The following is a 68,661-nucleotide window of genomic DNA, read 5'->3' on the forward strand; positions in this document are numbered from 1 at the left end:
TGTTCGTTACTTCATGGACTGCAGCACTCCAGGCTTCCCTGCCCATCACCAACTCCTGAAGCTTACTCAAACTCATGTCCATTGAGTCAGTGATGCCATGCAACCATCTCATCCTCTGTCGTCCCCTTCTCCCTGCACCTTCAATCTTTTACAGCATCAGGGTCTTTTCAAATGAGTCAGTTCTTCGCATCAGGTGGCCAGAGTATTGGAGTTTCAGCTTCAGCATCAGTCCTTCCAATGAATATTCAGGACTGATTTCCTTTAGGATGGACTGGTGTCTCCTTGCTGTCTAAGGGACTCTCAAGAGTCTTCTCCAACACCACGGTTCAAAAGCATCAATTCTTCGGCACTCAGTTTTCTTTATAGTCCAACTCTTACATCCTGGAAAAACCATAGCTTTCACTAGGTGGACCTTTGTTGGCAAAGTAATGTCTCTGCTTTTAATCTGCTGTCTAGGTTGGTCATAACTTTCCTTCCAAGGAGTAAGCGTCTTTTAATTTCATGGCTTCAGTCACCATCTCCAGTTATTTTGGAGCTCCCCAAAATAAAGTCTGACACTGTTTCCACTGTTTCCCCATCTATTTGCTATGAAGTGATGGGACCCGATGCCATGATCGTAGTTTTCTGAATGTTGAGTTTTAAGCCAACTTTTCCACTCTTCTCTTTCACTTTCATCAAGAGATTCTTTAGTTTTTCTTTGCTTTCTACCATAAGGGTGGTGTCATCTGCACATCTGAGGTTACTGATATTTCTCCCAGCAATCTTGATTCCAGCTTGTGCTTCATCCAGTCCAGCATTTCACATGATGTACTCTGCATATAAGCTGATTAAGTAGGGTAACAATATACAGCCTTGACGTACTCCTTTCCCGATTTGGAACCAGTCTGTTGTTCCATGTCCAGTTCTAACTGTTGCTTCTTGACCTGCACACAGATTTCTCAGAAGGCAGGTGAGGTGGTCTAGTATTCCCATCTCTTGAAGAATTTTCCACAGTTTATTGTTATCCACACAGTCAACATAATATCAATGTTATGCCAAAGTCAACTAGGCTTTGGCATAGTCAATAAAGCAGAAGTAGATTTTTTTTTTGGAACTCTCTTGCTTTTCCCATGATCCAGTGGATGCTGGCAATTTGATTTCTGGTTCCTCTGCCTTTTCTAAAACCAGCTTGAACATCTGGAAGTTCACAGTTCACATACTTTTGAAACCTGGCTTGGAGAAGTATGAGCATTACCTTACTAGCATGTGAGATGAGTGCAATTGTGCAGTAGTTTGAGCATTCTTTGCATTGCCTTTTTTTAGGATTGGAATGAAAACTGACCTTTTCCAGTCCTGTAGACACTGCTGAGTTTTCCCAATTTGCTGGCATCTTGAGTGCAGCACTTTCACAGCATCATCTTTTAGGACTTGAAATAGCTCAAATGGAATTCCATCACCTCCACTAGCTTTGTTCATGGTGATGCTTCCTAAGGCCCACTTAACTTCATATTCCAGGATGTCTGGCTCTAGGTGAGTGATCACACCATCATGGTTATCTGGGTCATGAAGATCTTTTTTGTATAGTTCTGTGTATTCTTCCCATCTCTTAATATCTCCTGCTTCTGTCAGGCCCATGCCATTTCTGTCCTTTTATTGTGCCCATCTTTACATGAATGTTCCCTTGGTATCTCTAATTTTCTTGAAGAGATATCTAGTCTTTTCCATTCTATTGTTTTCCTCTCTTTCTTTGCATTGATCACTGAGGAAGGCTTTCCTATCTCTCCTTGCTATTCTTTGGAACTCTGCATTCAGATGGGTATAACTTTCCTTTTCTCATTTGCCTTTCAATTCTCTTCTTTTCACAGGTATTTGTAAGGCCTCCTCAGACAACCATTTTGCCTTTTTGCATTTCATTTTCTTGGGGATAGTCTTGATCACTGCCTCCTGTACAATGTCATGAACTTCTGTCCATAGTTCTTCAGGCACTCTGTCTATCAAATCTAATCCCTTCAATCTATTTGTCACTTCCACAATATAATTATAAGGGATTTGATTTAGGTCATAACTGAATGGTCTAGTGGTTTTCCCTATTTTCTTCAATTTAAGCCTAAATTTGGCAATAAGGAGTTCATGATCTGAGCCACAGTCAGCTCCCGTCTTGTTTTTTGCTGACTGTATAGAGCTTTTCCATCTTTGGCTGCAAAGAATATAGTCAGTCTGATTTCTGTATTGACCATCTGGTAATGTCCATGTGTAGAGTCTTCTCTTGTGTTGTTGGAAGAGCATATTTGCTATGACCAGTGTGTTCTCTTGGGAAAACTCTATTAGCCTTTGCCCTGCTTCATTCTGTACTCCAAGGCCAAATTTGCCTGTTGTTACAGGTATGCAGATGACACCACCCTTATGGCAGAAAGTGAAGAGGAACTAAACAGCCTCTTGATGAAAGTGAAAGTGGAGAGTGAAAAAGTTGGCTTAAAGCTCAACATTCAGAAAACGAAGATCATGGCATCTGGCCCCATCACTTCATGGCAAATAGATGGGGAAACAGTGGAAACAGTGTCAGACTTTATTTTGGGGGGCTCCAAAATCACTGCAGATGGTGACTGCAGCCATGAAATTAAAAGGCGCTTACTCCTTGTCAGGAAAGTTATGACCAACCTAGATAGCATATTCAAAAGCAGAGACATTATTTTGCCGACAAAGGTCCGTCTAGTCAAGGCTATGGTTTTTCCAGTGGTCATGTATGGATGTGAGAGTTGGACTGTGAAGAAGGCTGAGCACCGAAGAATTCATGCTTGTGAACTGTGGTGTTGGAGAAGACTCTTGAGAGTCCCTTGGACTGCAAGGACATCCAACCAGTCCATTCTGAAGGAGATCAGCCCTGGGATTTCTTTGGAAGGAATGATGCTAAAGCTGAAACTCCAGTACTTTGGCCACCTCATGTGAAGAGTTGACTCATTGGAAAAGACTGATGCTGGGAGGGATTGGGGGCAGGAGGAGAAGGGGACAACAGAGGATGAGATGTCTGGATGGCATCACCGACTCGATGGATGTGAGTCTGAGTGAACTCCGGGAGTTGGTGATGGACAGGGAGGCCTGGCGTGCTGTGATTCATGGGGTTGCAAAGAATTGGGCATGACTGAGCGACTGAACTGAACTGACAGGTATTTCTTGACTTCCTACTTTCGCATTCCAGTCCCCTATAATGAAAAGGACATCTTTTTGGGGTATTAGTTCTAGAAGGTCTTGTAGGTCTTCATAGAACCATTCAACTTCAGCTTCTTTAGCATTACTGGTCAGGGCATAGACTTGGATTACTGTGATATTGAATGGTTTGCCTTGAAAACGAACAGAGATCATTCTGTTGTTTTTGAGATTGCATCCAAGTACTGCATTTTGGACTCTTTTGTTGACCATGATGGATACTCCATTTCTTATAAGGAATTCTTGCCTACAGTAGTAGATATAATGGTCATCTGAGTTAAATTCACCCATTCCAGTCCATTTTAGTTCTCCAATTCCTAAAATGTCGATGTTCACTCTTGCCATCTCCTGTTTGACCACTTTCAATTTGCTTTGATTCATGGACCTAATATTTCAGGTTCCTATGGAATATTGCTGTTTACAGCATCAGACTTTACTTCTATCACCAGTCACATCCACAACTGGGTGTTGTTTTTGTTTTGGTTCCATCTCTTCATTCTTTCCAGAGTTATTTCTCCACTGATCTCCAGTAGCATATTGGGCACCTACCAACCTGGGGAGTTCATCTTTAAGTGTCCTATCTTTTTGCCTTTTCATACTATTCGTGGGGTTCTCAAGGCAAGAATACTGAAGTGGTTTGCCATTCCCTTCTCTAGTGGACCACGTTTTGTCAGAACTCTCCACCATGACCAGCCTGTCGTTTCACTCACCACCCCTTTTTCTATCTCTGGGTGCTTTTCTTGAAAAGAGTCTAAAAATAAGGTATTTGTAGCCTTCTAAGTTGCTTTGTTGACAATCTTCTATGACTTTTTTTTTTTCCCAAATAAGGACCATGCACAGAGAAGTCAGAAAACTAATAAAGATCTTACATTCATTTCTATTTGAATTTCCTGGAAAGAGACTCTTAACCTAGAACATTTCCCTTGCTTTACAGGAGCTTAATGAAACTGTGTTGGCCACCAGGTCTGAAGTATTCAGTTTTAACACTTTAATGTCCTAGTAACTAGCTATGTTTTACCATCCAAGGGGACAGTACTGTTTTACAAAGGCAAACCAATATACACTCCGGCAAGATTTTCTCCTGGGTGGATAAAATATTTATTTTCCTAATTAAGCTGAGGAAAAGAGGGCTGGGGAGGTGGGGAGAGAATGGTTACGGTAGAAGGAAAGATATATGAGAGATTAATTCAAGTGTGATCCACCTGAGGGTGGGCAGAAAGGATCAGATCTGTGTAGGGCATACCTTGCAGCTTGCAGATTCGCTCAAGGACACGGTAGTCTGGGAAGGCAAAAAGAGGAAGGGAACCAGCATTCAGGACGGGGTGTAGAGGGAGACTGGGTTTGAGCCCAGTGGAAGTTAAATCCCAGATCACTATACCTAACTGTACTTATTATTATTATTAACCATTGTTTAAATTGAGGTAGAGTTAATTTACAAAGTTGTTTTAGTTTCAGGTGTAGAGCAAAGTGATTCAGTTTTATACACACACACACATGTATACACACACATATATGCTATATATTAGGTCTTAGTTGTTTATCTATTTTATATATAGTAGTATGTATATGTTTGGGCTTCCCTTGTAGCTCAGTCAGTAAAGAATCTGCCTGCAATGCAGGAGACCAGGGTTTGATTCTTGGGTTGGGAAGATTTCCTGGAGAAGGAAATGGCAACCCACTCCAGTATACTTGACTGCAGAATCCCAAGGACAGAGGAGCCTGGCAGGCTACAGTCCATGTGTTCACAAAGAGTCGGACATGACTTAGCAACTAAACCACCACCAGTGTGTATATGTTAATCCCAAACTCCTAATTTATCTCTCTCCTCTCCTCCCTGCCCCCTCCCCACCCCCACACTATCCCCTTTGGTAACCATAAGTTTGTTTTCTATGTCTGTGAGTCCATTTCTGTTTTATAAATAAGTTCGTTTGTATCATTTTCTTTAGATTTCACACATTAGTGATACGATATTTGTCTTTCTCAGTTCAGTTCAGTTCAGTCGCTCAGTCGTGTCCAGTTCTTTGCGACCCCATGAATCACAGCACGCCAGGCCTCCCTGTCCATCACCAACTCCCGGAGTTCACTCAGACTCACGTCCATCGAGTCGGTGATGCCATCCAGACATCTCATCCTCTGTCGTCCCCTTCTCCTCCTGTCCCCAATCCCTCCCAGCATCAGAGTCTTTTCCAATGAGTCAACTCTTCGCATGAGGTGGCCAAAGTATTGGAGTTTCAGCTTTAGCATCATTCCTTCCAAAGAAATCCCAGGGCTGATCTCCTTCAGAATGGACTGGTTGGATGTCCTTGCAGTCCAAGGGACTCTCAAGAGTCTTCTCCAACACCACAGTTCAAAAGCATCAATTCTTTGGTGCTCAGCTTTCTTCACAGTCCAACTCTCGCATCCATACATGACCACTGGAAAAACCATAGCCTTGACTAGATGGACCTTTGTCGGCAAAATAATGTCTCTGCTTTTGAATATGCTATCTAGGTTGGTCATAACTTTTCTTTCAAGGAGTAAGCGCCTTTTAATTTCATGGCTGCAGTCACTATCTGCAGTGATTTTGGAGCCCCCCCAAAATAAAGTTTGACAGTGTTTCCACTGTTTCCCCATCTATTTGCCATGAAGTGATGGGGCCAGATGCCATGATCTTTGTTTTCTGAATGTTGAGCTTTAAGCCAACTTTTTCACTCTCCTCTTTCACTTTCATCAAGAGGCTTTTGTGTTTCTCTTCACTTTCTAGGTCTGACCTAATTGCACTGTTATCTAGTGAGGCCCCTCCTGCTGACCAGCAGCCAGCACATTGCCAGTAGTGGACTAAGAGCAGGGTGATCTGTCTGCATCCCAGGACTTAGCTCGGCCTTCCCCACCCCTTTCTGCTCCTCTCCATAAAGTCAATCCCAGGAAGTAGCAGCCCAGGATTCTTCTGGTTCTTCCAGGATGGAGGGTGGAGCCCTGGACACCTACGGGGATAGGGACAACATGAAAGGGAAGAGTTCGTGCCTGATGAAGGGAGGACCAGATGAGACCAGCCTGAGTGAAAGTTCCCATGAGGTGGGGCAGAGTGGGGCAGGGTGGGACACAGGGGCCCTGTGACTGGCCCCGACACACAGGTACTCACGTCCCACACGTGGCTGGCACCACACACCCTTCACTCAGGAACCCCTCATTGTTTCACTTGGTACATCAAACCAAGAACCAGACAGTGGGAAGAGCTGCTGAAATCAGTGCTTCCCAGGAAAGCAAACAAACAGGTAAATGACTAAGAAAACTCTGCCGGCAGAGACCTACATCTGACTTCTGGGAAGGAAAAGGATGACAGCTGGTAGAAAAATGGAGAAGTCAGCTAGAGCAGGAGAGGGCAATTCAAGGCCTTCTTTGTGGGCCAAGACTGCTTCCTTCTCTCTTTCTGCAGACTGGCTGACAATGCTTTGACCTATGCCTCTCAACATACCTCTAAGTTTCCAGGAGACAGATTCTGACTGGCCCAGATGACTATTCTTAATCAATACTAGCGACAAAGGGTGGGTCACACAGACTTGGTATCTGTGGGTACTGAAGGAATTTTTCAAAGGAAGTGCTGGGGGCGAGCAGACAAACCAAAGGTACGTGCGTTACACGGTAGCAGCACCTGCAGCTGTCATTTCACACGGGTGGCTCCTGTTGGGCTCATTGTCTGGTTAATTGTCTTTTCATATGAAGTCCCGCCAACCCAGATTTCCCCAGGCAATTATATTTTCAAACCTAAAGACATCTTGTTGCTTTGGTCCCATCCTTAGAACTATTAAGACTATCTCAAGTCTCCATTTGGTCATCTATTATTTTTAGCTCCCTCTGCCTATAGACAGTGCTCAAATAAAAGTTTGATATGGAGTTAACATTTTGGATAAGAGATTAGTCTTTGTTTTGATGCAAGTCACTGAAAAAACAGTATGTCTATGTACACACTGCTATGTTTAAAATAAATAACCAACAAGGACCTACTATATAGCACAGGGAACTCTGTTCAGTAGTCTACAGTAACCTACGTGGGCAAAGAATTTGAAAAAGTATAGATACGTCTATCTGTATAACTGAATCATTTTGCTGTACACCTGAAATTAACACAACCTTAATCAACTACACTTCAATAAAAATAAACACATTAAAGAGAAAATGGTAAATATGTGGAAAACAAAAAGCACTTATTTCTAATAAGCAATGCTTATTTTTGCTTTTAAACAAAATAATGTATATAATAATTTATTATGGAGTTTGTAACAAACGTAGAAATAAAATATAACAACAACAAAAAATAAATTTAGGACTAGTTTAAAGCTCTCTCTAGCTCACATAGCTCCAGAAGTCAACACTCCTTGTTTCTAGAGAATTGACAAGATACAAATCTACCTAATTGTACTACAACTCAGTTCTTCACCTTGATACTATTTTAGAAGACTTTGTGATCTGTCTGACTGAAAATTAAGCTATTCTACTACCTGGGATATCTTAACCAGAGAAGGGATAGGAAACCTAATAATTGCTCCATTGTGTCTGAAAAGAAATGAGTTAATATGTAGAATAAGTGCTGAAACAGAGTAAGCCTCCCTATGTATTACATTTTTGTTAATATTGCTACTATTATTTTGATGCAAATCATCAAGGAAATTGTCAGTATTTTAGGTGTCGCACACCCACACAAAGGAAAACATTTATACATTAATAATAGTTAGTAATGATAGGCTCAAACTACTCTAAAGTTTACCATCTCAACACACCTACCCTGGGTTATAGCAACAAGAAGAATTATCACTATTTCCCCGTACTAGGAATCTGGTTCATCTATTCTTATTAAAGGAGGTATCACAGAAGGTATTTCTTCCTTCTGTAATAGCTCAGGCATCCTGCTGGGTAGAGATTTAAGTATCAACAAGCCTTGTAATGAGATACCAACAAGAAACCCAGAAAAATCGGGGGTATCACACATCTTGTTTGACACAGGCAACAATTTTCCTCCACTTTCGGCTCTCTGTTTTGTATAACAAGCCCAACTCTTGTACTTATAATACTTTAAATGTCCTCATAGTCATCATCAACCCTGAAAATCCCACAATGAACTCTCCCTCCGAGTCCAAATCCACAGAGGCTTCATCTGTATTCCAAGAGAATTTGTTTTCTTTTTCTTCCCTTCCCTCAACCCTTTTAATCCTCTAGTTCAAGCAATTAGCTTTACAAATATTAGCTGCAATCAAGGTCTAACACATGTGGTAATTTTCCCCCTAATAAATCAATCAATTCTTTCTGTGGAGTGTTTTTTTCCCCCTTACCGTCATTAAAGAATGACAGTGCTACTTCAGGATCACCAGCGACTTGATTTAGTCAAGGAACGTCAATCAAATTTGCCAGATTTTGCTTTAAAGATGAGAAAAATGGGATAGATTCACAAAGGCCTCTTGTCTTAGAACAGGAAGCTTGATAAACCCTTGTTGAAGCTCTCTTAGCGACGCCTTGGCATATAATGATCCATTTGGAGGAAAATCGAAATCACTATTACTAGTGACAAGTCAGACAAAACCTAGAAACGCTCACTAACTAATCTAAAAATTAATAATTGGAATAATCATCCATCTAGTGTTTCTTGGCAGTGCAAGGTTCTATTATACTTAACAGGTTAGTACAGCAAAGAAAAAGAGAAATAATCTAGCAAATGGACAAATTTTAATGCTGTAACTTGTGAAAAAAATGGTTTTTAGTTTAGAAGGGAATTAAAGGATCACGTGGTCCAAGTTTATCACTGTGCTTGTCAGAGCTGATGTTAGGGTTGGGATGGGAGGCTCTTAGGGAATAAGGAGAGAAGGGGGCCCAGTGACAAAGCTCCTGGATCCCCATCTCTCCCAGTATAAAAGCTCAATTTTTATCTCTTATTATACCCAAGAGTTTAGTTGAGGAAATGATTTCTCTGGTTAAAAATAATTTGAGAATTGCCTATGTGTATAGCTGAGAACACTATGACTAACTGACTAAAACAAATGCCAGAAAAATTAAAGAATTTTTAATTTAGTGATGGACCTGGAGCCAAACCCTAGACTCCATCTTTCTCCCCAGCTGTCTTTCCACAACCCCCCAAATCTTGTTCTCTCTTACTCTCAGGGAGCAAATCAGGTGAGAACCCCTATGGCTTTGGATTGGAGCCTTTTCTTTTTTTAAGAAAATGACCATAAGGGTAAAAACCAATGAACCCAGATTAGTACAAGAAGAGGCATAAATACTACATTGGAAGTAACAAAATCGCCTGCAATTGTACTCCTTTCTGATTACTGATTCCAATCACACTGTGGAATTATATCTAAACCCAGAAAGGGGTCATGGTGGGGAGGGTGACAAGGCTTAGTTTCCTTTCCTTATGTCACCAAGTATACTGCTATTAAGACTGAGAGAAGTAAAGATTTCAGTAGGATACTTGGTGAAAACTTGCTGACATTAATGACTCAAATTCTCGGAGAGACTGCAAGGAAAATGGTGTCATCACTGTCATTCAAGACACTTAAGATGAAACTTCAAAAGAAGGCTGTCAGGCCTAATGACTGCCAGGTTCTATTATATCATGCTCAGAGGGTGGATCACACACACTACTATGCAGCCTGTGGGTGGTTGGTATTGAAGTCTGAAAGGGAGCGGCACAGAGAGGAGGGCAGGTGGGCGTAGGACACGAGGGGGCCCTTCACAATCAGGAGACATCGCTGCAGATGTTCACATGGTGACTTGGGGTAGAGCTATGACCCATGACCTGCTCTTTCATCTCAGATATACCAGAACTTGGCCTCAGCAGGGCAATTTGACAAGATCATGCTCCTGGTGCTGAATAGAATTAAGGAAAGTCTGAGCTATCAATGGCAGTGCCAGTTTACTAATTTGCAACGGGAACCGTCCTCTCCAGTGACCAGATGGCCATGCCTGCTGCATTCCAGAGCTGAGACACCTGCAAGGCCCAGTCAGTCATCAAAAGGTGGCTGTGTAGCATGGGGTCTGAGCCCTGATTCCCAGCCCTGACTACACCATGCAATCACCTGGAGTGATTCAACATGAATGCGTGCTTAGTTCTCAGTCATGTCCGACTTTGCTACTCTTTGGACAGTCAGGCTCCTCTGTCCATGGTATTTCCCAGGCAAGAACACTGGAGTAGGTTGCCATTTCCTCCTCCAGGGGATCTTCCCACCCCAGGGATCAAACCCGCATCTCTTACATCTTCTGCATTGGCAGGCAGGTTCTTTACCTGCTGAGCCATCAGGGAAGCCCAATTCAACATGAAGGCCCTACTCTAAAATCAAACAAATCTGAATCTCAGGGATTAGGACCTAGACATTAGCAGTTTCTTAAAAAAAATCTCAAGTGATCCATTGAGCAGCTGTGGGTCAAGACGAAGAGATCATCCAGGACACTGTGAGGCTTTAGGTCTCATTGTTTCCACTCAAGGATCCATGAGTTGTATGTCATAGACCAGCAGATAATTTTTTAACACTGGGAACAGACATAGGTTTGCCAATTTTTTAACTTGTCAAGTTAAGACACTAAAGATTCAACTACTATTATTTCATTAAAGAAGGGAAATCTGAACAAAAATTAGGAAGGACACAAATTTAAGAATAAAAGGTGAGTTCACTATATTTATTTTTCTCATGCGTCTGTAGATCAGAGAAAACCACTACAGACTGATGCAAACTTAAGCACTGATATGATCTGACTGCTGTCCATGCACACAGTCAGGGCTTTTCTTCATGGGCAGCTTTAGGTACATTTGACTGGTTTTGTTCATTGACCAAAATTCTACACTGGCTACCCCTCTCTCGCCATGTCCATTCTGAGGAGGTATTAACTATAATGATTAAGTTATGGGTAATTTCTGCTTCGAGGCTTGAAAATGTTCTATCTCCTCCAATTACAGAATATGTTGATTTAATTAACTTAGCTCTGCTTGCTGCTCCTGCTGCTGCTAAGTCGCTTCAGTCATGTCCAACTCTGTGCGACCCCATAGACGGCAGCCCACCAGGCTCCCCCGTCCCTGGGATTCTCCAGGCAAGAACACTGGAGTGGGTTGCCATTTCCTTCTCTAATGCATGAAAGTGAAAAGAGAAAGTGAAGTCGCTCAGTCGTGTCCGACTCTTAGCGACCCCATGGACTGCAGCCTACCAGGCTCCTCCGTCCATGGGATTTTCCAGGCAAGAGTACTGGAGTGGGGTGCCATTGCCTTCTCCGTAGCTCTGCTTAGACACCTTAAAGCTTCTGGAATGGGTATGGCACAGGTACCCCCACATAACTGCTTACTGGGGACAACTACGCAGTACCCCCCTTGTTTTGCTAGTGGACAATGATGGCATTTGCTCTAAATCCAGTGGAGAATTAATTGGGAAGCCAAAGAGCCGGTGATGAGTTTTTATTCAGTTGTGTCACATTCCATGAAATAAAAAGAATTATGTTGTAAACCTAATTTTGAGCACCTCTTTGGAATCTTGTGTGTGCCCTGTCCTGTGACCATGGTTTATGTGCCTACCTCCTTCCCTGAAAGGACACTGGTATTCTTGAGTTGGTTCTATGCCTAGCTGTCAATCTTCAACAAGACAGCCTCTGGCAACTACTAAAAATGGGTAGCTATGCCAAGTAGTTCAAAGTTCCCCTCAAAGTTCTATTAACCTAGAGACTCATTACATCTCTAGGTATAGAATCTTCACGATTAATTTCTTCTAAGCTACCATGCTTAAACATGGATTGAGAGACTAGAAGCTAGCATAAACAGGTGTTTTTGACTAAGTGGGAAAATTCTATCTGCAGATGTCTGTGTTCCCCAAGCACCTAAGATGTATAACAGATGATGGGATACTCTAGCCTGTTACTTCTAGCCCAACCCAACCCAATTGAAGAGCTGCTCATCTCTTTCAGGACAAGGTCTGGATTTGAATCCAGCTCCACAACTCTCTTGGGCTAGTTGTCTGCTGATTCTGAGCCTCAGTTTCCTTATCTATGAAGTGGGCATATCATTGTGATCTTCTTCCTTATCACTTTATGTGATAATCATGAGAATTAGGTAATTTAGGTAAGACACTTGGCAAGGTATCAGACATACTAAGTTCTAACTAAAAGTTTACTTTGTAAGTTAGAGCCTAGCACACTAATGTGGCATAAATAGACATTCATTAAACACACACACACACATAAATGAGTACTGTATCTGCAGAAAAAAGAATCTCACTGGAAATGCAGAGTTAAAAATTTGTCACTGAATTCTGAACTTTAGTTTTCAGATCTTGACAATTTAACCAAACTCACTTTGTGACTTAATCTTGCTCATCCCTTTGCCTCTTGTCTCCCTAACCGATTACCTCTGCTGGGACCTTTGCTTTTCAGTGATGAATTCGCAGCGCCTTCCATCTGACCACAATCTATTCTTTCCACAACAATGCCTCTGTATTCTTTCAGATTCTGATATTTCTCAGATCCAGAACTACACTCCCTTGTCATCACAAAGCAGTCAACTTTTTAAAAGAAAACATTTAGAAATCTAGATATTTGTATCTGCATCTCCATATTTCTGTGTGCCAGGAAAAAAAAAATGAATCAAATGCTTCATCGACACACTGGTTCTAAATCATTGATCTGGGAGAAAAGGAGTTAGGAGTCCCAGTGGTCCGTCTATGGTGCTTTAGATCCATGCAGAAACCAATTCAGTCCAATATTTTATCCTGCTACTATGAACATTTTTCAAAATCAATTAATTGCCAGTATATTTGCTTGTGTACATATATATATTTACATGTATATAAACATATATAAGAATATATATATATATATATATTCTTCCTACCTCTACTGCAACTCCTCTTCTCCTCCCACCTAAAACAAAAACAAAAATAAAAGCACATCAATAAATGAACTTCTCAAGTAGCTGATCATTTACCAAGGGAGCCAAGCCTGTTTCTGAAAGTTTCAACTCACCCAATCAGACAATAAGCAGAGGAAAGGGGAGGCATTTATCAGGTTACACAGAGGACTCCATCTGTTATCTTAGACCTCTGTTACCAGGGGATAGAAGAGCAGATACTTGCAGGCACTTTGAAAGAGGTTTATTCTCTAGGTTCTTAGTCTTAAGATTTCAAATTAGAAGCAGAGAAAAAGAGGAAAAAAACCAAGCAAGCATGATGAAGCCGCCTGCACCCTGGGATTCTGACATTTAACCTGTTGAGAGATGCTGTCAGTGGTGAAGTTGCTGTTTCAGTTGGGATCTGTCTGTTCAGCTTCTATAATAAATACAGTCAAAGGGGCAGTCATTTCTCCTTGGTCACAAAGGTCTGGGTTCTGAACCTCACCCTCATAAGAGCCATTGCTCATCATGCCAAGCCAACAGAAGAAAGTCATTTTTTGCATGGCTGGGATGTTAAGCTTCGTGTGTGCCCTCGGAGTTGTGACAGCCCTGGGGACACCTTTGTGGATCAAAGCCACCTTTCTCTGCAAAACTGGGGCTCTGCTCGTCAACGCCTCAGGGCAAGAGCTGGACAAGTTCATGGGCGAGATGCAGTACGGGCTTTTCCATGGAGAGGGAGTGAGACAGTGTGGCCTGGGAAAGAGGCCCTTTCGGTTCTCGTGTAAGTAACTATTCCATTTGAATTATTTAATAGTGCAGGCAAGCTCTTCCAAGTGTTGCAAGAAATTATTTTTAAGAACCTTGCCCTGTCTATTGCAGGACTTGTTGAAGAGGTATGAACCATCTGAAATACATAAATCTCTTCTGAGCAGCTTCTTTCTGGTTTTTATTATTTCATTCTATTTTTCTTATGACAACTTACAGTTAATGCATTACCAGGGAATTGAACTTTTGGTAAAGATAAACATTCTTAAATATTAATATTTATGTAAGAAATTATGGGCTCTTATTTTTAAAAGAGGGGAGCTTGGAGAAATAGGAAAGTGTAAGAGAAGATCTTTGTTTTGTTCTTTAAAATAGAAGCAGTGTCATGTATGTGTGGCTGAGACCCTTCACTGTTCCGCTGAAACTATCGCAACATTGTTAATTGGCGATTTCCCAATACAAAATAACAAGTTTAAAAGAAAAAAAAAAAGAACCAGTGTCATGAGCTCCTTAACCAACTCTAGCTGTTTTTACTCCTGGCACATAAGTTTGTTTCCTGTCTATACCCCCATTTCCCCTGCTAGGAACTTTCTTGTTGATAAATATTTTTTCTTTTTTCCTTACCTAATTTGGATCACCTGACTATAGAAATGTAAAATAATGTGCCATGCTACCTGAGAAAAAATTAGATACCTATTTAGGAAAATTTGCCACTGACTGACCTTTGAATTACGTGGAGCATAAGAGACAGATTTTCCTATTGCGGTATTTGTGAAATGGAAGTATTACCCAGACTATTTACTACCTGTGTGTCTTAAGAAGACAATTTTTTAAAAATTACCATGTGAATAGGCAACTCATTAAATGAAAATTAATAAGAAGTCATTTGTTATATCTCTCCCAGCACACATTCAGAAATTATTATTATTTCAAATGGGCTGGTTTGGAACAATCTTATGAAGACACAGCCAGTAAATTACTGCATAAATCAGTCTTCAGGAAAGGAGGTTACCAATTGAGGCATTTAAAATGAATTATTATTTTGCCTGGGTATTTTTTTTTCTAGCATAGGTGGAAAGCTAAATTAATTGAATTTATTATTAACATATGCAGTGTCTAATTAAATTTCAGTGCTGGCCTATTTATATTTCCACAACATTCCTTTCCACTTCTTAGCACCATTGGACACCAACTTTCAACTCATATAGGCTATTAAGTGACAGAAATTTGCACAGGGATCCAGAAAATCCCCAAGAATTAGTCTTCGGCTTTTTAAGAAATCAGCATTGACTAGATTGGATGAAGTGGATCCCCACCCTTTTTATTGAATGGCTTTATTTCCTTAAGGTAAGGGGGCTGTTAAGAGTTGTTTAGCTTCCCAAGGGGTTCAGGGTAAGAACAAAGCAGGATGTCACATGAATTGCAACTGTATTAAAAGACAAAGAAGGAAAAAAGATGAGTGAAATGATTTAACCATGAGTCATTGGCAAGCTAAAGTGTGAGTAAAGCTTCTCATAAATGAATTTAGACAAAAGCAGAGAGCTTACAGGGGTTTTCTGGAGTCTCTGCATTTTCCAGTGAAATGAAGATAAACTTTACTCATAGCACAGGATATGTTCCAAAACAATAATATGTTTTCTAAATACGTACTTGACAGTAAGCACTATGCATATTTTGTCTCATTTAATCCTCCCAGGGCCACATTCCTCTGTAGTTCAGTGAAGCCATTTTTCACGGCTGTGTCCTATGCCAGCTCTGTCTGTAATGAAGTTGTTCTAATTGGGGGTCCCTTTGCTTTCTGTGAAGTTTCAGAGCTGATGGGGTTTAAACAATACCCCCGCCTACCTCACACCATTGCATTAGTCCCTGTGATTCTCTGAATGTTTCCCCCAGCCTAATGAAGAAAATTTTGCATTGGACAAATTTAGTTGGAGATTTATTCTGAATAAATTGGACATTGTCAGTGTCCATGTTCTAAATGAGTTTTTGCTTGGTTCTGCTGTACAAGTTTATGTGTATTATTTTTATGTGCAACATATGTGTTACTTTTAAAACCCAGACATAAGTATAACATGGGGATGAAGAATGAACCAGAAAATAGTTAGGCAACGTTGTCATGTTTACTCCTATTAAATATTCCCTATTGACCACTCTGTCTCTTTTAATTATAACAAAATTCTCCCCTGTGAGCCTGCACAATTATGCTGGGAAAACTTCTGCCTCGTTTACTCTGGCTGATTCTCATCCATTTATGGGTCAGCGGTTCATCTTCTCGAGATCACTAGCATTCATATGTAGCACACAAATTCATTCATTATAATGAAGGACTATTTTCCTTTCAAGGCAGCACGACTGGTCGGCTTAATTTTTCCTGATATGTCACCTGTAAAATTTTAATGATGGTGTTTAAACTTTAAATGTAGCCATCAAGACAAAAAGTATCAGTTTTGAGCTCAGGGTGTGTGGGTGGGTTTCTGTTTTGGTTTGAAACACTGCAGAGCATTATCAAAATATGATCTTCAAGAATCATATGGCATTAATCATTCCTAGATGTGCTGATCTCTTCATTGCCAAGACCGTTCAATGAGCTGGGGAAAACATATGGGATAATTTATTTTTTTTAATCAGAAAAACAAAATTTAACCAATCACAGCATTTTGTAGCTTGTAACTTGAGTCATACTTTTTAAAGCATCTTAATTTGGACCTTATGATTGAAAATTTGTAAAAAGCTTAACAGAGGTTTAGCTTACTTCATATTTTAGAGAAGCAGAGCTTCTTGACCAGTTGAGGCATATGACCCAGATTGCAGAGGGAGCATTGAAACTACTTCTGTGAGCAAGAAGGTGGCTTCTCAAACATATTTTGGGGTAGAATAGTTGGGATTCTGGATTTCTGTGACCATCACTGAGAGTTGGCGTTCTATCCCCATGGTCTCCTACTGATCCCAGCTGTTCCAGGTGATCTATTGGTCACCATTCTATATGTCCTGCATCTTTCCCATCACTCTGCCTACACATGGCGGGGCTGCAAACGTCTTTGACGTTCCCCCTTCTGGTAACACTGCCTGTCTCTCCCCTCTTCCTTAGCGTACTGCCATGAGGAAGCAGGCACAGTGGGGGTAGGAGGACACCTATTGTGTTCAGGGAAGACTAGCTGGTGGGAGGGAGGTGGATAGGATACACTTGTACTGTTTCACTCAGCCTACAGGGCCCCTCTGGCATTGTAGCTTAGGTGCCCTATTGTGTAGCCTTACTCACCCATTAGAACAGTTCCGCCAATGAGAGGTTGTTTACCTCCCATTGAGGAAAAAAAGTGATTAGAAGATAGTAATGTTCTAGCTATCTTCACTAATGTGAAGGGGAAAGCCAACTTCTCACGGCCAAATAACTGTTTGCTCCTCTCTCCTTCCCAGACCTTGATGCTCACTCTGCTATTTCTCATCACCTGTATTAAAAGTTCTTGAGATTTCTCTGCAAGGAGATCCTGAGCCCTAAGAAGGCAGAGGCTATTATGCATCCTGGTGCTCCCTCATACTAGGACCTAGTACAATGCATGTCACAAAGGGGTGCTTAATCAGTGTTTGCTAAACTGGCGCTATCAAGAATAAGCAATGTGGGATGGGGGCAGCACTCTGCCACTCGCTGCAAATTATGTCACTGCATTGCTTTTCAGCTCTTGCATCTATCAAATGGGAGGTGAAACTAGGTGATTTCTAACATTTCTTCCAGTTCAAACACTCTATGATCTGTATAACAAGAGGCTGGCTGTTCTAGACAAGGTCCCTCCAGCTTTAAATTTGCATGACCCTTCTAGTTTCAAATGCTCACAGCTTCCACTGACAGATGTTAGCCACCATCATCAGAAGTGGCGAGTTTTGTGTGCCTTTGCTCTCTCATGCTTAAAGCACCTGATTTTTGAAGTATTCTGAAATACCTACCATTTATTAGGACCCAGACGAATTTCATTATCAAAGTCAATGCTTCTTTTTTTCCCCTGTCATAACCTTTCACTTTATGTGTAGAAAATTGCAGGTTAAAGAAGGAGAAAGTGAAAACTGGGATGTTTTAGAATTCTAGGGAGAGGGGTTAGTTGGTTCCAAAGAGCAGGAACAGCCATAAACCCTCAAGGAATTAAGAGAGAATTATTGAGAAAGAGAAAAAGGGAGATCTAAATGCAGGGAGAGGCTGTCCAACCTCCTTCTATGTTTTCCTCTTCATTTTCTCTAGAAACTCCTCTCCCATCCTCACTGCAAAACTCCTTTTTCCTGAATCTGATTTTATTAACTGGTAATGTCAAGAAATGAAGAATGACTAGTATATTTAACACTCCAAGGGTGTTCTTTACCCAAAGGCAGAACTTAAGCAGAAATCATCCTCAAATTAGTGAGACTAACAGAAAAGGTGATTTTGAGAGAAGGAACTTCTGGTTCTCCTTGGCTAGTCCAGGACAAGAGCATTTATCTCTGCTTCCTTCCTAACAACTACATCTAATATCCGTATTGGAAAAAATAATCCACAAAATCAGCCTTATTTGACAATTATAGTCTTGCTTATATGTATAAACAGGCTTCCCTGTTGGCTCAGTGGTAAAGAATCCACTGCCGATGCAGAAAACATAGGTTTAATCCCTGGGTCGGGAAGATCCTCTGGAGGAAGAAATGGTAACCCACTCCAGTATTCTTGCCTGGAGAATCTCATTGACAGAGGAGCCTGGTGGGCTATAGTCCAAGGAGTCACAAAATAGACCCTACTTAGTGACTGAACAACAGCAACAAAATATGTATAAATACACACACACACACATACACACACCCCTGCCTTCCCTTTAAATTACCCTCCATCCTGACAGCGAGTAATGTCATTGACCTGTGCTTTCCTGAGAGAGGCAGTAGAGGTGGATGGGGCTGCTTCTGAAACTCCCTGTGGCAGGTTCTCAGTGGAACTTTTGGAACTTAACCCTGGTGGGTGAACTTTATCTGTTGGAAGATGTCAAATTGTCAAACAAGGCTGATAAATTGTTCTTATAATTTGCTGCTCTGCTTTCTCATTTATTTTTTTCATCCTTAGAAGAAGGCTTGTTTAAAAAACTGGAGTATAATTGCTTTACAACATTGTGCTAGTTTATGCTGTACAACAAATTGAATCAGCTGTAATTATACATATATCCCCTCCCTCTAGAGCCTCCCTCCCACCCCACCCCCCATCCTGCTTTCTCTTCTAATCTCTGAGGGTGACTCATCTTCCCCAAGGACTTTCAGGCAATCCAGAAGAAACAAATACTAGTTTCAGCTGCCCATTTACTGGGTGCCTCACGGGTGCCAGGCATTTTGCATATATGATCTCCAACCTTTAGATGGAGGCGTTATGATCCTGCTTCTCTTGAACAAATAGAAGTGGAAGACGTGGAAACTCAAGAGAGGTCACAAAAATTTCTCAAAGTCACAGACCCAGTAAGTAGCAGACCTAGGATTGAAATTCTTGATCTACTCATTCCTCTACCACCTTCTGTCTCCATACATTATGCAAAGAGATGAGGAAAATGTACAAGCAGGACTTAGTTTCACCACCTATTTAAAATACTATTTTGGGCTGCTGAGGACGTGGAGGAAACGGAAAAATTGTGTACTGTTGGTGGGAATTGGTAACCACTATGGAAAACAGTATGGAGGTTCCTCAAAAACTTAAAAATAGAATGACCACTCAACCTGGCAATTCCACACCTAGATATTTATCCAAAGAAAGCAAAAACACTAATTCAAAAAGATATATGTAAGCCTATGTTCTTAGCGGCATCATTTAGGATAGCCAAGATATAGAAACTGTGTCCATCAACAGATGAATAGATTAAAAAAAGATATGTTTTACATATACAATGGGATATTAGTCATAAAAAAGAATGAAATCTTGCCACTTGTGACAATGTGGATTGACCTGGAGGGTGTTATACTTAGTACAATAAGTCACACAGAGAAAGACAAATACCATATGTTTTCAATTATATGTGGGATCTGAAATAAAAAGTGAACAAATAAAACAGAAAAAGGCTCACAGATACAGAGAACAAACTAGTGGTTGGTTATCAGAGGGGAGATGGGTGGTGGAGGCAAAGTAGGTGAAGAGGATTAAGAGTTACCCACTACCATTAAGATACAACATGGGAAATGTAGTCAATATTTTATAATAACTTTGCATGAAGTATAATCTATAAAAGGATAAAACTACTATGCTATACATTTAAAACTAATATAATATTGTAAGTCGACTTTACTTCAGTTTATTTTAAAAGAAAAAAAAAACTCACAGATGAAAAACCGTTATGTTAGTACTTCACACGACCTAGTTCTCATATAACCAAGTGATGGTAGTTGGCCTTCAGATTTGAATTCATTCATTGCCTCTTTTTTTTTATTATTTTATTTTATTTTTAAACTTTACCTAATTGTATTAGTTTTGCCAAATATCAAAATGAATCCACCACAGGTATACATGTGTTCCCCATCCTGAACCCTCCTCCCTCCTCCCTCCCCATACCATCCATCTGGGTCATCCCAGTGCACCAGCCCCAAGCATCCAGTATCGTGCATCGAACCTGGACTGGCAACTCGTTTCATACATGATATTTTACATGTTTCAATGCCATTCTCCCAAATCTTCCCACCCTCTGCCTCTCCCACAGAGTCCATAAGACTGTTCTATACATCAGTGTCTCTTTTGCTGTCTCGTACACAGGGTTATTGTTACCATCTTTCTAAATTCCATATATATGCGTTAGTATACTGTATTGGTGTTTTTCTTTCTGGCTTACTTCACTCTGTATAATAGGCTCCAGTTTCATCCACCTCATTAGAACTGATTCAAATGTATTCTTTTTAATGGCTGAGTAATACTCCATTGTGTATATGTACCCCAGCTTTCTTATCCATTCATCTGCTGATGGACATCTAGGTGCTTCCATGTCCTGGCTATTATAAACAGTGCTGCGATGAACATTGGGGTACTCGTGTCTCTTTCCCTTCTGGTTTCCTCAGTGTGTATGCCCAGCAGTGGGATTGCTGGATCATAAGGCAGTTCTATTTCCAGTTTTTTAAGGAATCTCCACACTGTTCTCCATAGTGGCTGTACTAGTTTGCATTCCCACCAACAGTGGAAGAGGGTTCCCTTTTCTCCACACCCTCTCCAGCATTTATTACTTGTAGACTTTTGGATCGCAGCCATTCTGACTGGTGTGAAATGGTACCTCATAGTGGTTTTGATTTGCATTTCTCTGATAATGAGTGATGTTGAGCATCTTTTCACGTGTTTGTTAGCCATCTGTATGTCTTCTTTGGAGAAATGTCTATTTAGTTCTTTGGCCCATTTTTTGATTGGGTCATTTATTTTTCTGGAGTTGAGCTGTAGGAGTTGCTTGTATATTCTTGAGATTAGTTGTTTGTCAGTTGCTTCATTTGCTATTATCTTCTCCCATTCTGAAGGCTGTCTTTTCACCTTGCTAATAGTTTCCTTTGATGTGCAGAAGCTTTTAAGGTTAATTAGGTCCCATTTGTTTATTTTTGCTTTTATTTCCAATATTCTGGGAGGTGGGTCATAGAGGATCCTGCTGTGATGTATGTCAGAGAGTGTTTTGCCTATGTTCTCCTCTAGGAGTTTTATAGTTTCTGGTATTACGTTTAGATCTTTAATCCATTTTGAGTTTATTTTTGTGTATGGTGTTAGAAAGTGTTCTAGTTTCATTCTTTTACAAGTGGTTGACCAGATTTCCCAGCACCACTTGTTAAAGAGATTGTCTTTAATCCATTGTATATTCTTGCCTCCTTTGTCAAAGATAAGGTGTCCATATGTGCGTGGATTTATCTCTGGGCTTTCTATTTTGTTCCATTGATCTATATTTCTGTCTTTGTGCCAGTACCATACTGTCTTGATAACTGTGGCTTTGTAGTAGAGCCTGAAGTCAGGTAGGTTGATTCCTCCAGTTCCATTCTTCTTTCTCAAGATCGCTTTGGCTATTTGAGGTTTTTTGTATTTCCATACAAATTGTGAAATTATTTGTTCTAGCTCTGTGAAGAATACTGTTGGTAGCTTGATAGGGATTGCATTGAATCTATAAATTGCTTTGGGTTCATTGCCTCTTTATTTCACATTTCAGTGGCCCTGATATTTCAGCCCCAATTTTGACCTTTAGAAAATAAAATAGTTAAGCCAGGATCTAGCTTGAGCAGGTCACATGCTTGTGGCTAATCTTTGGGCTATATAATTATATTACCTTGATGTTGATAGTTAACGCTGAAGGCAGAGATACCTGATTTCAACTGTGGTCAGCTCATTTAAAAATCTCTGCCAGTGAAAACCTTCATGGTAAGATCTTCAAAGTTGGTTACTTGTGTGAGTACACATTCTCAGTCGTGTCCGACTCTTTGTGACTCCATGGATTATAGCTCACCAGGCTCCTCTATCCATGGAATTTTCCAGGCAAAAATACTGGAATGGGTTGACATTTCCTTCTCCAACGGATCTTCCCGACCCAGGGGTCAAACCCATGCCACCTGGGAAGCCCCACTTAGTTACTTGCACTACAATAATTATTTAACCACAGCAATGATGAAAATGGCGGGCTCCTTCCTGAGGTGACAAGAACAGGTTTCAAAACAGAAGCAGGAATTAAAAAAAAAAAAATGCAGGTACATTTGATTCACTACAAAAACTGATATGAGGAGTCAATGGGATAGAATTAGAGTACAAATCAAGATCTCTTTTCTCAAAAGATGAAAAATAAAAGCTCATTTTAATCTCTGAACTGTATTAGGGATTTCATAAAGCTAAAAGCAGGTAGATTTAAAAAAAAAAAAAAACTCATTTAAATGAAACAACATCAGATTTGCCTTTCATCCAGTCATGTAGCTAAACAGCCAGAGTGGCTGTGGTGTGATACCCTTTTATTACAGGTCTGATAGCACTGACTAATAGCTAACGGTACCTGGCAGACTAATTTATGCAGGATTCATATTTCGCTCCCTCTCAGCATGTTATAACTGTGGCAAAGCCGTTCTTGGGAGTTATTACCCCAACATAATCATACCCTGTGGATTCGGAGCAGTTAAATGGGTTCTGTTATCGAAGACACATATGCACCAAAGCATCTGCCGTCCCTCAGCCGCTGTGGGTGATTAAGACTCACTGATGGGGCTGCTTCCCATAGGCTGGAGTCAGGTAGGTAGAGTTCAGCTGAGAGAAATTCAGGCGAGGTATTGAGAAAACTGCATTTTAAGTGGTTCTATCATATCATCGAGTCTCTTCCTTTTAAGTGCTGGGGTCATGGATTTCATTCTCCCTGACTGACCATGGAGCCATCAGAAGCCTGGCTTGATACCTGGGTGTGAGATTCGGGGTGATATTAAAGGAGATGAATGCACTGAGTTCATGTCAGGAAATGTCTTTTACTGGATTTTCATAATAACAGGCTGCAGACGGGCTGAGGGGAAAAGTCAGATAAAGAGCATTTCTGTAAGAAGAAAGAAATCTTCCCCTTAGTCCCTTTCAAGAAAATGAATAGCTGAGCACCAAGGGGCCAAATACAACTTCTTTTTGAAACATCCCTTTCATGTGAAGGACAAGTCGAGAGGAAAAACAGGACCTCTGAAGCTACCACCACGGCTTTAATCTAGGAAGAAGAGGTGGCACCATTGCTAACATCATTGTCAGAGGCTGCCTTCGTTTTGAGAGCTTCACAGATGGTGTCACCTGCAATTTACATCTGGCCAGATGAAGACAGATAGGGTCGATGAGACCTAAATCATTAGATCAGTGGTCTGTAACCCTGCTGTGCTTTAGAATCACCCAGGGAGTCCTGAAAACTACCGATGCCAAGGCCCCATCCCTGAGCAGCTGGATCAGGATCTCTGGAGGCGGGGCCTGAGCACTGGATGGCTTAGAAGCTTCCGAAGTGAGTCTAATGTGTAGCCAAGATTGAGAAGTACTGTGGCAGATGACAGCCGAGACTGGCAGAATCGGGTGAGGTCGAAGAGTCAGGAGCTCTCTGTGTTAGGGCTGGATGAGGTCACCAGAAGGCGGGCAGGGGGAGAAATCATGTTTAGTATTGTTCCCAAACAATTGGGAGGTTTTCTGGTCAAGTTCAAGCTGGAATGCTTGCCTTCCGTTCCTTTAGCGGGCGTATTTCTAGGAAGGGTCTCACACTTCATCCACACCCACCTGGGCTCGGAGGGAACAACAGATCTGAATGGTGGGTTTATAGTAAGAAACTGAGCAAGTTTGGCTTCCAGCCTCAGTGGCTTCAAAGGCATTCCATCTTTCCAAATCTGCCCACCAGTTACAGGAGTCTGCTCTTCTCCTGGCCAGAGTCAGGGTGCCAGGTCTGCCCAGGGGAAGGAGGACTTTCGCTGATAGGCGAGGGCTGACGGGCTGAGGGGGTTGGGAGTGTGAGGCCAACCAATTCAATGGAACTGGGTGGACAATCTAAACCACCTCTCCAACACTTTATCAAGATAAAGCTAGTATCTTGGCCTCCATCTCCCTGTCTCCTGAAGACTATCAGGGCCCCTCTTTAGAGGTGTGCCATTAGAAAATGTTCAAGGAATAATACTAGGGAAATAGAAGTGAGAATGGGGGCAGTAAGGAGATCCAACCAGTCCATTCTGAAGGAGATCAGCCCTGGGATTTCTTTGGAAGGAATGATGCTAAAGCTGAAACTCCAGTACTTTGGCCACCTCATGCGAAGAGTTGACTCATTGGAAAAGACTCTGATGCTGGGAGGGATTGGGGGCAGGAGGAGAAGGGGATGACAGAGGATGAGATGGCTGGATGGCATCACCGACTCGATGGACGTGAGTCTGAGTGAACTCCGGGAGTTGGTGATGGACAGGGAGGCCAGGCATGCTGCGATTCATGGGGTCACAAAGAGTCGGACACGACTGAGCAACTGATCTGATCTGATCTGATGGGGGCAGTAGATCAGTTACTGAGGGGAGTGTGTGACAAGGAGCAAATAAGTGATCAAATCTGAAGTTCTTGGATTATGTACAGCAATAGTCACCTGTCAGGCCAGGGGAAAAACAAAACAAAGCAAAACAAACAAAAAAACCCTGAGCTGCAAGACAGATCATCTGAATGCCATGTAATCTCAGGGCCTCTCTGGGAGGATATTAAGTCCTAATATACAGATATGGCTCCACCTATGGGCTGGATAACTCCCACTAGTTCCAGGGATCAATCCTGAGACTTGAAAACGCCAGTGCTCTCACACTGCACTGGGCTCTTGAATCTCCCACTCTTTTTCCAAAAAATATTTATTTATTGGCTGCACTGGATCTCCGTTGTGGCATACAGGATCTTCAATCTTTGCTGTGGCATTCAGGATCTTTTTTTTTTTTTTAAGTTTCTACATGTGGGATTTATTTTCTTGACCAGGGATCAAACCCAGGCCCCCTGCATTGGGAGAGCAGAGTCTTAGCTGCTGGATCATGAGGGAAATCCATTAAGTATCTCACTCTTGGTAAAAATACAACTCTTCTGCCATTTTCATTATGTTAAAAAAATGCTTAAGTGATTATGTAAAATTTATAGAACTTCCATATAAATGATCTCATTGTGTTGTTCAAAAGTTCTGCAACTTATTTCTATTACCATCCACATTTACAGACAAGGAGCTGAAGCATCATGAGCAGTAAATGGCAAAACCAGATTTAATCTCAAACTTGGGCTTCCCTAGTGCCTCAGACGGTAAAGAATCTGCCGAAATGCAGGAAACCCAGGTTCAGTCCCTGGGTTGGGAGGATCCCCTGCAGGAAGGCATGGCAACCCACTCCAATATTCTTGCCTGGAGAATTCCATGGACAGAGAGAGGAGCCAAGTGGGCTACAGTCCATGGGGTTGCAAAGAGTCAGACACGCCTGCACAACTAACACTTTCACTTTTCCAATTCCAAAAGCTACTCTTTTCCCAGCCTGTCATCTTTTGATTAATGTCTAACTATTTTTCTCTCTTCCCACCAAGCTCCCTGCTCTTCTTCCTTTGGTCATGTGTGATATTCTAACCACCTCATACTCTTGATTAGTGCCTAAACAGAGGCTTAGACCAGGTTTACTGAGTCCTGTTTTAAGAATTGCAGGATGAAAGATGTAATCAGTTAGAGATAAACAGAGAACAAGGTTTTGGGATAAAATACAGCAGAAGAACCCAGGAGACAGAAATGAAATAAATTTTAAGGCAACTGAAATGAAAGCCATACATTTAGAGAGATCAAATAAAACATGGATTAATGGCAATAAAAGAACATACTTAGCAGTTAGTAAAAACAAACAGCTTTAAAAAAAAATCTTATTACTTTCCAATGATCTATTGAAAACAATGTCACTTCATATGTAAAATACAAATTCTTTGTAAGTTAGAGTGTGGTGCTCTCACCACCCCCGGAAAAGATCATCGGTGCTTACGTGCTCCAGTGCTCTTCTAGACTCTGAGGACACAAGGGGAATGAGATAGTACTTGTTCCTAAACACCCAAGAATCTAGCAGAAGTGTTTTTAAATAACTGACCACTTGTAAGAGCTGTATGTACAGTTTTCTCAGTCAAGATGGGCGAGGCTATGTTTTAATAATAAAGTCCAATATTATAGGTTTAAATCAACAGAAGACTTAGAATTCCATGATGGCCTAGGATTCTGGGTCTTCACTGCTGTGGACCAGGTTCAATTTCTGGTTGGGGAACTGAGATCTTCCAAGACATGCAGGACAGCCAAAAAAAAAAAATTAACAAAGATTGATTTGTTGCTCACAGTACATATTCATCAGAGATTAGCTGTAGTTCCATTCCAGGATTCAGTCACCATCTGTAATATTACCAGTTATTGTAACAAAGAGCTCTCACCCAGGCAACTAAATTCTCTGACCTGGAACTGACACACACCAAGGATGTTACATGACCGGGCCCTCAAAGGAGCCAAAACATGAAATCCCCATGGGCCCAGAAGGGGGAAGAACCAGAACTATGGACGGTGTAATCGTGCCCATTATCATTATCATCAACACAATCATTTTTGTTTACAAAGTTCCAAGAAACAGAACTACTGTCTGTCAGGGCAAGGCGCAGAGAGATCAGAGGAAAGTAAGGATTAGAGTTAGATATCACTAGATGGCACTGAACAAGCCATTCTGAGCAAAGGAACAGCATGAACCAAAGTAGGAAGAGCCTATTGAGGCCAGAGCACAGAGGACACGTGAGAGACAAAAGAAGGAGGAAGGTAAGGCTGGAGAGGAAGAAGAGAAGAGAATGTGAGGGACTTCACAGGTTAACTTTATCTTGTAGGCATTGGGGTACCACTTAAGGATGTTAAGTAAGTTTGTGTCAGAACAGAAGACAGATTAGAAGACTGAAAGAGAGGCAGGGAGTATAGTCAGAAGATTCCTCCAAGATTTGGAGGTCCAAACTAAAGCATTGTCAGAAGGCTGGAAGGGGGGTGCAAATATTCCCAAAATAATCAGAAGCAAATATCAACAGAACTTGGTGATAGAGGATGAACCCCAGGCTTCCACTGGCTAGATGTTTGGGATCACTTGCCAAGATAAATACAGAAGGGGACAGTTTAGAGTGGAGGTGGAATGACTTTTGGTCACGTTTAATGAGTTCACGTATGGGTTAGCAACAAGAGACGTCCATCAGTTATACAGATCTGGAGGTCATGAGCAAGGCTGGGGCAAAGGCAGAGAGGTGGGACCCGGCAGATTGGAGGTAGTGGTTGGAGCTACAACTGAAGAGGAGGCTTCTCGAGGTGGGAATCAAATGAGAAGGCAAAAGAAGATGTGTTCTAGAAAGCGCTAATATTTCCAGGTAGAAGAGGAGGGACATGCAAAGAGGAGGAGAGGAGATGGTCAGTGAACTGGGAGGGAACTGGCTGAGGGGGAACCATGGGAGGAGCAATGTTCAACCAGGGAGCAACAGAGGTATCACATGAGAGACAATGAAAATGGTCCTTTGAATCTTATACCAGAAGGTCACAGGGGACCTTTGCTAAAGCAGTCTTGATGGAGTGGTCCTCCTGTAGGAAGGGGGAGGTAAGGACCTTGTGGGAGCTGAGGAGGGAAGGAGAGGTAAGGACCCAGGGAAGACTGAGGATAGGGAGTGGCAAGAAGAGTCCTAAGGCCAGGCTAGGGTGTGTGTGTGTGTGTGTGTGTGTGTGTCTACGTGTGTGTGTGTGTGTGTGTGTGTGTGTGTGTGTGTGTATGTACGTACATATAGTGGGAGGATATTGAGTACAAGTCTACACTGAGGGGATACAGCAGTAGGAGGAAAAGGCCATAGACAGATGGGACAGGTAGATGATTAATGGATTCAGAAAGGACAGTGTGGGAAAGGGTCAGAGAGCACCAGGAGTAGGCCTAGACATGGGAAATCTTCTGATGGCCTCTGTTTTCTCTCTGAAATGGAAGAGTTCGGTTCACTAGATATCTTTGAGCCTTTTGTAAGCCAGATAAGACTAAGGGAGACAGAGCTGGAGCGTGGTGGGTGCTTAAGAGCTGGGGAATCTGGAATATACAAAGAGGGACAGAAGGGGGAAAGGCTGGGAAAGGCTTTGCGGGAATGGGGGGACCACAGTTCAGAGGCTCAAGGAGAGTGGGGGTCCAGACACAAGACATACAGCTTGAGGAACAGAACCTCCCACTGAATGATGGCAGGAGGGTAAACTTCCTCCAGAGAGCATCACAGTGACTGTGTTTTCACTCCCAGCCGTTAACTTATGATTTACTCGGCTGTTTCATGAGAGCAGACTGTAGTCACAAGGGTCCCACAGCCTTTCTCTGTGTGCGCAGCCATGTGGGTTCCCTTGCCTTCCTATGACTTGTATATGCATGTATGTATGTGTTAGTAGCTCAGTCATGTCTGACTCTGTGCAACCCTATGGACTATAGCCTGCCAGGCTTCTCTGTTTATGTAATTCTCCAGGTAAGAATACTAGAGTGGTTGAAGCCATTCCTTTCTCCAGGGGATCTTCCCAACCCAGAGATCAAACTCTAGTCTCCCACATTACAGGCAGATTCTTTACCACCTGAGCCACCAGAGAAGCCCTCCTATGACCTGGGCGCCTTCTATTCTATTAGGACAGTCAACTCAACGTCTGGTTTCTTCTAGCTCTGTTTCTGACTTGATATCTTGTCTGAAATCTCTGCTTTCCAGACTTCCCAAAGAGGAACTGAGCTTTGAACCAGGAGTTTAACATGAGTGTTATAGAATATAACTCGTCTTTAGATTCCCTTGTATCTACATATCTAGATGGTGTTCTCTTAGTATTCTGGCCCAAGTCATTCTATTCCTGGGAATGCCTCCAAAAAGGTTATTCCTGCACATCACCCACCCCTATAATGAGAAAGAAAAAGGTATATACTTGAAAATGCTCATAGGAAGCAGTAACCATAATGCTGAAATAATGGAAGTCAACCTAATGGGCAGCAGGGCAGCAGTTTGATGGAAAATCCATGCAGTTATCTAAATGGTAGTTATGAAGACAATCTGTGTGACATGGGGATTGCTTATATCCTGAATAAAAAGAACAGAATGTGACCTCAGAACTTCATTAGGATTACAGTAATATCTTTGAAAGGAAAAAAAAAAACAAAACAAAGGAAAGGCTTGCTTTTTATGTTGATGGGATTGTAGGTGAAATTCATATCTTAATTTCCATTTCAATGTTATAACATTTTTCAGTTATAAGGTCCCTCCATAAACAGCAGGAACGTTGGACAAACTAACAGAAACACAGAGAGCAAGTCCGTTTTGCCCCATTCTCCCACCCTGGCAACAAAAAAGAGCTGTGTCATGTTAACATTTGATGTGGATTCTTTCACAAATTCCAAACTTTAAACCTTATTATTAAACAGCCATCAGTTTCCATCTAACATGTTGACAATCCCTCAAGTATGTTGGATTAAAATTTTTCTTTTAATAAAGAGATTTGAAATTCCATTCTAGTTGCCAGCCAGGTCTTTCAACTTCTTAAAAAAAAAAAAAAAAGACCCACACCAGCTCCTCTCATCCCTTTGGCAACTATTCTATTTCCACATTGTCCCAGATTCTCTCCAACAGCTCTTTCAATTCAGCTTCGATTACCACCAACCCCAGAAACAGCTTCTATTAAGGTCACCAGTGACTGCCTGACTCAAAGGACAAATTCTGGTTCCCAACCAGAAACTCCCAACACACTTAAAACTGCCAACCTGCTTCTTCATCTACTTTGGCCCTGTGGTCTCTGTCTGGACTGACCTCTCCCCTCCTTCCTTCCTTCCTCATAGATGCTGCACTAACGCCCTCCCATCAGAATCACTGGTTTCCACCAAAAAACCCCAGACCTGCTAACCAGGCTCTGCCCCTACATCCTCCCCAGAGCGAGACATATCCATCCAACACACATGTGTCCAGCAGCTACATCGTGCATTCTCCACAGCAGCAGAAACCCCCTAAGGAGGTGAAAATTAGTTCTTCAGGGCAAGCAAAAACCCCTACTCCTTCAAAAAGTGTATATTCTATGGTATACAGTACACATACAAATATAATAAAGAAACCAATACATAGTATATCTGTGGCATTAAAATTTCATGAGTGGAGGGCGATTAGGAGAAATGTCTAAAAAGACTCCTGGGGTGAGAAGCAATAGTGAAAAAAAAAGTTAGGAAATACTGTTCTGCCAGCATCCTTAGGTGTCATGAAGACATGGTGGATAAAACAGACCAAGGCACTTGTCCTCATGTTATGGGGGAAACAAACAAATAAAAATATACAATTTATCAGATGGTGATAACTGCTGTGGAGAAAAATAAAAGCAAGGAAAGGGGTTGGTAGTGCGGGGGGTGGGGGACCGGGCAGGAGGTTGCAACTTTAAGATTCATGTTGATGTATGGCAGGAACCAACACAATATCGTAAGGCAATTATTCTTCAATTAAACATAAATAATTTTTTAGAAAAGAAGGTCTCCCTGAGAACGTGACATCTAAGTAAAGACATGGAGCTGAAGGAACAGGCTGTGAGGATATCTAGGGGATATACAGTACAAGCAAAGGCCCGGAGATGGAAGTGTTTCTGGCACATTTGAAGTACAGGAATGAGACCAGTGGCTGGAGCACACCAACAAGGAAACAGGCAGCAGATGAAGTCAGAGGTTTGACAAGAAGTCCAACCTTGTGTGTGTGTGATCTAGTAGGCCATTGTAATGACTTGGCTTATACTCAGCAAGATGAGAATCCACCAGAAGGGCTTAAGTGGGGAACTGAAATAACCCAATTCACTTTTGAAAGATCCCACTGGCCACCGGGTTGAGAGCAGAGTGCAGGATGGAGGGGTGGTGGCAGGGAGACCGGTTAGGAAGCCCTTGCAGTCCTCCAAGTGAGATACTGGTGGCTTAGACCAGGAGGAGCAGTGGAGACAGGGAGACGTAGTCTGACTCTGAAGGCAGAACCAGCAGGTTTTCCTGATGGGTTCAACACAAAGTGTGAGAGTAACAGAGGAATTGAGGATGAGGCCAAGGAAGAATGGGACTGCCAGCAACCGAAATGAAGAACGCTGAAGGAAGCAAGAGTGAGAAGAGGAGATTCTGAGTTCACTTTGGGACACAGTGACATGCCTACTCAATATCCCATGTTCAGTAGGTAATTGGAGGACATACAAATAGGGGATTCAAGAAGAAGTCTGGGCTGGAAACATCTGTTTGAGAGTATTTCTGGTCAAAGCTATGATACTGTATAGAGCACTGGGGGAGAGAGTGAAGAGGGAGAGAAGAGGTCAAATAAATGAGTTGTCCTCTGGTTGACTCAGGAGATGAAGATGAGCCAACAAAGTAGATCAAGATGTTGGCCAGGGAGGTAACAAACCCAAGAGATGGCAATGTCTGGAAGCCAAGAGAAGAAAGTGTTTCCAGGAGCAGGGGAATGAGCCACTGTGCCAAACGTAGACCAGGTAAGATGAGGAGAAAGATGGACCCCTGGGTTTGACAGCTTGAAGCTCTTGGCTGCCCTGGGAAATGTATTAATAGTATTAGTGCAGTGGGTTCAAGAGAGAAGGTGGAAAGAAGAAGACGACGCTGAGAATGTAGGCAACTCCCTGAGAGCTTTTGCTGTAAGGGAAACAGAGAAAGCGGGTAAGAGCTGGAGGAGGACTTAAGTGAGGTTTTCTTTTTAAGACGAGAAAAATGAGAGCATGTTTGTATGCTGATGGGACTTATCCAACAGACGGGGAAACTGATACTCTGGCAGAGAGAGGAGACCAGTATCTTTGAGGTGGTGGGAAGGGATGGATGGTAGGGAAATTGGCCTAAGACAGGGGTGCACTGTTGCAGATCCCTCCTGAGCACTGATCACACACTAGGTTCTCCTTCCATGACGTCATTAAATCCTTACAGATGTCAGCGGAAGATGGGATTAGTCTTATTATTATTGTTGTTTTTAATTGGCCATGCCATGCAGCTTGCAGGATCCTAGTTCCCCGACCAGGGATCAAATAAAGGTCCCCACAGTGGAGGTGCTGAGTCCTAACTACTGGACCGTCAAGGAATCCCCTTAGTCTTATTTTTTTCAAAGAAATCAAGGTTTAGGGAGTTCAGAGAGTTAGAAAAGAAGCTGAAACTGAATTTCTTTTGTCTAATTTCAAATGCCTAGTCCATCCCCATGGAGACCCTTATTTTACAGAGAGAAAGAGGGATCCATTAACCTGGTCACAGTCCCAGAGTGGACCTGAATCTGAGTGCCTGACTCCTGGCCCAGTGCTCCTTTTCTCATCTCTAACCAAGCTCTTCCTTCCTCCATGCCAAACGGTCACCTTTGCCGAGGCTATCACTCACACCTGGAAGGCAGCACTCACTTTACACCTTGTTCCTCCTGCTTTTCTTTGTTTTTGGTGAGCTTTGCTGTCATTGTTATTCAGTTGCTCAGTTGTGTCTGACTCTGCAACCCCATGGATTGCAGCACGCCAGGCTTGCCTGTCCTTCACTATCTCCTGGAGTTTGCTCAAACTCATGTCCACTGAGTCAGTGATGTTATCTAACCACCTCAGGTATAACTACATACTGTACATTTCATCCTTTTTAGGTGTACAGGTCTATGAATTCTGACTGATGCATAGAGGCATGTTAATACCAGCGCAATCAAGATATAGAACATTTCCATTACCCCCCAAGTTTCCCTTATGCCCCTTTGTGGTCAGTCTCCTCCCCACCCCTAACCCTGGGTAACCAATGATCCTTATCGTTTCTGTCCTTATCATTTTGCTTTTTCCAGAATGTCATCTATATGGAATCATACAATATGCAGCCTTTCGAATTCACTTACTTTCAGTTAGTATAACACATTTCAGATCCACCCATGCTATCATGCACACCAACAGTCCATGCCTTTGTATTACTATGGAGAAATAAATGGCAACCCCCTCCAGTATTCTTGCCTGGGAAATCCCAGGGACAGAGGATCCTAGCAGGCTGTAGTCCATGGGGTTGCTTATTTTACGGACAGGCCACAGTTTGTTTGTCCATTCACCAGTTGATGGATATTAAAATGTTTCCAGTTTTTAACAAATATAAATAAAGCCATTGTAAACATTTAGGAATAGGATTGCTGGGTCATATGTTAAGTCTATGGTCAGCTTTTAAAGTCTTCAAACACTAGGTATTCATATGTAAAAAAATTTAACCTTGGCCATACACAAAAAATAACTCAAAATGGATCATAGACTTAACTGTAAACCTAAAACTAAAAAATTTCTAGAAGGAAAACATAGGGGAAATTATTTGTGACCTTGCATTGGGTAAAGACTTCTTAGATCTGACATCTAAAACATGATATATAAAAGAAAAAAAATGATAAATTGGAATTCTTTAAAATAAGGACCGCTCTTCAAAAGACACTGATAAGAGAATGAAAAGACAAACCACAAACTCAGAGAAAATATTTGTGAATTACTTATCTGATAAATGCCTTGTATCCAGCACACAGAAAGAATTCTTGAAACTCAATAATAACAGTAATAAACAATTCAGTAAAAAATGCACACACAAAAGATATGAACAGACACTTCAACAAAAAAAAAAGATATATAGAAGGCAAATAACTCACAAAAGGATACTCAACATCATCAGTCATTTGGCAAATACTAATTAAAGCTACAAGATAAACTACACTTCTATTAAATGACTACAATTTTTAAAAACCTGCCAAGTGTCAGCAAGAAAGGAGAACAACTGGGACTCTTATACATGGTGGGTAGGGAAGTGAAACGGTACAGAGACTGTGGAAAACACTTGGCAGTTTCTTATAAAGTCATGCATTCAGAAGCTTTGTATGGGGGATGGGTTGACTACAAAGGGGAAACAGGAAGTTTGGGGAAATGTGGAATAGTTCTAATAAGATAAATTGATTGTGGTGGTGGTTACATGATTGCAAGCATTTGTCAAAATGCACAAAATTACATTAAAAAGAGAATATTTTACTGTATTAATTTTATTTAATCTTGACAATAGAGGGCAAAGTAAAAGCAAAGGCAGTGAGGCCACTGTATGACTTTATACAACTTATTTCTCTATGCCTTCTTTTTTTAAAATCTATACACTGAGCATATAATAGTACTTTCTTTATATTGTTGTATTAAGTATGCTGATTTATGCAATATACCTAAAGCATGTGGCACACAGCAAATGCCATATAATTATTTGACTGTTATTTTTATTCGTATTTTTATTACTCACATATTTCTCTTTGAAGAAGTCTGATGAAAAAAGGAAGGGTAATTAGGGGTTTGGATGGTTGAAGGATGAGGAGACCTAGACACACGGAGTCATAGACAGATGGAGGAAATCAGTGATAAGGGAATGAAAGAGAGGGAGAGTAATGCTGAACCCACAGACCAAGCCTGTGCTATTAATATGGCATCGGCTGCCCGTTTTCATAAATAACTCCCTTTCACTTGTCAACAGCTAATCAAGTAATTTCTCGAGGCCAGAAGTGACTTGCTGGATTAATGACAGCCCCTCCGGAGATCAACATGTTCAAATCCTTCTTCTGTGTTGTAATCCTACACCTCAAAGAATGGAGAGGAACAAATCTACCTCCTGGACACAAAATATCCAATATCATTAAAGTGACAACTTCCAATTTTTATTTGAATGGTCTGCTCTCATCTTCAACAAAGGAAAAGTCGGATCAGTGTTGGTTGGAAAATGGAGGGTTGTTATCAGAGTTCTGATTGGTCATTATAGACCTCAGGGAATTTTTATCAAACAAAGAAACTTGATAAGATGTAAGCAATAATAAGCAGGGATTAGTGCCCTCCTGGGTAACTTTCTCACAACTGTAGGAATTTTAAGAGACTTCGTTAAGAATTAACATGCTCCACGTGATATTGACTTTAGCTTCTGGCTTTTCTTTCCAGGAGGCAAATCAGTACAATTTCTTCTGCCTTTGTTTCGATTTGGTAACAACCCTCCATTTTCAAACAGGTTTCACCTACCTGCCCTGTCAGACATGAAGAGGTTGCTACTTATTCTACAGGTGTGGAGATAGAAGCAACCAAGGTTTTTGATAACTGCTGGTCAAAACCAAAGCAACAGCTGACCAAGTATAAGAACAGCAGGTCAGATTGATTGAGGTGTCTCAGAAGTTGGAATTTTTGGAGGGCAAGTGATCACAGACCAGCTGGTTCACTCTGTGCCCTCAGAACACAGGGCAGCATGGACCAGTACAATCACTAACAACCCAGGCTCAGCATTTCTACACCCCGTGTGCCTCCATCTTCCAAACAAAGCAGAGGCATTTTCTTATTTTATTTTTATCTATCCATCCATCCATCCAATTTCTAATTAATAAGAACTTTTCAAAACACAAAACACCTTTAACATAACCAACAACAGCAATAACAGTTCTGTAATATCTAAAACTCAGTCCACTGTCGATTTTCCTTGGTTATTTCAAAAATGTCTTTTACAAAGTTTTGTTCAAATCGCAAACAATACCCACACATTGCATTTGGTTAGTATATCTCCTAAAGTCTCTTTTAATCTAGAGCAGTCATGGGAACTTTTTGTCTTCATTTATCCTTTTGTGTTGTTTTTAATATTCATGTATTTATTGAATAGATAATGCGTGTAGAGTGGTAAATTTTTTTTTCCAAACTGAACTAAAAGGAATATCATGGGGACTTCGCAGTTGGTTCAGTGGTAAAGAATCCACCTGCCAATTCAGGAGACATGGGTCTGATCCCTGAACTGGGAAGATCCCACATGCCATGGAGCAACTAAGCTGGCGTGACACACTACTGAGCTTGTGCTCTAGAGCCTGGGAACCACAACCACTGAGCTCGTGTGCCACAACTACTGAAGCTTGGCGCCCTACCGCCCACGCGCCCCAACAAGAGAGGCCACTGCAATGAGAAGCCCACACACCGCAGCTAGAGAGTAGCCCCCACTCTCTGCAATTAGAGAAAAGCCCACACTGCAACAAAGCCCAGCCCAGCCGAAAATAAATAAGTAAATAAAAATGATGCTTTTAAAAGGTACATAATGAAAAATCTCTCAGTCTCCTTGCCCAGAAGCAATGTTACCAGTTTCACGTGTAATCTTTTAGAAATAGTCTCTGCCTAGACAAGCATGCCTGTCCCCAAGGCTCTAGCCTGGTGAATAAGAGTGGACATGAGTTCAAGTCTCTGCAACTCACTAAATAAAAACCTTGGGCACATTACATCTGAGTCCCAGATGTTTCCTCTGGGAAAGAGAGGAAACTATTTGCCAGAGGAAAAAAACTAATAATGGTACCTATACCGTGGCATCGTTGAGAGAATTAAATCAGATATGTGAAATACTTATTACTTGTTTCTATATACATCCTCCTTTGGCTTTTCCCCAAATGACAGAATCAGGCACTTTCTCCTTCAGTGTGTTTTTTTCATCACACATCACATTTTAATGATAAGTCCATACCTGTTCTTAAAGATTCGCTTCATTGTTTGAAATCATTGACTTACATTCCCTTGTATGGATGCCATACTGATAGACATGTAAATCATTTCCCACCTTTTGTTTTTACAAAAAAAATGCTGCCATGATATGTACACCTATGGCTGATTCATGTTGATGTTTGAAAGAAAACAACAAAATTCTGTAAAGCAATTATCCTTCAATTAAAAATAAATAAATTTAAAAAATGCTGCCATGAATATCCTTGTGATATTCTGTTGAATTCATGCACAAAGCATCCATAGGATAAACTCCTGGAAGTAAAGTGCTGAGCGAAGGATACATGTATTTTAATGCTTTACAGTCATGTAAAGCCCCAAAGGAAGCCACATCAATTTATACTCCTAAGAAAAGTACAGAAAGGACTCCATTTCCCTACGTCTTAACTAACACAATCTATCACTATATGTTTTCATCTTTGTAAATATGATTTGTGGAAAATGGTATCTCACAGATTTAATGTGCATTTCTCTTATTACGGGGCTTCCCTGGTGGCTCAGAGGTTAAAGCGTCTGCCTGGAATTTGGGAGACCCGAGTTTGATCCCTGGGTTGGGAAGATCCCCTGGAGAAGGAAATGGCAACCCACTCCAGTACTCTTGCCTGGAGTAAGAGGAAGGAGGAGCCATGGAGGGAGGAGCCTGGTAGGCTACAGTCCATGGGGTCGCAAAAAGTCGGACACGACTGAGCGACTTCACTTTCTTTCATTTTCTCTTATTATGGGGCTTCCCGGGTGGCTCAGATGGTAAAGAATCTGCCTGTGATACAGAAGACCCAGGTTTGATCCCTTGATTAGGAAAATACTCTGGAGAAGGGAACCCATTCCAGTGTTCTTGCCTGGGAAATCCCGTGAATAGAGGAGCCTGGCGGGCTTAATAGTCCATGGGGTTGCAAAGAGTCAGACATGACTAAGCAACTAACACTTTCACTTTTTTCCCTCTTATTATGAGATTGTAAAGGAAACATTGTGTAAGTAAACCTCAGTTCAAATGACCTGCCCAGGACTCCTGAGTGAGGACTCAGAGAATACCGCGAGGGTACAATTTTAGACTCAGGAAGTTGCAATGACCGTGCAGAGAGTACTATCATTTCGGGTATCCTTCACCTATTTTCCCCAGATACATTCATTTTTATTGATACACTGAGGGGTTGGTTCACAGTGACTGAATTTCCAAAATGATATTTAAAAACATGAACTTTTTTTGTTTAGAGTGACAAATGAACATGAGCCTCTTTAAGTATAAGTACTCTCTCCTTTTTGTGTGTCTGCTTTTCAGTTACAGAGCAATTACTTAAATTTCATGGTAAAGCAATGTTTACGCGTCAGTCTATTCTTGGGGTTTTACATTATGGCATTTCAGAATTTGCTTCCTTTTACCTAAAAGGCAGTAGTAGTGTTAAATCACTCAGTCTTGTCTGACTGTGACCCTATGGACTGTAGCCCTCCAGGCTTCTCTGTTCATGGAATTTTCCAGGCAGGAATACTAGAGTGGGTAGCTATTTCCTTCTTCAGGGGGTCTTTCCAACCCAGGGATCGAACCCGGGTCTCCTGCATTGCAGGTAGATTCTTTACCACCTGAACAACCAAGGAAGCCCATAAATAAAAGGTAGACTTTTATGCTTAAAAGAAGGACCTTGTCTGTACTCGTGAAGAGGATGCTCCCTCTCTGATAGCACTAAGCATGCTTCATGCATGTCCATATGTTGTGAGTTATATCTTACAAGTGGTGAAGGGTTTGTTCTGAACCAATGCACCTCCTTCTCTTGGTCGCTTTCGGACACATGATCAGGAGCACAGCACTGTGACCACAGGACCTGTATTTGCACAGCTGACCACTTCCTCCTTGAGACATTTTCTTCCCTTGGCTTCCCTGCTGTTCAATCTGTGAATTTGCTCCTAACTCATAAGCTCTTGTCCTCTCCTGAGTCCATCTTTCCTCTAGCTATAGCTTTTCCACAAGTGATAGCCATTCCCCTGGCTTTAATGACCAGGGCCAGGACTAGGGTGAGGCCATTAAGACACCTTGGTCATAGAAGTTAATGAGACATCTACCCTGGGTTTGTACAAGTACAGGGTTGGCCCCAGAGTGTCACTATATCCTTAAGCTTTCCTTTTTGCTCTAGACACCTTGCTTTCCTCACCCTAGTTTCACCTCCTTCAATATCTCTGCCTGCTTCCTAGACCTCCAGATACATACAACCTCTTTGTCGTCTCTACTTAGGATAGCTTAAATGCAACTCAAACTTCAAATATTTAAAATAGAACTCTTGCATCACTGCCCACCCCAATGGCCAAACCTGTTCCTTCTACTTGTCTATTCCACTTAATAGCATCACCGTTTATTCAGTTACTCTACGAGTTATCCTCAATTTCTTACTTTCATCAAGTCTATCTTCCGTCTCCAAAATACAATACAAATCTGACAACCTCTCACGGCCTTTGCCACTTATGCCTTGGACCAGGCCTCCATCTCTTATCGTCGCCCCAAATCCATCCTCAGGATCCCAGCTTCCACATGTACCTTCCCCCAGTCCCTCTCCCCCTTAGACTCATGACTCTGCAAGCCAGAGCAATCTTCTTTTTAAAAAAGATTTGCTTTTTTAGTTTTGGCTGTGCTGGGTCTTGCTTACTGCGGGTGGGCTTTTCTCTAATTGCAGCAAGCAGGGGCTATTCCCTAGTTGCACTGCTCGGGCTTCTCATTGCAGTGGCCTCTCATGTTGCAGAGCATGGGCTCTGGGTGCATGGGCTTCATTACTTGTGGTTCCCAGGCTCTAGAGCTCAGACTCTGTCGTTGTGGCACACGAGCTTATTTGCTCCGCAGCATGTGGGGTCTCCCCATGCCAGGGATTGAACTGGTGTCTCCTGTATTGCAGTGGACCACCAGGGAAGCCCCAGAGCTACTGTTTTACATCCTGGAGTAGATTATGTCATTCTCCTACTTAAAACCCTCCAGTGGCTTCCAAATGAATTTAGCATAAGGGCAGACCATCCCCCGCCCCTTACCATGGTCAACAGACCAGGAACTACTAGGTGTAACAATTTGATCCCAGCCTAGCAACCCCACTTCTGCCTCAACCTCATTCACCAGGAACCTGCGCTGGCTCCCTCCCACTTCAGCTGTGTTCCTTTCCCCTGGAATGCTCTTCCCCAGATCTCTATATAGCCACCTCCCTCTCAACATTCAGGTGTCAGCTCTGGTGTCACTTTCCTGACTACCCCCATCCACTCATCCATCACTCAAAATCCCATCACCCTCTTTTATTTCTCCATAGCATTATCACTATCTGAAAGTGTCTTGTTCCCAGTGCAATAGCTGCTCAAAGCTCAGGGGCTTAAAACAAAAATGTACCAGTTCAGCTGGGACAGCTCTTGATTGGGTCTCTCCCTGCTGCAGTTGAACAGCAGCTGAGGTTGGAGTCACCTGGAGGCTTTTCTGGGCTGGATGTGTAAGATTCTTTCCTCTTGTGTCTGGTGCCCTGGTGCTCCTCTGGGTGGTCTCTTTTCCCAGCAGAGAACTGGACTTCCTGCAAGGCAGCTCAAGCCTCCAAAAGAAAAGAAGTGGAAATAGCTGGTCCTCTTATAGACCAGGCCTGAAAGTGGCATGATGTACTTCTGGGTGTGTGCTAAGTCGCTTTAGTTGTGTCTGACTGTTTGCAACCCCATGGACAGTAGCCCACCAGACTCTTCTGTCCATGGAATTCTCCAGGCGAGAATACTGGAGTGGGTGCCATTTCCTTCTACAGAAAATCTTCCTGACCCAGAGACTGAACCCATGTCTCATGTCTCCCGCATTGGCAGGCGGGTTCTTTACCATTAATGCCACCTGGGAAGCTCTGCCATATTCAAATGGTCATAGAGCAGTCCCCCAGGTTCAAGGGGACTAAGGAATAAATTCTACCTCTTATAGGGGAAGTAACATATATGTAAAAAGAGGCAAGGAATTGATGGGGGCCTTCTTTGGCAATAAACTATCACATTCATTTATTTATCTGTTATTTATCTATCAACTCCCGTTAGGTTATAAACTCCACAAGACAACAGGGACCTTGTCTTATTTTATGGCTCTATTTCCAGCACCTAGAACAATGTTTGGCACACAGTAGGTGTTCAATAAATCAAGTTTGTGGACTAGACTAAACTTATCCAGATAGGTTTTGCCTGGTTTGCTGATGCTAAGCAAGCTGATGCCTTACCAGATAAGAGAAATGCTACATTTATGAAGTATTTCATTTCCTCTGCAAACAAGAAAAACTTGCCCTGAACACAAAATCTAGAAATAGATTTGGCATGTTTTCTAAATGGAAAATATTTCTTGTATCACCAGAAATTATTTTCCCACAGTTTGTGCTACATCAAAATATTGAAGTCAACTGAAAATACCTCATTCTTTAATCTTGGTGTGGACTAGATTTTTTTTTTTTGTAGCAAAGGAAGTATAAAAATCTCCTGATGGTTTAACTCTCCCAGTTCTGAAAATGTCATTACAAGTTAAGATAGATTGAAAAAAAAAAAAAGGCTATGGAGAAATGTCTTTAAAAGTTTGGTCATCAAAATGTATAGCTTTTGGTTATAAGACTAGCACTTGTTTACTTAAGTAATTATATATGACCAAGGGCAAAAAAAATGCCTCAAATTTTCCCCACTGCTAGTTTTTACTGGTGAGTTCTATAAAATAATACCATGTTTAAACCTTTTTGTAAATCCCTTGTAAATGAGTAAGTGAGAATGTATTCATCTGAAGGATTTTAGTGACTGTTGAAGTGAAAAAAGAGGGATTTAATCTTTTAAACTACACTTGCAAATGACCACTGATGAAATTTCTCCCAATCTTTGTTTTGTCTTCAGTTTTCCCGGATTTGCTCAAAGCTATCCCAGTCAGTATTCACGTCAATGTCATTCTCTTCTCCACAATCCTTATCGTTTTAACCCTGGTGGGGACAGCCTTCTTCATGTACAATGCTTTTGGCAAGCCCTTTGAAACTCTGCATGGTCCACTGGGGTTGTATCTCTTGAGCTTCATTTCAGGTGAGTACAAAATTCTACCTCTGAAGATAAATGGGCTTGTCAGTGTACAAAAGATACACCTACCCACATGTAAAATGACAGTACATATATGTGGACGTTCACTGTGGCGGTATTTATGAGAGCAAAAGACAGAGTAAGGTATAATTATCCAACAAGAGGGGAGCTAACAAATTCCTGACGGTAGTCTATCCACCTAGCTGGCATTAAATTGTTTTGAAGAAGATGTAATCGAAAGAACAAATGCTCATATCAAAAAGTGGAAAAGCTGTATATAAGATTTTATAAAGATAAACTTAATTTGATTTCCCATATAAATACAGAGAATGTATACATACATTATATATAGACTCTCCATATATATAACCCCTCCCCCACATATGTGTGTATATATATATATATAGAGAGAGAGAGAGAGAGAGAGAGAGTCTATTCTGTTGGTGGTAATCTCTGAGCAGTAAAATTATGAGTGGTTTTCATTTTTCTCATACTTCTTAATATTTCCAAATGTTCGGTAATATGCATATATCTATTCATAATCAGAAAAATAAATACAAGGCATCAAAAAAGAGTAAAGAGCCAATGTACCCCCACACATGAGTGGCCATATTCAGGCCTATAGGGACTTTGTGTAGCCTACAGAGGTGTATCTGAACAAGTAAAACTCTAAACCCAGAAATTAGTTCATCAATAAACATCCTACTCAATAACCAAGGCTGATGGGAAACAATATAAAACCCAGTTCATGCCACAGGATGTTTCCAATATATTTACAAGGAAGAGAAAGATACAGATGAGAAAATCAAAGGAGTCTAGCTCATATGCACCGCTCTTCTATGGGAGGTCTCTGATTTCACTCCACTCCAAACTCGCAGAGACTCAGTGTTTGTCCTGTCCCCAGGAAGCGAGTAATTTTATTAGTGATTTCACAGAGAGACAAGACAGAATACAGCTCACACTAGCAAATGCTGTATTGAAGATCCATATTAGACTCTTTCCTTCTCCTCTGCAGCTTTCCCTTTGGCTGCCAGCTCCCCCTCCCAGCCTCCAGCCCCCAGACCCCTTCTCTCTCTTGACACCACTCCCTTCTCCTTGCACAATTCAACTCTGTTCACCAACTTGCACAGCTCCTTCTCTATCAAACAAACCCGTGCAGTTAACAGATGCTCACTCATCTTAGAAAGCAGTATACCAGCCTCTCTACATGATAACCTGAGCACAGTTTGTTACTGCCCTGGGCTCTTGGGCTTCTTAATCAATAGAAATTGCTCAGAGGCCAAAGGAGGCATCCAGGCAAGGCTTTATGGGGACTTGTGCTGAAGCATGAGGGAGTAAAGAGAAATAACAGGTGTCCTTGCTTGCTCCCTGAGTTTACGGGGAGCTGGTTCCTTAAATGGGATGAGGATTGGCTGGGCGGGGTGAGGGGGGGCAGGGGGGAGGCAGATCTGTGGGTCAGGCTGGAGAGGTGGCCTATGTGCTCTTGCCACCCGCTCGGGGTGCTGTGTGCAGGGGTCACGAGGAGTACCCTGCTTTTGTTCCCTGCTACTCAGAAGTGGCAGCTGAGCTTTGGCCTTTTTGTATTTTACTGATCATAATTTGCCCCAACTGCCCATGCATCCAGTGATTTTTAGTCCCTTAGAGTTTCTTTACATCCTGTCTCTCAAAGAGATATTTGTCCAGGTGTTAACACTCTAGTAAAATGTCCTAGGTCTCAGCCTGTCTCAACTTCTTGGGGTCTTACCCCCTTTCAACATGCGTGCGTGTATGTTTCTCAGTCAAGAACACTAGAGTGGGTTGCCAGGGGAATCTTCCCAATCCAGGGATCAAACTCAGGTCCCTTGCCCCACAGGCATTCTTTACCACTGAGCCATCTGGGAAGCCCTTTACCCCCTCTACATCTTGCTAGTCAAATTATTTACCCAACTGAAGTAGTTCTCTCTCTAGTGAGGGTTCTGCTAAGATAGTTTCCATAGTTTTCACAAGTAAACAATACAGTTTCAATTGTGCAGCAGTGATCACCCTATGACAGCAGCGTCTGAGTCCTTCCATCTTCGGTGCTCTCACAAAAGCCTCCAGCATGGGGCTCTGCACACAGCAAACAATTCAGTACATATTCACTGGCTTGGCAAAAGCTAGTCCAGAACGCGATGTGAAGCTGGCCACGTAAACAGCACAGGTCAGAGAAATCAGAACTCGAATGGGACAGAATTAGCAGAGGAGGCCCATAGAGGTGGTGGGACAGGCTCCAGAGAGATAGGATAGAACAGCTTAAAGGGAGGCCAAGGCCTTTGCAATCAGGGCTGAGGAGCAAGAACACAGGTACAAGGTGCAGACAGACAGACAAAGACAGTGATTCAATCCCAAGGGAAGGCCAAGTTAAAAGTGGGTATTGGGGTTACTTCACCCCCACCCCATACAGCAAACCAAACTGGTGGATCTGGATGGTGTGCCATTTTAGTGGAACTCCTTGCATCAGCCGAGGGCCAACTAGACCACAGGATACATACTAACTTATCAGAGGGAACATAATGTTCCGCAGTGGTTCTTCAAGTGGAGGCCCCAGACCAGCACCATCTGCATCACCTGGGAACTTGATAGAAAAGCAAATTCTCTGACTTCACCCCAGACCTCCTGAATCAGACACTCTGGAGTGGAGCCCAGCAATCTGTGTTTTAGCAAGCCCTCCAGGTGACTCACAGCTTCCCAGGTGGCACAGTGGTAAAGAATCTGCCCGCCACTGCAGGAGACACAAAAGACTGGGTTCAATCCCTGAGTCGGGAAGATCCCCTGGATGTAGAGATGGCAACCCGTGCCAGTATTCTTGCCATGGACAGAGGAGCCTGGTGGGCCACAGTCCATGGAGTCCCAAAGAGTTGGACGTGACTGAGCATGCATGCCAGGTGACTGCTGAAAGCTCAGGTTTGAGAACCAGGGTTATAGGGAGTTGACTACACAGATGTTGGAGCACTGAAAAAAAGGAGACCCAGAGGCAACTCAGAGATGGCAATGTCAGACAGCAGTGGCCATCCCTAGGGCTTAGAGAACCCAGGGAACAGTTTAGGGTTACCAGAACCTTGAGGCTGGAGGAGAGGTGCAAGGGCACTGGGTCTCAGCCCTCTGAGGAGGTGGCACTGTCCCTTGAGGAGATGTCACTCTCACGCGACACCAGGGGGCAGCTCTGGGAGTGTGGCAAGAGCTTGGGAACTCCCCAGTTGCTGCCTGGCAAAGCGCTAGCCCACGACAAGACCAGCCAGACCTCTCTTCCCTGCCTGCTCCTCTCCCTGTGGGCAGAACAGGAGGCAGCCAACAAGGCAGAACCCGAGTGTGGGGAGTCTGGACCCAGCATCACAGGGTAGAGGAAAGAAGAGTTGGTCTGACGCCGAGACACAGCAGCTTATTAAGTGGCACAGCTATCTCACACTCCGGCTTCTGAATGAAAACTGAGAACAGCCCATTTGGAAGACAAATTATTTGACAGTTCTAATGGACGACCGAACTAACGGTATTTGAAAAGCAGGATGACTCAGAAGGATGCAGAACTTAATCCAAGTCCCAGTTCTTATCTCGGCTTTTGGCCAAGTCCAATCCAAAGAAAGCCTGAGCACAGAAATATATGCGGGAACACAGGCCCTGTGCTTATACTGTATTGGATTTATCCTTGAACTTATTGCAAAAGCAGGTGCTCAATGAAGTTTTGTGGATGAGAGAAGGAAGAGGGGGAGAAAGGAATGAATCAGCTACAGACTGGCCTCTGGCAGAGGATAAACGCCCTGTGTTGCCAGATTATCTGTTTTCTTAAAGTCCCAAATTCTTATTTTTCAATGGGATTTATTTATTTATTTACATTTTGGCCCAACCATGGGGCATGTGGGATCTCAGTTCCCAGAACAGGGATCAAAGCCATGCCCCCTGCATTGGAAATGCAGAGTCTTATTAATCATCGGACCACCAGGGAAGTCCCCCGTTTCTTATTTTGAAATGCCAAAATTTTCAACAATTTAAAAAAAATTATGCATGACAACAAAACATGTGTCACGGTCAGATGGACTGACACTTTGTGACCTCGAGAGGTAACAGGCCATTCTTGAATCACAGACTAACTACTCCATTCTGTTTGGTATGCCTATAGTACCTGGAAGTCCCTGGAGGTTTGGAAAAGTTTCTCTAAAGCTATAACAGTCACAGCGACTCCCAGGTTTCCACTTGTGGAAAGATGGGGATTTCACAGCCCTTAATCACAGACACTTAGAATGTGAGCCACTGGAACATACACTCAGAGGTTGGAGCTTGTACTGGGGGAGGAGTCCCTTAGTGCCCTAGGGTGCAGGGGTTTGGGTGGGGCAGTGGGGGGGTCACACGTCACTTAGAGACCCCTCCCCCGGGGCAGCTCCCTTCGGCTGAGTGGCCTCCCCTGTTTCTCTGCTCAGGTGGCCTCCCTCACAGCCAGCAGAGAAAAATTTCTTCCTCCTTTTTTTCTTCTCCTCTCACTACCCTGGCTTCCCCAGGATCCCCCCTTCCCTGTGCTATGTCATGCCAGGGCTATTTCTTCAGCTGTCCACCTCCCTGCTGGGTGGGAACCCCACACTTGGCATCCTGAGGTGTGAAGACAGGAGAAGGGGAGGGAAAAGAGCTCTTCCTGCTTGTCTGTCTGGGGCCTTGCACGCTGCCTGGAGTAACAATGCCGTGAGCATCTCCTGGTGTGTCCCGATGTGCTGCATGCCAGACCCTCTGGGGAGAAAGGAAAGGGAGCCAAGCTCTGGGCGAGGCCAGCAACAGTGCAGTCACCACGGCTGGCTTGTCTTTACGGTCCAGAATCCTGGTGCCATCCTGGACCAGAAGCGCCTACCACTTCTCATGGCCTCCAGTCCAGCTCACGATCCTCAGTCTCCTATTATCATTCTCTCATGAAACCACCCAAGTCAGTTAATTTGGTTTTTCTCATCTTGTCAATTATAGTCTAGATCTGAGATATAAAACTAGATTTCCTAATGGTCTCCCACGGTGCATTTTGGGGCTTCTCAGGCAGGGCCAGTGGTAAAGAACCAAGCTGCCAATGCAGGAGATGGAAGAGACACAGGTTAGATCCCTGGGTTGGGAAGATTCCCTGGAGGAGGGCATGGCAACCCACTCCAGTATTCTTGCCTGGAGACTCTCATGGACAGAGGAGCTTGGCAGGCTACAGGCCATAGGGTCACAAAGGGTTGGACATGACTGAAGCAATTTAACACACATGCACTGTGCATTTTGGACAGTGATTCTCTTCCTGGACGGTGTATTAGAATCACCAGAAGAAAGTTCTAAACATACTGGGACATCCCTGGTGGTCCAGTGTTTAAGACTCCACCTTCCAATAACGGGGATGCAGGTTCAATCACTGGTTAGCAACTAAGAACCCACATGCCTCAGGGCCAACAAGAGAAGCCCATATCCTGCAACTACGGAACCTGTGCACCCATGCTCTGCAACAAGAGGAGCCCACGCATGGCCATGAGAAGCCCTTTCACCACAACTAGAGAAAGGCTGCATGCCACAGTGAAAACTCAGAGCAGCCAAAAAAAAAAAGTTCTAAATATACGGATGCTGGATCCAACACCACACTAATCAAATTGGAATCTCTGGGGGTGGAGGCTGGGCACTGGTCTTTTTAGAGGTTTCTAAAGCAGAGACATTACTTTACAATAAAGGTCCATCTAGTCAAAGCTATGGTTTTTCCAGTAGTCATGTATGGATGTGAGAATTGGACTATAAAGAAAGCTGAGCACTGAAGAATTGATGCTTTTGAATTGTGGTGTTGGTGAAGACTCTTGAGAGTTCCTCTGGACTGCAAGGAGATCAAACCAGTCAATTGTAGAAGAAATCAGTCCTGAATACTGTGATGCTGAAGCTGAAACTCCAATATTTTGGCCACCTGATGCAAAGAACTGATTCACTGGAAAAGACTCTGATGCTGGGAAAGATTGAGGGCAGGAGGAGAAAGGGACGACAGAAGATGAGATGGTTGGATGGCATTACTGATTCGATGGACATGAGTTTGAGTGGACAGGGAAGCCTAGCGTACTGCAGTCCATGGGGTTGCAAAGAGTTGGACATGACTGAACGACTGAACTGAATTGAACAGGTGATTAAATGTGTGACCAGTGTCAAGAACCACTGATAAGGGGCCTGTGTTTCATTTATTCAACAAACCCTGACTGGGTGCCACCATGAACCAGCCATTATGAGTGGGTGCCGGTGTTACCACAATTCACAGGCATACTGTCCTGCCCTCGTGGAGCCAACCATCTAGTGGGAGGTTCAGCAGAAGTGTACACAGGGAATTAAAGGTCACAATAATCACAAAAAAGGTGATAAACAGACTGCCATGATGGAGAATGAAGGGGAGGGGAGATCAAGTCTTAATACAGTGGCTGGTGAAGGCTTCTCCAGGTAGCTGAGTTCTAAAGATACAAAGCTGAGAACCCTCAGAGACTTTCCGAACGAGAGGAGAAAACACACATGAGGAGATGCTAGGGAAAGAGGCCAGCTTGCTGTAGGCACTGAAAGAAAGCCCATGTGACTAGAGGGTAGGCAGTGAGGGGAAAATGGCCAAAAAAGGAAAGAAAGAAATTAGAGAGATCAGCTAACATCAGTTAATATCAGACCTCAAAAGCCACCATAAGTCTTTTAGAATTGATTCTAATTGCACAGAGAAGCTCTTTTGAAAGGCCTTAAGAAGCTGTCTGATAGCTGATTTACCTTTTAAGAAATGTCTGGTGAAAGAGTAGGCTATTGCATTGGAGATGGAGAGAGATGAATGGATTCTAAAAACATTTTGAAAGTAGATCCAAAATGTTTTGCAGGCAGCTTAAGCAATTAGTAGACAGTGGTGGCATTAACCAAGATGAATAAGTTGGGGGTAGAACAGGCTTAGAGTTCAGGGCAAAAAAGTGCTGGGGAGTATTATTCAGCCATTAAAAAGAATACATTTGAATCAGTTCTAATGAGGTGGATGAAACTGGAGCCTATTATACAGAGTGAAGTAAGCCAGAAAGAAAAACACCAATACAGTATACTAACGCATATATATGGAATTTAGAAAGATGGTAACAATAACCCTGTGTACGAGACAGCAAAAGAGACACTGATGTATAGAACAGTCTTATGGACTCTGTGGGAGAGGGAGAGGGTGGGAAGATTTGGGAGAATGGCATTGAAACATGTAAAATATCATGTATGAAATGAGTTGCCAGTCCAGGTTCGATGCACGATACTGGATGCTTGGGGCTGGTGCACTGGGACGACCCAGAGGGATGGAATGGGGAGGGAGGAGGGAGGAGGGTTCAGGATGGGGAACACATGTAAACCTGTGGCGGATTCATTTTGATATTTGGCAAATCTAATACAGTTATGTAAAGTTTAAAAATAAAATAAAATTAAAAAAAAAAAATAAAAAAATAAAAAAAAGAAATGAAAACAAAACATAGAAGAAAGTCTGAGGAATTCCTGTAGGTTAAAGAAGTCTAAAGAGATATGAATATTAAATGCACTGTGTTGATCCTGAATCAGATTTTGGACAGTTAGACTATTTGTCTGCAGAAGGAAATGGCAACCTCCTCCAGTATTGACGCCTGGAAAATTCCATGGACAAAGGAGCCTGGTAGGCTGTAGTCCATGGGGTCGCAGAAGGACTGAGCAACAAACATGTCACTTTTCCTCTCTCAATCTTATGAAAAATAAAATGGTTTCTTTCTCAAAAAAAAAAAAAAAAAAAAAAAAAAAAAAAGTGGTGGGGAGAGGAGCTTAGCATTAGAAATCAAGAATTCTATTTAGGGCCCGTCAAGTTTGAGATCCTATGAAATGTTCAAGAGGACATGTCGAGTAGACAGTCAGATATATGAGTCTGGAACTCAGAGAAGAGGTCTAGACAAAAAACATAAATTTAGGAGTTGTCAGGATATACATATTATTCAAAGCAATGAAAATGGATGAGATCATCTAGAAAGAGAATGTAGATACAGAAAAATTGGCCTAGGGCCAATCCCATCAGTTGGTTCTGGGGTTGAGAAGAAGGAGGAGCCAGGAAAGGACACTGACCAGGCCTCTCTGGAGATGAAGAAGGAAAATCAGGAGATGTGGTATCCTGGAGGCTACAAGATGGGAAAGTTTCAAGAGTACAGGTCAACAACAGAAAACCAACTCATAGTTACCAAAGGGGGAAGGTAGCGGGGGAGGGATAAATTAGGAGTTGCGATTAATAGATACTAACTATATATAAAATAAATAAACTATATTTAATAAATATAATACTATATATATAACCATATATAAAATAGATAAACAGCAAGGTCCTACTGTATAGTACAGGGAACTATAGTCAAAATCCTGTAATAAATAATAATGGAGAAGAATATGAAAAAGACTATATACAAATATATATACGTAACTGAATTACTTTGCTGTACACTAGGAACTAGCAGTGGCTTGGACAGTAAGGAATCGGCCTGCAGTGTGGGAGCCCTGGGTTTGACCCTTGGGATGGGAAGATTCCCTGGAGGAGAACGTGGCAACCCACTCCGGTATTCTTGCCTGGAGAACCCCCATGGACAAAGGAGCCTGGCGGGCTACAGTCCATGGGTCACAAAGAGTTGGACACAACTGAGCGACTAAGCACAGACAGGAACTAACACAACATTGTAAATCAACTATACTTTAATTAAAAGTTAAAAAAAAAAAAAACCAGTACAGGTCACCAGTGAGCTTTGTGAAAAGGAGGCCACCCACAAGAGTCAATGAGAGGGAGGTGAGTGTGGCCAGGGAAGGCAGAATGGGGAAAACAAGGTGAAAAAACCTTCCTTCAAGGTTCATAATATGGTAGGAGAGAGAGAAATGTACTCAAATAAAGGAGATAGAGAAATAGAGGGAACCCAAACAGAAGGAGTGGAACATGGTAGCAACTAGACCTGCAGCTTCACACTGAAGAACTGACTATATAAGTGTATGCCTTTTCTACATTCCATTCAAGAAACTTTCCAATTGATGATAGAGAGTCTAACTCTCATGTGCATGTAAGAAAGCAGGTTACATGGAAGACTTGCCAAGGACCCATGGTAGAATATTCTAGGCAGTTCAGTGAATATTCTCTGAGGATGCTATAAAATGCATTGATTCATGCCTTTTAGAGGTGATGAAAACCATCAAAATGTGGACTTACTGCAAATTGTACTTATTGTATCTTCTCTTATATGCAGCATCATGTTTGAGTTACACTAATCAAGGTAAACAATGAAAATACCGCTTTTCTTTAAAAAGGGGACGCTCCTAATATGGGAGTAATTAATTAGGATAATTGTAACCATGGCACGGGACATTAATAAGCACAGTCAATATAAAATATGAAGACAGGAAAATAAAGAACAGTACAGAAATAGAAAGATGCTTATGTCATAGATCAGTTTCAGGATTAATAATATCCTGGCCTCTCTAACAAGTCTGTGTATGCATATGTGTGTGTGTTTGTGTGTGTGTGTGTGCCAGCTAAGTCACTCAGTTGTATCTGACTCTTTGTGACCCTGTGGACTGTAGCCTGTCAGGCTCCTCTGTTCATGGAATTTTCCAGGCAAGAATACTGGAGTGGGTTGCCATTTACCACTCTGAGAGATCTTCCCGACTCAGGGATTGAACCCAAATCTCCTTCAACTCCTGCATTAGCAGGCAGATTATTTACCACTAGTACCACATGGGAAGCCCTGTAATAAGTCTAGGGCATATTATTCTGCAACTGTTAGTTGAAAAACCAACTGCAACTTATTTCCACATCAATCCTTATGGAGGAGCTGTTGTTCAGGGTCTGAGAAAGAAATCAAGGATGTCCAGGCATCAAAGCTACAGAGCCTGAGGAGGATAGGATTGGTTGTAAGAAAAGTCAGCAACAAAAATACTCCACTAGTTTCTCAGCATATACTTTGGAAGGAGACCACAGGAGGGAGAGAAGTAATATTAGCCAGCCTGTCATGGCGATGGGCAAGGAGTTTTGTCTAGATGTGCAGGGTACCCTCTGAAGGGCCAGAATCATAGTGAGGGGACTGCATTCTAGGTCATTCATGGGAAGGATGCAGTAGAAGGACTGTTTAGATCACTTAGCACAGGGCCTGGCTGTGTGTGATCTCCGGCAAGGAGACTCTCAATCTTGTCCTAACACCATTGCAAAAAGACTCCTGTCTGTTCAGAATGGTCACCTACGTCTTCCCTCTGTTTCATTTAAGTTTTTTATTTTGGCTGCACTGGATCTTCATTGCAGTGTGGGCTCTTCATTGCAGTACAGAGGTTATTGTGGCATATGGACTTAGTTGTCCCATGGCATGTGAGATCTTAGTTCCCCAACGAGGGATCGAACCCGTGTCCACTGCATTGGAAGGCAGATTCTTAACCACTGGACCACCAGGAAAGTCCCACCCTCTCTTTAATTTAGAGTCAAAACCTAAGTCCTTTCTACAACTTTCAAAGCAGTACTTGCTCTGCCCACCACAAAAACTGCACAGGTGCCTCATGTCTTACTCCTCTCTGCCTGGTTCTCTTCTAAAACCACCTGATTCCTTTGCATTCAATGTTCCTTCTGTTTGAAATGCTCCTCCCCTCAAATACCTGTCTTCTAACTCCCTGACTTCATCAAGAGGCACTGAAATGTCATCTTCTCTCTGAGCCCTCCTCTGGCCATCTCTCTTCCCTGCTTTATTTTATTCTCCTTAGTACACATCACACTCTGATAAACTATAGAATGGACTTACTTATTTTGTTATTGCCTCTCTCTCCATTCTCACCATCACTAAGATACGTATCCCATCAAGATAGGAATTTTCATCTGCTTTTGCAGGAGTCGGGATACTATGGTATAGAAGATAGCATCTTATTTATTTTTGGCCATGCCACGTGGCATGTGGGATCTTTGTTCTGTGACCAAGGACCAAACCCATGTCTCCTGCATTGGAAATGCAAAGTCTTAACCACTGGACCACCAGGGAAGTTGCTCATCTGCTTTTTCAGTGCTGTATCCCCAGTACCTAGAATAGTTCAGTAAGCATCCAGTATTTGTTGAATAAATGAATAAAACAGAAGAAGCTCTAAACATTTTCTAGTAACAAATGACCATCTCCTTTTCTGAAAATTGATTTAGATTAGACAAACATGGTGTTTTAAGACCATTTCTTCTTTGCATGAATCATTCTCACTCACGTGACATTTATAAAACTTAAGTTAGATATGGGCTCTGCAACTCTCTATGACAGAAGACATACATTACAGAAGAAGGAGGAAAGCTGAACCTAACTGGTATTATGAGTGCTGAAGAACTGATGCTTTTGAACTGTGGAGCTGGGGAAGACTCTTGAGACTCTCTTGGACTGCAAGGAGATCAAACCAGTCAATTCTAAAGGAAATCAACTGAATATTCATTGGAAGGACTGATGCTGAGGCTGAAGCCCCAATACTTTGGCCACCTATTGTGAAGAGCCATTGGAAAAGACCCTGATGCTGGGAAAGACTGAAGGCAGAAGGAGAAGGGGGTGACAGAGGATGATATGGTTGCATGGCATCACCGACTCAATGGATGTGAGTTTGAGCAAACTTGGGGAGATAGTGAAGGACAGAGAAGCCTAATGGGCTTCAGTCCATTGGGTCACGAAGAGTTGGACAAGACTGAGCAACAGAACAGCAACTGGTATTATAACTTCATCCACACCTGCTATTTAGAAACACGTGACCAAATGGCTCTCATGATAACCTCAATCTGTTCTTAGGGATTAGCTTGCCTTACTAGTCTAGATGGTAGCCACTGGTCTCTAAAGTAGTCTGGAACTGGAGCAGTTTCCTTTTGGGGAAGAAATCATGGCCAGAGATCTCACCAATAAAACTGATTTTCTAGTGAAATTACATAATTTCACAGAAAATTAGCACTTACACCTGAAAAGTTGTGGCTTTTCTACCACCGTGTATCATCTCTGAAGTCTCTTTAAAGAAGGAAATTTTCAATTTATCATGCTGTGGAGGAAATGGAATGCCTCTAAGAGTTGCCATCGCAGGTATGGAAAACTTTTCTCCCTTCCCTTCCAGGTTCTTTGCCTGGTCTCATAATTAAATTGATAAAGGCAGATTAACAAGAGAAGACCAAATTTAATTTCGTACTGGGGCTCATAAAATATGAGACTTGAAGAACTGACCCAAGCAGGCAGCTTTTACATCTTTCAGACAAAGAAACAATAATTTGTGAAAAATTAATAAGACAAAGTGGCTGGGGCTTGGGGTAGTAAATTGGTGAAGAACTTACAAGTTTTGTTTAGACAGGCATCTTGGCCCTGAATTCTCTATCTCTGGTGATAAGGATGTCCTCCACCCTCCAGGTGCAGAGAGGGTACCCTTCAAGTGGGCAATTTATTTCCTGATTTCAGGGAGACAGAGGAGGGTCAGAGTATCCTTCTTGTACTAGCTGTTTCTTATGTAACTTAAATTCAAAATAATCAATATGTTGAAGGGGGATAATTTAGGGTGGCAAATCCTGACCCCAATTATCTCTAAAAGAGTTTAAAGATGACGTGTTAGCTCTTTGGAAATCTTGGCCATTGTTTTAAATGAATTGAAATACTAATTTACTATTTCCCAAATGCAATCTTAGTGATAATAGAATGCTTCAGAGTTGGGGTTTTGTTTTATTTTTTCACCTTTGAGGGCACATTTCCACCAGACTCCATGGATCCTGGCAGGATGTTCCCACCCATGAGAGCATAGTCAACCTCAGGGGTCACCAAGGGATGAAGAAGCGGTGTTCTTGTTGGCTGTGACCTTCATTCCCTACATGTAAGGACTGGAGAAGAGAGAGAGGTCCAATCCTGCAGCCCCAGACAGCTGCCAGAGGGGAGCCCTGAGTGTGGAGTGTCTAGTACATGACACATGTTTGTTAATTGACTGATGATTCATGGTTTTATGGCCTTATAACTTGGCTATCCTATTCAGTCAGAAATTAACTGAGTAATCAAAGTCATTAAAAGGAGAAGGGGAAAAAGCCACTATGGTACCAGCCAGATGGTGGGGAAATCAAATACGTGAAAGGAAAATGGCTCGTCTTTGAGTAAGACACCGGCAGAAAAACCTCAGTCATGTGCCTGGTTATAGTCTAAATCCTAGCTTGAGCAAGGCTTGTCGGGGTTTCCTACACCTGTTGTACTCTAATCTTTCTTGTGAGCTGGAGCAGTGTTGGTCAGATAGACAGACCTGAGGGGTGGGGATTGAAATGGCCCCAGCTGAGTTTGGGCTCTTGGGGGACACACAAGGAACTGGGCAAAGAAAGAAGGAAGCAGGCAGGCATGATCCTAACCTCTGAGAGGCTGTGGGCAAGAGCATGAATGCAAGTCCCCATACCACATGTCTAAACAGTTCAAAGTTATAAGCTAAACTATTCAATGAAACATATTCTATCCTTCTCCCTTGACAAATGAGGTCTGGGAAGCAAGATTCAAATTAGAATACTTAAAAAAATAATATTCTCTTATAATTAAAAAAAATTTATATTTATTTAGTTGGCTGTGCCAGGTCTTAGTTGCAGCATGTGGGATCTAGTTCCCTAACCAGGGATTGAACCCAGGCTCCCTGTATTGGGAGTGTAGAGTCTTAGCCACTGGACCACCAGGGAAGTCCCAAATTTAGAATTCTTGAGCTCTGGAAATTCTGCACCTGAATGTGGCTAAGGGAGGAGTACCATCCCCTGTCTTTTCACTTCTCTTCCCATGCCTGGTTCCATCCACACTGTAAAGGGCCTCAAGCAAGCACATATGAACACTCCACCACATATCCAACCTCTGACCATGCTGCCAAACAGCTGTTCTTTTCCTTGGCCACTCTCAGGCCTCGGGGCTGTACAGCACCTGCCACAAAATCCACCCCTGGGGAGACGGACCCTGGAGAGACACTCATGCCAGCTCAGGAAGAGTGCTCAGGACTGTGTGCAGAGAAAATTCCTGAGTCCCAAGAGTACAGTCTTCAAGGCAAATAGATGGGGAAACAATGGAAAATGACAGACTTTTATTTTCTTGGGCTCCAAAATCACTGCAGATGGTGACTGCAGCCACGAAATTAAAAGACGCTTGCTCCTTGGAAGGAAACCTATGACCAACCTAGACAGCATATTAAAAAGCAGAGATATCACTTTGCCAACAAAGATCCATATAAAAGCTATGCTTTTTCCAGCAGTCATGTACGGATGTGAGAGTTGGACCATAAAGAAGGCTGAGCACTGAAGAATTGATGCTTTTGAACTGTGGTGTTGGAGATGATTCTTGAGAGTCCCTTGGACTGCAAGGAGATCAAACCGGTCAATCCTAAAGGAAATTAGCCTTGAATATTCATTGGAAGGACTGATGCTGAAGCTCCAATACTTGGGCCACCTGATGCAAAGAGCCAGCTCATTAGAAAAGACCCTGATGCTGGGAAAGATTGGAGGCAGGAAGAAAAGGGGCTGACAGAGGATAAGATGGTTGGATGGCATCATCAACTCAATGGACATGAGTTTGAGCAAACTCTGGGAGATAGTGAAGGACAGGAAAGCCTGGCATGCTGCAGTCCAAAGAGTCAGACACAACTTAGTGACTGAACAACAGCAAGAGTATAGTCTAGAACGCAGTCAAGGACAGTAGACGGACCCATTCCATTGACATCAAGGATTCCTCACCTTATGGGGGAGAGGTATCAACAGGACAGAGAGCAGAACCCTTTAAATATGGCGCCCATAGCAGGAACCCCCTCGATGGAGTCTAAGGACCAAACTGGAAACATGCTGAACCCTATTCTTATCATTACTCACACTTATTCTTGTCCCTTACACCCCTCTCTCCATGTCCCCAGCAGCCACGCCCAAAAGAGAAACACTTCTTGGGTATCTTTTGTTCCATAAGCCATAAAGAGGTATCAGTGGCCCCATATTTCTTTTAGAGCTGGGGAAAGAGAAGCAAAAATGCCCCAAGTTCACACTGAGCTGTTTCCCTCGATGTGTCTTAGCATCACTCAGGGGTTGGCAGAAACTCAGGCTGGGTTTCCATGCTCTGACTCTGAAATGACCAAGTCTACTTCACGGATAACTCCCAAATCCAGAGCGAAATCATAGACTATCCTCTTAACGACTACATCGTGTTTTGGGAGCTTGCAGGCTTGAAGTATTAGCTCCAGCAAAGGGCTATTGGTTTTAAGATACCCCAGCAACCTTGACTTTAAGAATTTGAAATGTGGTCTCACTATGATGCAGTCTCCTTAACAAAGTAGTACCTTTAAAATATTAAACAACTTGAAAAAGGAAACCGAACTTGAATTTTTCTTTCAAGCACCAAGAATATTCAGTGTTTCACTTCTGTCTGAAATTCACCATCTCCTCACACAAAGAAGGTTCTCATGGTAAAAGCAATGGCATTTTCTCCACAATTTTCAAATAAAAGATAAAGAGAAAACAGCATCGCAGCCTCTTTGTTAGTTTGAACAATAAAGGAATAATACGGTTTTGCCAGGGGAGAGCTCTGGTTTTAAGCTCAGAATACAAAAATAGGCTGACAATTTTTACAAAGGAATATTCCCCGAGGCCGGTGGGAAGTGAAGTTTCTAGAAAATTATATCATTTGATTATTTGGGGGTGTATGATTACGAGGAGCAAGCTGGTGGGGCCAGTCCTCAGTGAAATTCTAATAGAAGAAATGGAATTTCACTTTTCCTTTTCACTCCGGACCCTACCCCTCTCTACCAACCCAAACCCAGCCTTTGGAAAAGGAATGGGGCAACATTTGCATGTTAGCACCTCATGTCTGGAATGTTCTCCCCACACAGTCCAGCCTCCCTTTGCTAACTTTTCCTACAGCTACTTCCAAAGAACCTTCTAGGATGCTGCCCACCCTCTCAGGTATAGCCACCCGCACCTCCCTTTACTATGACATTCACTGCGATAGGTTTATAACTTTTTTATCTGAGTTCCCTGCCCAGTTATACTCTCTGTGAGAGCAGAAACCACCATCTACCTTTTCTTTCATGTTGAAAGCTCCACCACTATTACCAGCTTGGCCCATCAATAAGTCTCATTGAATAAAGGATTGAGTGAATTAATGAATGAGAACTTAAGCCACTACATTGCTGCTCCCAGACATCTGAATTAACTGTCACTGAAGGCAAAAGTACTTACTCCTCTTCAAGGAGTCACAAAGCTAATGGGAGAGCGTGTGAAGGAACAAGGCAGGGTAGCCTAACTGATGGAGTTAGGGTTTTTTTTGGTGTGTAGTAGAGTGCAGTAAGGGATGATGGTTAAGACTTGCAAGGCAAAAAGAATACATAAACACCAGAGGAATAGTGACCAATTAGCAAGCCTTTCTCTGTGACAATTCTAATATCAAATGTTAATCTTGAATCATCTTTCTTATCCACATTTTATAGACAAGGAAGTGGAGACTGGGAGGTTAAAACTGACTTTCGGGACTTCTCTGGTGGTCCAGTGGTTAAGACTCTGAACTTCCACTGCAGGGGGTGCAGGTTTGGTCCCTGATCAGGGAACTGAGATCCCACATGCAGCACAGAGTGACCAAATAAATAAAATTTAAAATGGACTACTTTCATATAACAAAAGGGAGATTCAGAGTGTGAAACCAAATTGTTTTAATCAAAGTCAGAAAACCATTTCAGCAAGTCTCCTTTTAACTAGCAACCTGTTATGATGACCTGGGATGCATCTGTAGCTGTGGGAGTCCTCAGAGCCCTGGCTCTCCATGGTGTCCCTGACTCTGCCCCTCCTTGCCACGTGCTTCTGCCCCTCTGTGCCACCCACCCCTCTGGGGGGCTCCCTTCCTCCATCCTCAGGGGAGAGGGCCTGAGTTTTCAGGCATCACTCAATATGTTGTGCCCCTGTCCTGCAGAGAACTCCAGGCCATAGTCACAACATTTAAAAGTAGATTAGGCTACCAATGAGTAATAAATGAGATGAAAATAACAATAATGGATTAAACAAAATAAATACTTATTATTCTCTCATGTAAAAACCTAGAAGTTGAAGTCCAGGGCTGGTCTGGTGACTCCTGGTATCTGATATCCAAGATTCCTCCTTTCCTATTTTTCCATAACACACGGCTTCCATTTCTAAGGCCACATTGCCCAAAATGGTGCTCCAGCCATTGCATACATATTTCAGCTACAGGAAGGACAACAGGGAAAGAGAGTGGAGGCCCCTAATGCTGCACACTTCAAGGAAACTTTTCTAGCCCCACATACCAACCTCCCTCAACCAATGTAGTCTTTGTTCAAGGCAGCCACATACCTAGGTAAAAATCCTGAGTTTTGTTACAAACAAGGAGAATAGATACTCTCCACCTCAACATGTTAGACATGGCTGCCTTTGCGCAGGGACACCTCTGGGCAGCTGTGGCCAGGTGGGAGCCAGAAGAGGGGAAGGAGAAAGCTTTTAGCCCTTTCACAAGGGGACTAGATGACAACCATTTCTCGTATATGGCCTGTGAAGTACAGAGAAATGTGTTCTCTTGAAGTCACACCACAGCTGTGGTTGTTGTGTAGCCTGATTCCACCACCGTGCTTTTAAGGTGCCCAGCAATTCAGCCTCTCTTCATGCAAAGTGGAACATCTCCTAGTCTTTGTAAGACTGGCTCGATTCTACCCTGCAACAAGTCTTCTCGCTCAGAGCCATAACCCAGACACTACCACCCGTCATTGGGGTACCAGGCTCATGATTACATATTTGAAGTATTTTTGTAGACGAATGCAAATGAGATGGTGGGAAAGGCTTTCTTTAGTTTGCACGTAAACCCTCTTCCTTGTCCCTTACAATCAGGAAATGTTTGTCCCAGCACGATGTTTGTTCTTTCTCTTGCAGGCTCCTGTGGCTGTCTTGTCATGATATTGTTTGCCTCTGAAGTGAAACTCCACCACCTCTCAGAAAAAATTGCAAATTACAAGGAAGGGACTTACGCCTACAAAACGCAAAGTGAAAAATATACCACCTCCTTCTGGGTGGTTTTCATTTGCTTTTTTGTTCATTTTCTGAATGGGCTTCTAATACGATTTGCTGGATTTCAGTTCCCTTTTGCGAAATCTAAAGACACAGAAACAACTAATGTAGCTGCAGACCTAATGTACTGAAAGGCCAACATGTCTGTCATTCTCAGTGAGAGACGAGACTAGCTCTGGTCACTTGGCTGTGGTTAATTTTGCTCAACCTTTTAGATGTACAGCTTAAAGCACCAAACCCTATGTGATATTATATACAAACTGGGTGCTAAGGACACAGGCCAGAAGTGAAGGGGAGCAGAAGAAAGGCTTCAGAAGGTTGTTCAACCGGGTGGGAAATTGCTTCACCTGGCTAGTTGAGACCGTTGACTAGAATGAACAAACCATTACTCCACATCCACACCAGAGTGCAAAATGTCTGCTCTGCCAGGAAGAAATCAAGAGGTCTGAGGAACACATTTTAAAACAAACAAATACTATTTCTGATAATATCCACACATTTGTTGCCACAGATACCAGAAGACAGAACTGGAATTGCTTTCCTAAAATGATACTGCATTAATTGAGCAATGCTAAGTATATCAGGCACTTTTTAAAAACTCATTCAAAGCACTGTCTTATTTCCATGCCTGTTATTCAAAATGTATAAAACCTCTAAAAGGGAAAAAGAAGAAACGCAGTACTTTCAACAGACATAATTGCTGGGACCACTGAGGAATCATGAAAAGTGATTCTTCCCAGTAAATTCGTTGCAAAATGACTCATTGGAGCTGTTGCTTCAAACTTTTTAGTGTCTTCAAGCACTAAGTCCCACTTATGAAAATCGTATTACGTTGTGGAATTAAGACGGCATCACTGTCATCTTGGGTGGTGGTCTGTCACAAAGCATGACCCAAGCTGACTTTTTTCCTCAGTTACCCATGAAGTTGCTGACCAGAGGCCGCAACTGAACCTAGAACTGACCATTCGTCTGTCTTCCAACGGCTGCTTCCCGAGAAAGCACTCGGGAAGAGGTGGGGAATGACAGAGAGCAGACCACCAGGCCCTTTCCCACAGCTGCTCAGCACTCAGTCCCCACACAAGAGGTTCTGAAAGGGCTCTTTTTAAAAAAATCCTTTTTTTGGCGGGGAACAATTTACAAGAAACAAATGACTGACCGTGTACCTGACCATATTCTTGCTCTGATGGTGACCTGAAGCCCACAGGCTAACACCAGAACACTCACTTCGTTTCCAGATGTTAGTCTCTCTGCCTTCATTCAGGAAAGATAACCTGGAGAACTTCTAGAAGACCATGAGTCCATCTAGTGAGAAAGAGGCTGCTTATTTCAGTAATGGGCTGGGGGCACCCAGTTCTGGAAGTCTTCATGAAACACTTACATACGGAAGCATTTTGTGGTCCCGTCTGCTCCTTCAGAGCAGCTGCTCTAGGAGTGGACAGGACAGCACAAGGAACTCCACAGACCAGGGCAACTGGCCTGAGATCCCGAGAGGCCCCACAGTCCCTTCTGACTCCTTTCTCTGTCCTCAGTTCTAACACCAAACTTTCTTCTTTAGAAAACACCTCCCTGGTTGTTCTCTGTTCCATAAACAGAGAAAACTCAGAGCAGCAGCTGAAAATCCAGTGACAGCCTAACAAGCAAATGAATGATCTTCCCCGATGAGAACGATCACTCCCTGAGGAGTGGAGGCAGGGCTGCCGGTCCCTGCAAAGTGGGTCGCACCCAAAAACACAAGATACCACCCAGGCTCTCAGAGGACAGCACTTAAGCTGGCTCCCTCTCTTCTCTCAGAAGAAACCTCTGTGCCATGTGGCCTGCGAGTAAAGCTTTCCAAGAAGGACGTGGCCGGGTCGATCTCTGAGAGTCCCTCTGGGAGGATCACAGCCCAGGGATGACAATCATCACTCTGTCTGACCTCCCGCCCCAGGTGGCAGCCTCGGTCTCACATTCTCACGGGGACGCGGGGCCCCCTGCTGGCTCCGGGGCAGCAAACAGGAGCGCAGCAGGGCGCTCCTTTCCCGGTGTCCACACACACCATCAGCATCTGTGCTTACTACGCTGTGGGAAAGAACAGCAAGGAACGGAAAGCCAGGTCCTCCGGGGCAGAGCTGCCTGTGCACGTACACAATAAGCTCCCTGAAGCCCGTGGAGGCTGCAGAACCGAACACATGCATATGGGGCGGGAGAGGAGGCGGCGGAGGAGGGCGCCTTCCCTCCGTGCACGCTGTGCCGATCACAAAAGTCTTTTGCTCTGGAGGTCCCCTTGGCTCCTTCAGAGCAGCTGCTCTCACATCCCTTTACATGCTCTCAAGGCCGGTGCAAAATGGAGACAGTGCCTGTACACAAGGAAGGGCAGTGTCTGACGCGCATCCTTGCCCACCAGAAGCTGCAGACTCACACTGGCTGCCACACAGGGGCCCCCTTGGCCCTGCTCATTTGTTGCCCCCTTTACGCCGCTGGCCCTCTGTAGTGGATAATGTTTTGCATTCCCCATCTGGTTCCTCTCAGGCACACAGCTAAGCCACAGTTCCCAGCTCCTTTGCAGCTGGGGCCATGGGAGTGAGTCTGTGTGATGGGATGTAGGCTGAAGTGACCTGAGCTACTCTCGGGCTTGGCCCTGAAGACTCTCACTTGAGATCCTCCACCTCTGTCCGCCCCTGGCAGTACAGCCTGGGAAGTCATGGGATCCAGGAGGTGAGGTAACGAAACAGAGGCGGGCTTTGTGACCTGCCTGAGTGTGACAAGAGTGGTAAATAAACTTTCTGTAAAGCCACTGAGTTGGGGTGGTTATTTTTTAGTACCCAAGCCTCGCCAACAAAGCCTTGCTCTCCAGGAAAGCTCTGCTTCACGCCAACGAGACACTCTCTAAGCCCCTTGAGATACAGCCTCAGGCCAGGGGCACCCTCCACCACAACCACTGAGTGACTGTCTGTACCATTGCCTTCCTTGAAGCCCCGGCCCTCTAGCCACATTACTCTTCCCCTTATCCCCAAAATGAAGACCAGAGAATGAATTTTCTGCGTAAATATCTCAAGAGTAAATGAATACTATAACTTATGCTGGTATCCTTCAGCATGCTTCCCAAATGCTGGTTAGTAAATCCCTTTTCATTCATTCAAATCTTTCGTCTACAGTGGATCTAGCTGTATGTAAAGCATTGAAGATGGGGGAGGAAATGTACAGTCAGGAAAATGTTTTTTCATTTTTTAATAAACATTTTTTCTTGATCTTTGGTTGAGAGCCAAGAAAAATATCTTTCAATTGCCTTGAAAAAAAGTGAAAGTGTTAGTCGCTCAGTTGTGTCTTAACTCTTTGCAACCTCATGGACTGTAGCCCACCAGGCTCCTCTGTCCATGGAATTCTCCAGGCAAGGATACTGCCGAGTGTTGCCATTCCCTTCTCCAGGGGATCTTACCAACCCAGGGATCAAACCCAGGTTTCCAACATTACAGGCAGATTCCTTACCATCTGAGCCACTAGGGAAGTCCTTTCAATATCCTTGTTTCTTTTTAAAGCTTCAATTTATTATTAAAGACAGAGCTTATTTGTAGTAAAAATTCCAACTAAGTAGTTGAGACTCCTTAACTACATAAATTCTGCACCCCCCAATCAAAAATTATCCTAGAGTTCCGATTTTCACAAGATGTTGTAAGAACTCTATACTTAATAAGACCAAGTAAAGGTTTTTTGTTTTTTTTTTTTTTTTTAATGCATCTGAAAGAGTCAGGAGAGAGAGGGGGAGCCTTCCATAACCACCCAGGTTTGTGGTGTCAGCTGGGTCGTGCCTCAGGCAGCCACTGTCACTTCCAGAGCCCCACTTACCCTCACTTCCCCCTTCTGAGGGGTCATGGCATTGAGAGGAGGAATTTTCCACAGTTCTGGGTCAGACAAGTCCTAAGCCAAGTCTTGAGGCCTTGAGTGGTGTCCTTCCTGCAAGGCCACTGACAGGACACTCATTCTCTGCTGTCAACTAGGGCTTCACCTGGACTACGGTGAGGATGACACCTGGGCACTGCCTCAGTTTCCCCAGTGTTCTCTGGTGCTGGAAAAAATGACCCTCACTCCAGCAGAGATTTTGGGTATAATCTAGTGTACTTCTTGGAGAAGGCGATGGTACCCCACTCCAGTACTCTTGCCTGGAGAATCCCAGGGACAGGGGAGCCTGGTGGGCTTCCGTCTATGGGGTCGCACAGAGTTGGACACGACTGAAGCGACTTAGCAGCAGCAGCAGCAGCAGTGTACTTCTCTTTTTCCTGCCCCTCCTGGCCCTAGGGATTTCCTAGCTAGTTTGGAGGAAAAGGGGCTTCCCTGGTGGCTCAGATGGTAAAGAATCTGCCTGCAATGCAGGAGACCTGGGTTTGATCCCTGGGTTGGGAGACTCCCCTGGAGAAGTGCGTTGCAACCCACTCCAATATTCTTGCCTGGAGAATCCCATGGACAGAGGAGCCTGGTAGGCTACAGTTCATGGGGTCGCAAAGAGGCAGACATGACTGAGTGAATAACACTATCACTCTTTGGAGAAAAAAGCAACCTTCTTCTGCAAGAATGTATCTGACTCTGTTTCACTCCTAAGTTAGTGACCATTGAACTTAATATCACTTTTTACATTCACCACAGTCATCTGCTTCTGTCCAAATTGTATATGTAGCTACCTGGACTGGGCAGAGGTGTTTGGAGTACAGGTGTAGGAGTGAAACAGGCATGGAGGGGCAGAAAAGCAAATAGAACCAGTGAAATATTGCCCCCACCCTACAAACACACATAAACATAAAACTGGCAACAAGGACATACTATATAGAACTGGAAACTAAACACAATATTTTGTAATAAACTATAAGGGAAAAGAATCTGTAAAAGAGTATGGATACATATATATATATATATCAGTTCAATTCAGTCACTCAGTCATGTCCGACTCTTTGCGACCCCATGAATTGCAGCACTCCAGGCCTCCCTGTCCATCACCAACTTCCAGAATTTACCCAAACTCATGTCCGTCGAGTCAGTGATGCCATCCAGCCATCTCATCCTCTGTCGTCCCCTTCTCCTCCTGCCCCCAATCCCTCCCAGCATCAGGGTCTTTTCCAATGAGTCAACTCTTCGCATGAGGTGGCCAAAGTATTGGAGTTTCAGCTTCAGCATCAGTCCTTCCAATGAACACCCAGGACTGATCTCCTTTAGGATGGACTGGTTGGATCTCCTTGAAGTCCAAGGGACTATGTATATATAAAATGTACAACTGAATCACTGTGCTGTATACCTGAAACCAATACAACATTGTAAATCAACTATACATCAATTAAAAAGAAATGTGACACTGGGAACTCTGCTTCACTTCTTTTTCAGTTTTTAGCAAATTTCACAGCCGCCCTTCCACCTGCACAAATAAGCTATTTCCTTTTTTAAAATTTATAAATATATAAAAACATAAAATATATTTTTGCCATATCCATTAATCCTCTATTCCTTACCTCAAAAGAAAGAAAACATCCTGTTTTACTTAGTATCTTGGTCAGGAAACATTTAATTTAGAAACAAAGACCCACTTAAAACATCTTAAGTCAGAAAGGAGTGAGAGAGAGAATGCATGGGAGAGAGATTCACTTGAAAGACACAAGGCATCTTCATCTCACCGGTACACCAGGGCGCTGTGTGCCCTCAGCCCCTGCACAGGCAAGTCTATGGGAAAGTCCAGTGAGACCAAGGTTGCCCTTCCCTTCCTTTCTCTTCTCTCCTACTCCTCCTCTGTGTGTGTGGATCTAAGGCCACATGGCCCAGGCCCCTGTTTTCTCCCTAAGCCTTTAATTCACTTCCCTCTCTCTTTCTGCTCACCAGCTTTCTTTGTTTTTTTTTATAGTATGAGAGGAGAAACTCCATCTCTACATTGTCTACAGGATCTACATTATCCCCTAAGACCCAGGACCAATGAGTGAGAGGGAGTAGGGGAGGGAGAGGGTAGAGAGTGGGAGAGAGAGAGAATGAACATCAAAATGAAGCAGCCAGCCTCTGTACCAGATGCCCTTGGTCAGGTGCCCACCCTTGTTCCACACAAGCAAAGAGAGGGATGAGTCACAGCTACAGGGAGGGGCTGGGGGCAGAGTGTGTGAGTGTGTGTGTGTGTGTGTGAGCACGTGTGCATGTGCGTGCTTGCATGTACCTGTGCGTGTGCTCATTCCAGAAGAGGATGTCAGTTTGGCAAGTTCCCCAAAACTACCCATCATGGTTGGTTATATGAGTCTGTATCCTACACATTAATCTTTATTACTCATTGTCTTTTAGTGTCATTTCTTGCCTTCTAATGATGAACCAAACTTCCTTCACTATTTCTTACCAATTCTATTGTTTTCTAAAATCAGAGAGAAAAGACACGGAGTTACATTGAAAGAAAGACATAAAGACGCAGCTTCACCTTTTCTCCGTGTATTGTATTCACAGATATCCTGGCTGACTGAACCGTGGGTACTTCCGTTTTTAAAGGGCAGCAGGGCACTCTAGATGATTCCTATGGAACAGGCAAAGCAGTTTCATTCCAGCTTTATTCTTTCTATTCTAACAAAATGTGACAGCCTGTTTCCATCCTTTCTCTGGCCTTCCTCACCCACCTGATAGCACAGCTATGGCCAGACCCACTTGTACATAACAAGCTGGGTGAGCGAAATGGCCCGAGTGGAGATGGTTCTGATCGTGTTTACAAGCACACATTTCTCTGCAGGAAGCTCACTTCAAGCCTTCTTATCTCCCTCTTGCCTTGCTTCTAGCGATTCTGCGAATCACATTAAAGTTCTTTATCTCATGAAACACATGCAGGATCAATAGCCATGCTTTCCCATGTGTTAATGTCTGCCAAAGAAAGCTGCAGGGACTGACTCACTGGGAGCATGCCTCCCCTCTGTTGTTGGAGGAGATGCCATGTGAACCCACAGAGACCCGGCCGCTGGATTCAGGTGAGAGCTCTCCCAGCCTCACCCAAGTGCTGTTTGGTTTCTGATACAGTCCTTTAGCATATTCACAGAGTGACCTGCTTTTTGGAGGATTCTTAAATTTTTCCCTCCTCTTGGTATTAGGACTTATTATTCTTCTTCCAAAGACCATGGTTGGTTGGTTGTTTCAGTGGTGGTATCATCTTCCCCCACTGAAAAGCCTAAAGCCCTGTCTGTGGCTCACCTGTGGTGTCTAGCATTTCAAGGATACATGTGTCTTAGTAACAAGGCTTACTCTGGGCCAGGTCCATATTCCAATGATTTTTAAATTTTTGAAATGTATTTACCTATTGCTTCTACTTCTATTTTATAATCTCATCATTAATTGCATACTACTTTAGAAGTTGCTTTGTTTTTTTGAACAAGGAGGATACAAATTTTACAAATCCAAATCTTTCCATCATCTTTGAATAACAAGAACATAATAAGGAGAGATGTAAATAAAATATAACCCAATCCTTGAAATGCTTTCATTGTAAATCAATTCTGTTTTGTCCACTCAGCAGTGGTCCCCAGAATCCCTGGTCCCTAGAACAATACCTGACATGTACTAAGCACTTGATAAATCTCTGTTGAATGATGGTCAATTTTCAACTCTTCTTTCTGTTTCAGAGATCTGACTACTCCTAATATTTACTGAAGTCCCTAAACTCAGTCTCCTTCCTACCATCTTGCATGTACTCTTCCCCTTGGTTTCTGTCTAACCATGAAGCTACCAGGGCTTTCACTTCTTCATTTTGGAGGGGGTGGCAATGTTAGATATAAGGTCTATTGTTTAACTACGTCTTCCCAATTCTTTGCCAGTGAACTTCCTACAACATTTAAGAGAGGATGCTGATGCTGGTTCTAGTGAATAAAATGACTCATGAGATATTGATTAAGCTTCAAACACACACCCTACAGGAAAGATGTACAAGGCATTGGCCCCTTCTCTTAGAACTTAAATCAGTTTCCTAAAATCACTGAAACTATGCTGCACTAAAATATAGACTATTTTCTCAGTAAGTGAACTCCAATGGAATCAGCTTCTGAAGTGGGAAAGCGACTTGGCTTAAGCCCAAACTCTTGCTCTCACCAATTCTGTAATACTGGGGCAAAAGTTAAATTTTCCTGACTTTTCTTTACCCATCTGAAACCAATCTAAATATCCCCAGACTTTCCCAGTAGATGAACATAGATAACAATCATACTAGATTTAATTTCCAAATTTCATGGCTCTTAATAGCCTCCAGCCATAAAGAGAACCAAGACATTGATCCCTACCTGGCCCTTTCACTCATGTCCCTTTTCAGTTCAGTTCAGTCGCTCAGTCATGTCCGACTCTGCAACCCCATAAACTGCAGCATGCCAGGCTTCCTGTCCATCACCAACTCCCGGAGCTTACTCAAACTCATGTCCATTGAGTCAGTAACGCCATCCAACCATCTCATTCTCTGTTGTCCCTTTCTCCTCCCTCCTTCAATCTTTCCCAGCATCAGGGTCTTTTCAAAAGAGTCAGCTTTTTGCATCAGGTGGCCAAAGTATTGGAGTTTCAGCTTCAGCATCAGTCCTTCCAATGAATATTCAGGACTGATTTCCTTTACGATTGACTGGTTGGATCTCTTTGCAGTCCAACGGACTCTCAAGAGTCTTCTCCAACACCACAGTTCAAAAGTATCAATTCTTTGGTGCTCAGCTTTCTTTATAGTCTAACTCTCACATCCCTACATGACTACTAGAAAAACCATAGCTTTGACTAGACAGACCTTTATTGGCAAAGTAATGTCTCTGCTTTTTAATATGCTGTCAAGGTTGGCCATAGCTTTTCTTCCAAGGAGCAAGTGTCTTTTAATCTGCAGTGATTTTAGAGCCCCTAAAAATAAAATCTCTGTTTCCCTTGTTTCT

At 42.9% G+C, this 68,661-nt stretch overlaps 1 protein-coding gene across 1 annotated transcript; it reads left to right on the forward strand.

The window, feature by feature from the left end:
- Positions 1-13,543: 13,543 nt before the first annotated feature.
- CLRN1 (clarin 1) lies at positions 13,544-60,377 on the forward strand. Its single transcript, XM_006048531.4, has 3 exons — positions 13,544-13,796; positions 41,614-41,793; positions 59,663-60,377. Exons 1-3 carry the CDS (start codon positions 13,544-13,546, stop codon positions 59,926-59,928), a joined length of 699 nt encoding a protein of 232 aa, XP_006048593.3. The 3' UTR covers positions 59,929-60,377.
- Positions 60,378-68,661: the final 8,284 nt, after the last annotated feature.

This window comes from Bubalus bubalis, chromosome 1 (assembly GCF_019923935.1).
Source record: "Bubalus bubalis isolate 160015118507 breed Murrah chromosome 1, NDDB_SH_1, whole genome shotgun sequence".
Lineage (NCBI taxonomy): Eukaryota > Metazoa > Chordata > Mammalia > Artiodactyla > Bovidae > Bubalus > Bubalus bubalis.

Coding starts and splice junctions, on each gene's coding strand:
- CLRN1 (XM_006048531.4), top strand. CDS start 13,544: ATGCCAAGCCAACAGAAGAAAGTCATTTTTTGCATGGCTGGGATGTTA. Junction 13,797..41,613: donor GAGGCCCTTTCGGTTCTCGT/GTAAGTAACTAT, acceptor TTTTGTCTTCAG/TTTTCCCGGATTTGCTCAAA. Junction 41,794..59,662: donor TCTCTTGAGCTTCATTTCAG/GTGAGTACAAAA, acceptor TTTCTCTTGCAG/GCTCCTGTGGCTGTCTTGTC.